The 57301-nt window shown below is 39.4% G+C and overlaps 1 protein-coding gene across 2 annotated transcripts; it reads right to left on the bottom strand.

Moving 5' to 3' along the window:
- Window positions 1-6336: 6336 nt before the first annotated feature.
- On the bottom strand, window positions 6337-38168 carry RGS17 (regulator of G protein signaling 17). 2 transcript variants are annotated; one of them, XM_074168189.1, is made up of 5 exons: window positions 38092-38168; window positions 35308-35451; window positions 11815-11904; window positions 9704-9938; window positions 6337-6525 (listed from the first exon to the last, which is right to left on the bottom strand). In XM_074168189.1, the coding sequence occupies exons 1-5, from the start codon at window positions 38148-38150 to the stop codon at window positions 6337-6339; spliced, it is 717 nt and encodes a 238-aa protein (XP_074024290.1). In that variant the 5' UTR covers window positions 38151-38168. The 2 variants fall into 2 exon arrangements, with proteins under 2 accessions (XP_074024290.1, XP_074024289.1); XM_074168188.1 differs by lacking the exon at window positions 38092-38168 and having other exon boundaries at window positions 11815-11892; window positions 35308-35426.
- Window positions 38169-57301: the final 19133 nt, after the last annotated feature.

Raw genomic sequence — 57301 nt, 5'->3', positions numbered from 1 at the left:
GCGTGCCGGCCACAGCGGGTGGGCTGGCGGTACGAGTCTGGGAGTTTGGGTGCGTTTTTATTCATTCTGACTGAAAAAAAAAAAGCCCCCAAACCTCGGCAAATCCTCCGTGGTACAAGTTTAAAGCAGAGCTCCCGGGGTGAGGGCCCGCGGGGGCGGTGTTGCGTCCTCCTACCCTGCAGCCGACCACCCGGGCCCAGTTGTGGGGACGGGGAGGCGGGGGGGGGGTTCAGTCGGGGGGTTGAATATCCAGGTTACTCTCCTTTTTTCTTTTCCTCTCGCCCCAGAAGAACTTTTCAGAATTAAAATACCCTGTGGAGGAGGAAGCTGCAGGTACCCGTGGAAGGATACCTCCACAGTAAAAGCAGGTGCAAAATTAAGCATTTAGAGGAAAAGAAGAAGAATAAAGAGTGATTGAAAGAGCCTTCATGTCAGGAATAAGTGGTGAGGCTGAAAGAGTACCCCTTTACAAAATGCAGATCTGAGTATAGTGAAAGTTTTTCAGCTGGAATGTAGTGAAGACGCAGTCATTTAGTAAATGTTATGTGATGGGTGTTGTGGGATGACCCTGGCAAATCTCCTCTGGTATGCAGACAGGGTGGCATAGTAACCTTGTTTTACGTAACATCATTAATGAGATTCTTGGCTAAACTCCAAACAGTTTGAAGAATATCCTTTATTATAAAAATGTGCAACTATCCATAAAACTTTATTAGGCAGTATTTTATATTACAATCATTGGAGGAGTCAAAGTCTGGCCTTTGCTGTTCTTCTGTCCTCGTTCACGTCTAAACAGAACTAGATAAGCATACTTTACAACTAAATTACACTGGTGGAGTAACAGCAACTTCCATATGATACATTAGTAAATTGTTATTTTCATGAATGTAATATCAAAAGCAAGAGTAAGACTTGAACACCTAAGTAATTTTGGTAGTCAGCAATGAAAACTTGAAAGTTTTGTTCCATTGTGGAAATCCAAAGGCAATACGGTCAACATGAGAATTTGTTGTTTGGAATGTTAAACATTAAAATGAATGGTTGGGTGAAAATATTTTCCTATGATTGTAGATGCACCGCTTTGAATAAGGTTTATTGGCAAAGTACACTGTAGCAATAATTTATAAGTCAAATCACACTCAAATAGCTTTGTGGAGAATGTACAGTCTTTGTGGCTAGTCTGGCGCTGATAAACAGCCCAGGCCATTGCTTATGAAATCTCACCCACCAAAATCTTCCCTTGCTGCTTGCCCATGAAGCTCCCTGAAGCCCTCTTTCAGAAGGGTAAAGGAAAAACGATCACATTCATGCATTTAATAGACCAAACATTTTGGTGTTTTCTAACAATGAAAGAAATTATGAGAGTCTTAATGGCTGTGTGAATCCTGCTTGTAAAAGGAGCACGCAGAACTCAGGAGATTTAGCGTAAGGGGTGATTTAATATAAAGCTTTTGAGAAGAAAAAAAGTAGTGTGAGTCAATGACTGCTAGTCAGCCTTTGAGTCACCTGACTCGTATCCCTGTTTTAAACTGGAAGGATGGATTTCCACAGGACGAGTTTATGGATAAAGGAGGGGACAAAATCTGGCTTTTTGGTATAACATTAAAGTAATATGCAGACTATGTTTATGTCAGGGTTTTTTCCAGCTGATTTTGGCGCCATTGCTTTGTTCATTCATCCTACAAATGTCACTTCTACTGCTGGCAGAAGTATTTGGGACCTATGTGACTCGGGCTGATGTTTTGTCACTGCAAACATAACTCGGGCTATAGGTGACCAGGACTGGACTTTGTCACTGCAGCCATGTCCCAGGATGTGCTACAGTGCTACTCTTGGGTCTCTGCAAAAGCAACAGCATTATGGGCTGAGAAAAACCCTGTTTTGAAGTTGGTAGTTGGACATGGTTCAAATCAACTTGGAGCAGACATGGCAGTTGTCTGTCTATGTGCAGCTTTAATTTTTTATTTTGTTGCATTTGATAAGGACTCGGGCTGTTGTTGGATGGGTTAATGCTCTCCGGAGCGGGCTCACAGGCATCGTAGAGGTGTGAGCTTTATTGTCCTGGTGTAGAGAGTCACTGAAGTTAAAGAGGCTTTCTTGTAGCAGCTTTGATTGCTTTTGAATTGGCGGTGTGGAATACTTATGCTAAATGGCTTTCGAAAGCACTTACTGCATTTAGAAGCTTGCGGGTTCCTGGGCCGGCTGATGATGTGGTCAGTCAAGCAAGCTGCTCTCACAGAAACAGCCCCCACCTTTTTTAGATACTGGTTCCACAGGCACACAGGTGCTCCTTATGATGGAATTTGCTGCCCGGGGGAGCAAGTCTGGCATCAGGTGACAGCTTAAACCCTGTCTGTTTAAGGTAGAATGTAGGTCTCCTCTATTTTCTTGGTTCAGACCAATCTAGCAGACACTTTAGCATGCTTTTTATTTAAAACAGAGCTATCGCTACCTTAGGTCTGGTTTGTGTCTACTGTCTGTTGTTCTGCAAATGGATTATGTGGACTCCGTAGGTGCTCAAGCAAGTTGTGGACAAGCTGTGGACCTGGAAGTGCTATGGCCACATTTCCAGGGTACCTGGACTCAGCTGGTTAATATGCAGCCCAGGCACCTGTATCACTAACCTGCCTTTTCTCCATCATACCTTTTGTCTCCTTCCTATCGTATGTGCCTTCAGTCTAATTTAAATACTCTTGATACTGTCTGCAGGTTTTGTTTTATCCTAGGATCCCAAACTCCTTTCAGCTCAGTTACGTGAAAGTTGACTGTAAACAGCTAAGTTGAACACATGCATAATACAATAAATATTCAGTTTCTTTGAAACCTAAAGGTCAGAAGTGTACACAAGTGCTCTGCTTATTTGTGGCTATTTGGCATCAGGCTCTATATAACATAAAAGATTAAACACTGGGCAAAAGTGACAAAAACATAACTCACTTTTTGTAGTGCACTTGCTATATACATTCTCATGAAAAACTGAAATACAAGTTAAATACATACTTATTTTATTCCAGGCTATAGAATAAGTGTATTTAGGCAGTTTTTCAAAGTGTATTGTACACTGCATGCACAATAAATCAGTTTAATAGCTTGACTGTTTTACAATTTGTGTTCGAAGAACTATATGATAGGCAATGAGATCATGTTATGGCATGACTTGTTGTCCATCTGGACCATATCCATTTTTTCATTAAAAAATTTTGGAAACCCAAACTGATAAATGAAATGTATATTAAACATTTTAATATGAGCATCTGCTCCAAGAAAGAAACTTCACGTTATGTTCATTTTCTAAATTCCTCCAAATAGAGGATGTAAGAAAAGAAATTTTGAACGTGATTTCATTGCAGTATTACACTGAAGATTGGTGTAATATTTTTCAAAATGATGTAACAGTTTCCAAATACAGATTTTGGAATCTTACACTAGAAATCAAGGTAATACTTTAGGGCCCACACATTTAACTTTAAAACTGTCCTTGAAAGGATGACTTGTCTGTGCTGACAAGAACTTTTACCTGTGTGAAATATCTTATAAAGATAGCTTCTGACTAGCAGGTCACCATCAAATAGTAACATTAAGAATATTCAAGTCTACATTTGTAAAGACTTATGCATGCAGTTTTGTCTCTTACACATTGTTTAGATGTGTGGACTAAATGTATTGTGCCTCAAACACCAACAAACTTGAAATTACACTATGTAAATATATACATATATGATGCTGTATATGTTTAGTACCACAGTAAATATAGCTGTAATCAAATGATACTAGACATATGTAGGACCATAGTTAAATTCCGATTAAGAAAAAAAGCCAGAAAAATTGATTTTTTTCTAACAGCATTTCACAGTAGGAGGAGGCAGTCCTTTTTCACTGAATTTTCCCCCCTCAGGATTTGTAAACATCATAGCTATTATTCTATCGGTATAATAATTGAATATTTTATTCATAATGGTAAGTAGCAAACCAACATGAATAAAGTTGTCATAACACAATAACACTTTCAGACAAAACAGGTATTTATTAAAAGAAACATTTATAAATATTTTGTCTTGCATTTTAAACTACATTTTCATAAATAACAATATTTAAAAGTGCTGAATATGGTAGGATAGTCAGCAACGCCACTGTAAACAGATTTGTTTTCCACTTTGCAGATTTTTTTTTAGATCCCATTTTGTCAAACACTACAACAGTTAAAATATTTGCATAGGGAATAGAGAATAGCCCTTTTAATCATCTCCTGAATTCTATATAAATTACAAAACCAAATGAGTTTAAGAAACAGTTCGTTAAATTGTTCGTATATATATCCAAAAAAAGCACACAGGTTTCAAGTAAAAAGAATGATTAAAAAAATTCCCCAAGACTTGCTATTTGAAGCATGTTCAATAAATTAAAAAAATGAGAGGTAGTAAAACAAAGGAAAAAAAATAAGCCCCAGAAAATAAACTAAGACCTGCATCCCACCGGTTACTGTACAGCAGCAGACCCTCCTGGGCAGCAGCGGCTCCAGGCGGGAGCCGGCACCGGAGGCTGCCTGCACGGGGTAACTGGGTGGTTGGAGCCAAGTGTGTCGGGGCAAGATTCCGCTCAAGGACACAACTGCCAGACCTTCCCGTCCCAGCGAAAGCAACGGGCTTGTGCCGTGTTTAGTCCTGTGGAAGTGAGAAGAACCTTGCCTCTTAAGTCTTAGTATAAGACCAGAGTTGTCAGTATTAAATATATATATATAGATACATACATATATATATATTTAACGAGTATTCAAAGCCATTTCTTGGTATATCTTTAGCGGTTTGTGAGGGATGCTAATGCTCATTTTGCTTGTATATGGTAGGTATGAAGATGGGGTTTTTTAAGTTCCGAGTCACTGTCTCTTTAAACATCAAAATGCATCCTAAAATTGGACATTTTTTGATAAAAAGGCCAAGCAAACACCTATTAAAAACACCATGGCAGCCAAGTGATGGGAGTACTGGGCTGCCTTAGCTCTGATTGAGGGCTCAGTACAGGATTCTTTACCCAGGAAAGACACCTGTTGTGTTTCCGTAGGCATTTTGCTTGGGTAAGGACTGTAGGTTTAGGAGCCCTTGAAGTTTGGTTTAATATTACTCTCCAAACCCCTTGTTTTCAAGGAGTTACTTGAAATCAATGAGGCTAGAAGCTAAGATCATACTTCTTTAACCTGCCACCTCGTAAAACATTACTTTGTTTAAAAACATTTTTGACCGGATTTAGCTTTCAAAAAAAAAAAAAAAAAAAAAAAAATCTTACAGGACAGATGCAATTCATCAAAATGTTCTAAAATGCTCTAAAATGCTACATGTAGGCAATCTTTTATTAAATTTCTTTATTAAAAAAACTAAATTATCAAGCTTTTCATTTTTTTTGTTTTTGTTTTTGTTTTTCTTTTTTTGCTGAAGTACATAACATTATACAACAGTGTTAGAACTGGATAGCCAGTCTTTAATAAATCAATTACAGTATCTGACATCTGAAATGTACATTGAAAATCTTTGTTCTTTTAACAATTAAACAATATCAGCGCATAGATTGTGTCACCCAGATACGGATCCCTTTAAGTGGTTTGTGCTTTTTTTTTTCTTCCCTTTTTTTTTTTTTTTTTTTTCTTTTATGACATTGCAAACTCTGTAATGAAAATGCCACAGTTTTGGCAGTGAACAACCAGAGGAATCCTCTGCTTGATTTATTTTAAATAAACAGTGATAAATAGCTCTTTTTTTTTTTTTTTTCTGTACAGAAATATTGGCTTCAAAAAGTCAGTGTATTGTACTCAGTAGAGCATGTTGAGTAATGCTACACCTTAAAAATTGGCTTTTTTCAGTTAGTGATGTTAAAAAATGCAAGCCTCTTTCTGGTTTGCTGCAATTGTTCCTATGTACCATAAGACTGTATTGCACAAAAAAAGTTCTTAAATACAGATATAATTTATGTTATTGGATTAAATATTGCAACAACTAAGTGGTAAGTGAAGCAGTTTTACCTTGCACATGCAGTGTGAGGATACACAAGGAGACTGTTCATAAAACTACAAATACATCATTGCAATCTTGACTGCAGGAGGGTGAAAGGAGTGTGAAACAAATGTATTTTGGCAAATCCATTGTTCCCCTCCCATGCCATCTCGAGCAAGGAGGACCTTGGTAAAAATGTAGACAGAGACCATAATATGTATTTGTTTTCTTCACAGTAGCCTGAGTAGTGCTAAACTGTAGTTCTCCAGGAACCCAGCTCCAGATGTTATTAAACTACTTTTCTTCCATCCCACCCACCCCCAAAAAATCAAGTTATTTTGTTTGAAAATTAAAACTAAGTTTCAGAAGTAGAGCCTGTAATACTTTCAACAAGAGACTTATAAATCTGAGAGTTCAAAAACCTTGGAAAAGAGTCTCTGTGCATTAGGGTGTATATCTGGAGTTGGGCATCTTCATACATGTGAGGGCTGGGGTCCAACAAGTTTCTGTTGATCACTTCTCTCACCCGGGAATCAAGACTAACCTGAAGAAGATCAGAACAGACTAATATTAAACAGTAACATTGGAAAGGCTGTTATGTGTAACTTTATTTCACGGGGCTCCACAGAACATGCCGAGTTTCTCAGTTTATTCAAGTAAGGCTCTGTGCTACTTTCAGAGCCACCGCACAATTACAGACCAAGACCATCGATTCTATTTCAGTTTTCACTTGGTCTTTGCATCCATCTTAAGATCTGTACGATGAAGTGCAGCTGTATAGCAGAACAAATGCAATGCAACTAAATAAAACTCTGCAGTAACCTGGATTTCCCAAAATATGTTATTTTACCTTAAAACCATTTTTTTTACTTATTTAACATTATTTTTCTCAAAGTAACATTGAATTACTCTCATTCAGAGATCTGAAATGGTTGTTTTCTAACTATTTGTGGTATAATCTTTAGAAGCTTTCTGTTCAGCACTCTCATCTGGCTGCCCGACAAATTTTTTCCCAATTTTTTTCAGACACTACACTTGTTACTCACAAATGACCCAGAGTTTTTTGTAATTTTTATCATGTTAATCTCCCCGTTAATATTAACTATTTCAGATTTGTTCTTTTTTTTTTCAAGACCCTCTAACACCTGGTGATTTTCAGGATATCATTGTCCGTATTGAAGTTGTTAGCAAGTTTCAATTTTAGCTTCTCATTTACTTTCTGTGCCTAGGCAGAAAAGGGCATGTTATGCTTGGCATGAAAGCACAGATGATTTTAGAATATTATTTAGAAGTTTGAGTGAATGTACAGCTTATCCATAAAATACTCTAAAAACAGTAAAATTAATGCCTTCTGGATTAAACAAAATGGCAGAAGCAGGGAAAGCCACTGGGGCCAGCAGAGGTTTACTCAGCTAAGAAGAAAAAGGCTAAAACATTGAATAGGGAAATACTAAGTATAGATCGGTTAAGCTGCTGTGATTTACACCAGGTTACAGTCTGACTCCACAACTCTGCAACCATATAAATAGATATTTGTATTGCCTGAAGGATTGAGTTCAACCCTGGGAAGCTCCAGGTACTGAGGTAGCTTGGTATGTGAAGGATGCTAACGGACATGAAAACTCAGAACGTGTGCACGTGTGTGAGGTTGTGGCTTGCGTATTTGTGTATGTGGTGAACCAAAGTCTTTGAAATACAGTGGGAAGGGATGGGGTGGGGTGGGATGGTAGTGAGGAGTAAATATCCCTTACGGATGGGCAGGGGTGCTGCATCAGCTGCCATGAACAGCCTCCCCACTTTCCCATCCTGGTGCTTCCCCTCCCTCACCTTGGCCAGGCTGTCTGGACATCCCCACAGCAAGCTGAGTTAAGGAATCAATCCATCTGAAAGTGGCTGTTTTTCAACCCAGGCATTTTTCTGATTGAATTCATTGTCTAATTAATGTATCTGTGCAAGCAGACCAGACTGCAGAGCAGGAGTGAACAGATCAGTGGGGCTGCTTGGCCAGTGACTACCTGCTTTTAGACACAACAACGTGCAGGGGTGTGTGTTATGGTAGTTTTGAGACGCAGCGTTGCAGTCAAGCGTCTTTGGAATTTATTTGAATAGATTTCAGTCCTAGGCAATTGCACTTCTATAGCACAGAAATGGCACACTAAGGTTTAAGCAGTTCTCCCCCTGACACACATGCACGTATGTTAGGAAGAACAGTTTGTGCAGCTAGCTAATTGGTTCTTCATTATCAAATTATAATAGCTGGGATAAAAAGCTCAAATTTGGCAGGGTGGTGGGGTTTTGTGCCATTGAAAATAGTAAAAGTTAATTGCACTTACAGAATGACAAAAATATGGAACTATTAATTTACACTGTAGTTTTTCAGTGACTCATTGAAGCCAGATGGCAAAACTAGTTGGAATATGCTGAAGGTATTTCCTTGCTAAACAGATTAATATAAGGTATCTGTTCAGAACACTAAGACCTTCTGCCTCAATAACTTTATCACTGAACAAATAATGCTAAATATTTCGGCTCTTATGCCGAAAGATAACATCTGGAATGGGATGCCTGGATGAACAAAGACTTTTCAGCTTCCATGCTGATCTAAAGCATTGCAGACAGTTTTTGTTTGCCTCATAAGATTTCCAGTAGGGGCAGGAGCAACTGGATTGATGACCTCCACACATGTCCAGTGCATCAAGTTTCTGAGTAGTTTGTTAAACCCTAAGTCAAACAATGCTTAGTTTAGTATTTGAATTTTAACTGCTGGTTGATCTTAGCTTAAAAAGACAAAAGAGCATTCAGCATATATATATGTACTAGAGATATTGTATTGTGTTATAAGGAAAACTCATTATTAGCTTGTGGTTCTGGCAGTTATCTCACTCCAAAGCAGAAGCATACACTATGGCACAAGAGAAGATAATGGAGCTATAAATTGCTGTTGGCTTCATTCATATGAATGAAGTTGCAAATTATTACTGAATGCAGCGCAGAAGTAAAATGTAGGAAGCAAGGTCCACAGTGAACAGAAATTAGCATAATGCTAGTGAGTACAAAGTCAGATGCAATGCACAGAGACAAGGCAAAGGAGCTAAAGGTACGTGATGTGGCCTAAGAAAGACTCTTCTATAGTGCTTATATATACATATATATCTTTATTGCAAAATATGGTTTGATAGAGAATGCTTTTTCTTTACTCCAGGTGAAGAACATTTCACAATTTGTCTATTTCAATTTAAGGGTTGAAGAAAATCTTATATAATTTCCTAGATATCATCATTAGAGAAAATATGTGGTCTCCATTCCTGGACTCTCACATAGGAATAACTAGTGCAAATTTGGATTTTCTCCCAGACAGCTGTTGCAGCTGATAAATCTATAATGATTCTGATTTAAATTCCCTAATTTTGGTGCCTTTTCTCCAGAAAACCATTTGCATTACTTACTTCCTCTCTCTGGCAGGCATAGCATTACCTATTTCTCAGACTTCTCTTCCCGGAGTTTCTTGAGTCTTATAGTGAGCTTTGAGGTGTTGTGGCCAGTGATGCTAAATGGCCCTGTGTCTCTACTTTTTCTGTCCTTTCCTTTCCTGATTTAATGTCCAATCTAAGATTTTCGTCTGACAGATCAGACAGACTTTCAGACCCCCATCTGGCAATCCAGGGTATAACATTTCTGCTCTGGAATAACAGAAGATGCAAATGTAACATTTACAGCTTTACCTCTTTTGGTGATAGTATAGAAATGTAATCTTCATATATAAGTCTTGCTTTTTCTTCAATAACTTTCTTATTCTGTTCCTTCTTTAGATCTTCACATGCAAGCCAGAAAAGCAGGTTCTCCTCACTATACTCTGTTCGAAGAAACTCTCTGAAAAGGTTCCTCCCAGCTGGTGTTTTCATCATCTTGTCAAAATTCTGAGCCCAAGACAAAATTTCATCTGCAGTAGGGTTTTGGCTGCAAAAGCAAAATATCATTACAAATATGCTTCTATTTTTGTAACACTGTTTTCATACATTTGTCCAAAAATTCTCCTTTCAACTGCACTTTAGTCCAGAGTGAAAACTGGAAGCCAGAAGGCTTCAGCAGTGACAGGGGAATTTTGTTCACTCTTCACTTGTTCATTCATTATCTGAATAGCCCACTAAACGTGTTTAATGTTATGAGACATGCACTTGGCTTCCTACAAGTTTTCTGCTAGTGTTGTTAGCCATCAGACTCAAAGACAAAATCCCACAACACCACCGAATTCCTGCCTCTGCAGTTAAAGGAGATGTGATTTCAGGAAGCTGGCAATGGACCCTCTTTCATGAGGGGTTTAGACGACACCTGATGTCCCTGCCTGCTTCTGATGCTGTTTGGCCAATCACTGGCTGCCACACGATTTGGTTCAGGAAGGACAAGAAAAACAAAAGGCTCTTGGCAGCCAAGAGCATACTAATGAGGCCCAACAAAATAGTGATTCAGAGAGCTTTTAAATTAGCATATTTCTCTGTGCTTGTACCTAAGGGTTGCTAAGCTTCCCTCTGTTTGGTGCTATTGACCTGAATGATGATCTATTGGCACAAGATGTGATGGATATTGCTGGCAAAACTGGAGAGAGAAGAAATAGGAAAAGTCCTTATTCCCATTTTCTGAAGGAAACTATTTATGACCTGTAACAGTAGACGCACTGGATAAGTGATCAGAAGACTAACTTCCATCACTAATGCATTAATGTACCAATGAATTGCTTGAGAAGGTAATACTCCAAGTTATTTAACAACAACTAAATATGTTTTCAAACTTAATTCTGAGAGCTCACCCTCCCCTTACTGATAGGATCCAACACAAGCTTCTGTGTAATCATGTTGCACAATAAGTGACATTTGTCATATGATTTCTCTCAAAGTCCATTTATCAACTCCTACTCTGCATGCAAGGCAGACTGGATGATGGGAAGCTATTTGTGATAGCTTTTCGGCAGTCCAAAAGATGTAATAAATGAGAAAGTGTTTAACATTTAAACTATCCAGCAAAATAATTGTAATCTGAACCAAAAAGTATAAACATACAGATTTGGAGGTGAAAACTCCTCTGGCTGAGTAGGGTGAAAAGAACCTGCTGAAGTGGATGGAGCTGACAAGCATCCTGTGCTCCCTCATTGTCTGTTGGGAATAGACAGAATTTTGTGGAAATTTCTGACATTGTCCTCTCATAAGTGGCCATGAGTAGCAATGAAGACAATGAGTTGTTTGGGTTGCTTTTGCTATCAATCATATCCTCTAGAGTTAAGTTTTTATTTGCTTTTTATGGCATTAGAGAATTCAAGGCCACTGATAGGTTAGCATTTTCCCCAACACAATAAACATGAGCCTAAGCTTTAGACGGAAATAGAAGCTCAGACTTTCAGTGCATGTTTGCCAGTTTTTCAAGGTATGTGTTTCCTTGGTTAATTCCAGTGAAACCATACTCCAAGATGTTTTATGAAAGGTAGCTATGTTAAAAATGTGAAGTTGAAAATGTGAAATTTCTTCTTGTCTGGATAAACAGAAGGAAGTGATCCCACAGGCAGCAGAGGCTTCTTACAGAGAGCCACAGATATATGGAACCATCCGTGCACCTCCCATTTCTCCCACAGTTCTTCCCCACAAATAAGAAACTGGAAGTCTGACTTATGAATGTCTCTGCTGGCATTTCATTGTCAGGAAAGATTTTGCTTCTTTTTGTATAGATTTTTTTGGACGAAAAGTAATTAAAAGGACATTCCTGAAGCATAAAATCCAAGGCAATTCTTGATATTGGTTATAGGCAAATTAAAAACATTTATTAGGCAGCAGTTTGACCAACTTACCATTCTTCTATGACTTGGATACTCTCCATTTTGGTCGTATGTGTTGGCCTTCCTGCATTGTCGCCTCTATCTTCATTCCTAACAGTGAGGCTGCAATGTAGTACAACACTTTATTTTGTCTAGAGAAAGTTAATTTAAAACAATGACTATAATAATGCAAACTTTTAAAAGATACAAACCTATGTAAAGTGTCATTTTTCACTCTTGCCCCTAAAATTTACACTCACAGTTCGGAAAGAAAAATTTGATGATGACATTGTCCCTTAATTTTGATGAGTGTTAATTAACAGTTGCTATTAGCATGTGTAATTTTTTACAAACTCACAGTTAATCCGCTGAAAGATGGGCATAAACTTAGAGATCAGATTTGGAGTGATTTCACTTGGGAAATTGAGAATATTGGTAACAATAAGGATAGGGGGAATAAGAATATCTGAATTGGACATTGATGGGGCTTTGATGCCCCATCAGTTGTGGATGGTTGTTCATTCTTTATGAATGTTCCCTTTTTTCTCTCCAGGATACAGTGGCGGTAGATGGCTCGGGTACAGAATTTAGGTCGTGGCAGCTCCTTATAATTTCCTTCTCTGACCCAAATTTGTTTTTCAGTCCAAAAAGTAAAACTTACTGGCCTCTCAACAGAAAGGCATCCATTACACTCACATTACCAGAAGCAAGGAAAAGAAAGACTTCCTTTAGGCAAGGATGGTTTTAGTGGTTTGGTTTTTTTCTTCTCTTTCAAGCTGGTAACTAGCATCATGTATTTTTCGGTAAATATCTTTTTAATTGGGTTTGCTTTAGTGGTAGCAACTTCCTCTGTGTGTGCTCTCTATGAATGTTCTGGAACATGATATTGCCACTGAAAACACAATTCCTGCTAACTACTGAAATAAAGCATGTTTTGAATGATGTAAGTATTCATATAGGAAACCTAGTTCCAATAATTAAGCTCAAGCAGTGGAACGTAGTAAGGGTATGGAGATTTCCCCTCATCAGGCATTCCCTACATGTCCCATTGAGAGAAAACAAGCAATGAAACAAACAAAAAAATTCCCCTCCCAATCCTAACAGAGCTCATATTTGGAATATTGAGTATTCACCATACAACAATGCTCTCAGTCATCCTAAGTGGCGGTATACAAAAATACGTTGGTAGCATAAAGCTTCTCCCTCCCCCACTAATCTGAATAACTTCTGCTCAGCTCTAGGAAGAAATCCCAGCTTTGAGACATTTTTAGCCCCTCTGCTTTTATGAGTTTCATCAACTCTTTTTCAAGCATTTGGCAAAGTTAATAGGTGATCCCAAATACTCTTCTGAAAAGTGGAAGTTTAAGCTCCCAGGTAAAGCAGAGCACATATTAAGACTTAAACATTACAAAGACGTACACTTTCAAAAAAAAGCTGTTTGATACTGGTTGCTCCTTCACTTACCTGCCAAGACCTTAGTTCAGGCCCTTGGTCCTGCTTCCCCTGTTACAGCGTAGGAATGCAGCTCCAGTGCTGCTAAGGTGTTAGGGTGTCATCAACTGCTGCAGGAGAAACAACACATCCTGAACTCTGGGGTTGGCAGGTAAAAAGTTTTTCCATCTCCTCTGACCTGTTGCTCGTCAGGAGCACCCAGGAAAGCCAATGGGAGTTCCGTATATAGGAGGAGAAAAAAAAGGGACCATCCATCCACTTTCTGTCTTGTAATCTTTAAGTCCACACATGTAACTGCTTAGGGTCACCTTGCATCTGGCTGGAGCACAAAGTTGGGGTGAGGGAGAAGCAGGGAAGGCACAAAGCTTCTCTCTCTCCCTCTCTCCTTTACAGTAGGTAGAACAGCATTTTTCTTCTCTGCTAGGTGCAGAGAAGTGAGTGTGCTTTGGTTCCATGGAAGAGTAACACCATGGAAGGAGGAAATACATTGTGTAGGTTCATAATGTAACAGGGCGTTCACTCGAGTCTGTCCAAAAGGGAACGAAGCCGCCCATTTTCTTTTATCCATCACATGAGCAGCAGCTAAGCTGTATTGAGATAATTTACTTGTTGGGCAGTGGGCTTATTCCAAAGTTTGGATTCAGAGTCTTACTGGAAGTAGCAGGTGACTCATCTGAGAGCCGTTAATCAACACTGCTAATTTAATTTGATGTCTGGGATCAAATACTGTTGTTTTGCTCATGCAAAATCTCTGCTAAACTTAGGAAAATCAGCATGGGCTGAAGAAGGTGGAATACAAATAGTGAGTGGTGAGTTAGAAAGGAAAGAAGGAAAACAGACAAGAAAGCCATGCTGACTTCTTTGCACTTTTTTACCAAAGGACTAAAGGATAGGCCCTATGCGTTTGGATTTTCTACGAGACAACATTTTGGTAAGGAGTTCAGATGGTGGGCCCAGAACGTAGAGTGCGGTTTTCTGGTATCTATACCAGAGTGACAATGCGAGGTACACGCTTGGCCCTAATTCCTTCGTCTCACCATTCGTAGCCTGGGTTCAATGGCTGAAGTTAGTCAGCATTGCAAAATAGGGAAGACTAAAGAAAGAAGTGTTACACTTGGTTGGAACACTTTCTCAAGTTTGGGTGTTGTATTTAAAGCTGTGCTAAATTTATAATACACCTTGGCCTAAATTCTGCATTATGTTTCCAGTGACAAACACTAGCACTACATTTCAACTTTTATTTATCTACATCTGTCAAGGCTGGAGTTCCATCGGATGCATTACTTTTGATATGTTTTTCCTGTGAAAGAAACCATCATTTTTATACAGAAGTACATTCAATTCGGACATGTTCTGTTTTCACTCAAGGAACTGGTTCATGTTTGCTTAGAAAAAAAAATTAAATATTTACAGATTTGTGGCTGCAAAGCTAATTTGAAAGCAGCCTTTAAATAACTCTGATCACAATAACAGATTGCTACCTTTTACCTCAAAATGACAACACTGCATTGCTATTTGCTATGTTGCTATCTTCAGTTGAAAATACCCTATCTGTTCACATTTCTCTGGGGAATTCAAGCAGTGCTCAGCGGCAAAGGCACCCTGCATACCTTGAGCTGGCGTTCTTGATACATTATTCCATCATGGAAGCTATCTGATTATGTCAGAAAAATTATGCTGTATAGTGTAAAACTAAACAGAGTAAAAGTAACAGGATAAAGATTAATGAAATGATCTTTCTTAGTTAAGGCTTTAAGAAGAGGAAATTGCTGATATGCCTTATCAAATAATGGTTAAATAAAAGGGAGGTGTTTTAGAGAGACATCTGATGTAAATTAGCATATATGGTGCCATTATTATTTATTAGTTGGAGTACATCCAGCAGATAGCTTTAAAATTTAGAGATGTAAATTACCCATGATAAAAGGACAACAAAACTACTGATGCCTTAAAAAAAGAGAGAAGAAAGGCAGAACTTAAGTGGAAAGCACAAGCACTGGTTTGTTTTCTGTTCCTATGGGAGGTTTGTTCTGCCCATTTTCACGCTGATTTTATTGCTCTGGAGAGTATGGTATAAAGTACTTCTGTAAGCCCAAGTGGCCTGACCTCGATGTCCCTTCAAATATATTTTGGGTTCCTGACTTCTACAAAAATAATCATTTCTTTAACTCCTGCAACAGTATTATTATGAGTGATTTCTCTTTGGAGTGAGTGCATTTCTGTTTTGCAACTTCACAAACTTCAGAAGTAAAAATGTTAATGACCAGAGACTACTTGAAGAAGTATACAAAATGAACAAATTACCACATATAAGGTTAAACTGGTCCGAGTTCCTAGCTCATGTGTTTTTGGAGGAACTAGTGGGATTCAGAAGACTAATCTTTATTTATTTAGCTAGTATTATTCAGCTGTTAATATTCATGTTCAGCAATTAAATAGTTGTTCTGTTGAGTAATTACTTTTCTACATCAGTATTGCAGGCCACTGGTGCATGCACAGTAAGGTAAAAAAGCCAAGCTAATTGGGTAAAATCATCAAGAGAGTTGGACTAATTTAAGAGCAAAAATCTCACTGATTTTTCCTCCAGGTGTTTCCAGCTGGTGGTTTTACTGTTTTTTTAAAAGTTGCTTAGTATCCCTACTGCTGCACTAACCTTCTACTGCCATTAAGAAACTGAAAATCATTTAGAGCTTGGACCTGATCTTTCAGTCTCTGTCTGTCCAGTACACAAATAGTCTTTAATTGCTTCTCAGGGTCAGATTCTGATGTACCAGTAGGCTAAATCTGGTGAATCAGTGAAATTACTGTTACCACTATGGCAAGAAAACTATGCCATTTTGAGAGGTGTTAAGATTAATATTCTACCCATGTGTGGCTAACACCAGTTATTATTTACTCAGGTATTTTCTCTGTTATGTGCATCATCGCAGTATTTTGCAATTATGTCTGACATTGAAGACAATGTGATGATTAAAGCCTCTTGCCTTAGTGATTTATTTTTTTTTTGTGCTGCCATGAAGATAAGGAGAAGAAATCAAACTGGGACATTGTGAACTAGTTGGTAGGCTGTTGGGTTGCCATTCAGGAGGTCTGTGCTTTGTTCCCAATTCTTGGCTGAAGTCTGTAGACACTAGGCCCTGCAGGGCAATGATTACATTTTAGGGTGAACCTGTGTATGTCACATAGTAGGGCTATGAGCCCTCGAGCCAATACTGTAACACAGAAACCTTCCTTATTCCAGCCCAAAGGCCACATAAAGTCAGTTGCACATACATAATCTAAAGGCAGAATTTGGTTTTCAGATTAAAATCACTATTCAGTTAAGATTCTCCGGATAACAGATGTTCTGACATGATTCTTTCACTGATCTACCCTTTGAAAGAGCGTATCTCACTGGCACCAGTCTTCACCCTATCCTACTCCTAGGAATTTTTATTATCACCAGATCAAGAGACAAAATATTTTTAGGTCATAGGTCCAAAAGCCAAGAAGGATTTTTTTGATGCTTGAGGCCAGCTTCCAGTGCAAGACAGCTACAGGCAAGACTGACGTAACTTAAATAATGGTGATTTAACAGATGTGGATTAAATGGAGGCTTTCTTAAATAAATACAACTCCCTCCCCACAAAAAAAGCACATGAGATCAAGGTTTTAATTATGATTGTAAAATCCCACTGGTAGATGATGTAAAATGGCCATTCACCTAACATGTTGACAAACACAGGTTGAATTTACCAAGTAGATTCAGTTAGGAAATATTTTTTTCAGGGTTGTTTGGAGGAGGAAAAGCCCTCCTTTAAACAAGAAGGTTAGTGAACTCATTCAGGATTTGAAACTCCCTTCCTGTGGGACTGCGGTGGGGAAGATTTCTTTCAAGCTGTTCTGCTGAAGCTATTCCACTTTGTAAAAATGATAGAATGCTCATTACGCAAGACAGTAACAGGAGACTCTGAACTTAATGGCAAATCATCATGTAATGAATACTTAAGCATTTTATGTAAAGTACAATATTTTATACAACTTTGAGGGGAGAGGCTGAAAACAAGAACATATGATTAGTGCATTTTCCTGGAGTGAAGGGAAGATGTTTTTGAAAACTCTGAGACAAAGATGGGCACCAACCCTAGATCTCTCACCTGCTGGGTAAATACCTTCAGTCTTCAACACAAAGTGGTTGTGCCCTGCCTGTCTCCAAGCTCTTTGATTCCTTTATGTGTCTGGCATAAAACACACTATATGAGCAGAAACTTATTTCTCCTTGTTTTAATTTGGATGCAGAAAAAGTGCACGCCAGTGTCTTCTCTCATTTGTGATTGTGGCTCAATCTGATTAGACTGTCTTCAATACAGTCAGTCATTGAAAAATCACTGTGTCTCCACTGCTGTGCTCACAAGTGACTCCTACATGCTGAGGCAGGCTCTGGAAGAAGTCAGAGATGGATGTGGTCCCCGTATGTGGCAATGAAATAGACAACTATACTGGCACTCTTTAATTTCTTTTATGAAACCAAAGAAAAAAGATTTTCTGTCACCTTGTTTTTCTGACAGCTGGAAGCTTTAAGCCCGACAGCAGTGAAAACTAGTCAGGGCTGTGTTTGTCTATGAACAGAGGAGCATGATGATTTTGTTATATTGTACAAAGCAATAATAATGAAAAATAACTGCCATATTATCATGATCCATTCAGAAAGAACAATACAGCTATGTTACTTTCAAAATCACTTAGACAGAGTCTAGTCAGTAATGCCGTATTCTATCTCCCTTTTAATGGCACAAAACCAGGCATCCAAGAGAATGAAATTTTACATGAACAATATTATCCTGTTCTTTTTCAGACAAGTAAAGGATGAAAAAATGCTGCTATCAAAGTTAGGGAAAGAGTTAACTTTTTGTTACAGTAAATGAACAACATCCAGAATAATTATTCTGAGAAAAACTAGAGCTAAAGTCATGATTTTTATGAAGAAGCGATGCCTTGCACTAGATATATTCATAGGCTCAGAGAAACTTGCATTATATCCTTCATGCCCCTGGCTCTATTAGAGAGAAAGGGGATGCATCAGCCATCAAAGCCATGCATTTTGGTCTCTTATCTCTGACCTCTGAGAATTTATCTCCTTGTAAGAATAGCTAGACAGACTAAAGCACTTAGGCTCTTCTAGTAATACCAGTATATGCAAAGCATAGAGGTACAGAGCAAACTTCAGCCAAATTACTGGCAGTAAATGAATTCTAGAGCAAAGGCATTGCGTGGAACCCTGGAGATCTGCAAGGCCAGCATAAGTGATGTGCAGTTCCTCCACAGAAAGATGTGAAACAGTAAAAATTGAAAATTTGGTATTTCCATATGTCTGCATTGGTTGTCTGTGAGGAACTTTGGAGGGGAACGGTGGTCAAGAGCCTCTGGAGTCATTTACTTAAATTGATCAGAACCTGGTCTTAACTCAGTCAGCAGAACATGATAATTTTTGTTCCAAAAAAGAAGCAGATTCAAAAAATGTGAAGGATTTTTTGAGAATTAGTGTCCATCCAAGTTCTTTAATGAGATAAGATTTACAGATCTTCACTGAATTCAGTAAAAAAATGTAGGATGTACAATTTTATACTGAGAACAGGTTAGAATTTTAGTGAAAAATAGCTATATCCTTCTCTGAGTTAAAAATGGATTGTCTTGTGCTTAAATCTAAATGATGGAGATCGTGTTTAGTAGACTGACACAGGAAAGCAGCCTGCTGGGGAAAAGCCAACAATTACCATAAGGCTATAATCAGCCTACTTGGCAGTGTCCACTGAAACTATAAACTCCTTTCAAAAAGTCCAGGTACCTGTGGTGCTAAGTTTCCTGAATGCCAGAGTTACATTTGCCTTAGGTGAAAAGATGGTGCAAGAGACATGTATAATCCAAATTGTTTTAAAAGAAAAAAAACAAACAAGCATAGACTCCAGCTTGAACTCAGCTGTTTTAGAGTGGAAAAAAAAAACAAACGTGTTTGCAAGGATAACTTATAATGAGATCTGATTCTGCAAGCCTTACCTCATGTAGGGAAAAAAAAACCCAAATAAATGTTTTGTGTTGTTTTGTTTTGTTTTTTAATAATGCGAGTATTTGTAAGGTTAGCATCCTGGAGATTTTATATTACAGCCAAAACTCCTCCAATATTTCAGAGCTTCAGATGGGGGAAGGATTGTGGAGTCACAAACCCCCCGGCTCGTTGTTCAGCTTATGCTGTGGTCTCATCATTTTGACCTGTAACCGTAAAAGCTGCAGTGATAACAGGCTCTTCAGGTTTTTTTCTCCTCATAGGTCACAAAACATACATTAAAAATAAAAGAAATGATAAAAACAGATGCTTTGTCTCTTCCAATGGCAAGAAAACATTCAATTTCTTCCTTTCCAATTTTCCTTGGTGGTATTTTTTCCTCTCGATTCGCTTTGCTATGCTGTCGTATGGTGTACTTCAGATTTTTTCCTTTTTTTCTCATCTCTTTGTTTGAAGAGGATACAGCTGAGAAACAGTCTGTAACAGACGGTTGGGCACTTGTGTGTGTCGTGAATGTGCTTTCAACTGAAAAGCTTAGTGTCTGCTCAGGATCCAGTAATAGTAAATGCAGGCAGACTTCTGGCTCCCATATGCACCTTTCTGCATACCATAAATCCTGTGGGCCAAGGGGGAGCTCAAGGTGGAAATTTTTTGGTCTGATTTTTGCTACCCAGGATGGGTGCAGAAGCCGTTTCACAGACCCTTCCACTGGGGTTTTACAGAGAATGCACCTGACTGGAACTGAGTTTGTGTTAGATTGTGAGATTTGACAGTTAAAGATAATTTACTTCTGAATTGGATTTTTCACAAAATAGTGTTTGTGGAAAGGTTTAAGATTAATGAAATTTCATAATTTGTTTTGATGGTTTTAAAAATAATTATCATTAATTTTTTAATTGAAATAATCGATTGTCTTGGTTTCATTCATTGTTAGTAACCATTATTCTAACTAGTCTTTTGTAAGTAATTTTAATGTAATCAAATAATAGATTTAAATGAAATATTGTGCTTTTCTAAAGAGCTAAAAAAGCTCTTTAGAAAAATTACATTCTGTCATAGTAGATATTTTTTCCAGTAATCTTTCTGATTACAAGAAAAGAGTTTGTCCAATAACAAAACAGTTCATCAGGAGATCCAGCAGCTATAACTCTTAACTTCATGATACCTGGAGTTTATTAGACCCTCATCTCAGAGTCCTGCAAACAGTTAGCAGCCCCACCTTTCATTCAGAATCACGTTTATACTAAGAACTGTGGAGAGAACCTTGAAGAGCAATGCCTTACTGCATCAAAATCCTGAAGCACAGCAAAACCTGCATTTTTTTGGGGGGTTATTTTGAAGTATCGTCACTTCCCTAAAGCAGTCTTGAGATTTCTAGAAGAGTGGCATTGACAGTCTGGCGGTGGAGTGCGTGGACACAGGAATAAAGACATGGGATCAAACCCCCCTGTGCCTACACACAGGTATCCTGGCCTTTAGACTTCTCTGTGTGAAGGAATAGCTTTTACCCTGTGAGATATTTGAGAGTTTAGAAGGAAATGCACTTAAAACCACTGTGGATGAACAGGGTCCTACCTTTCTTCCTTGTGAAAACCTGGACTAATGTCTGTGAATTCTTTTGTTCAAAGGCTTATGATAAGGCCAATTCATCTTTGTTCAGAGTTGTGAACATCCCCGTGAAAAATAAGAAACTTCTCAGTTCATCTGAGATTGTGTATTTCTGTCATACTTTCAAGGTGGGGAAGAGCAGGCTGAATTTCTTACTGCTTTTCAGTTGCAGTGCTTTCTTAATACTGTGCTGGATTCAGCGTAATTGGTCAAAGTCATTACAGATTCAACTATAAACCATAAAAGAAAAAGGAGATTGGTGGAAATTAAGGTTTAAGATATCTGGAGCATCTTAGGCTATTAAGGTCTAGTCAGTTAAGACATTTAGCTCTGTCCTGATAGTCTTACTTATGTTGTGCTACTCCTCAGCTTGAGTAAAAGCAGAATTGGACCCAAGAGATCTAGTGCTTAAGAGTATAATCATCCCTTTGTTAATGGGAAGTCTTGGCCAAGATTTTGGAGTTTATGTAAGATCATTATATAAGGTTATTAAATTGCATCCCACATGCCACTGTGAAGGTAGATCATCCTTACTGAAATATGAATGCTAAGATAAAGTAAGTCATAGCAGGATGTGCTCAGTAAAGCAAGTACCTAAAAAGGTTTTAGCAAATCTGCAGTGTTACAGTCTATTCCCTTTCCTGTATATTTAACGATTTAAAATGGAATAGATCTAAAATCTACTAACCTTTTCTGTTCATAAGGGGCAGTTGGACTAACAGTCTCTTTTTAAAGCCATGAGTTTTATTCTTCTGCTGTCTTTTCCATAAAAGTCGCATTGAGTATATATTTGGCAGACAAGTTTTCAAATTTGCCCAAACTCTGCATTTTACTTTTGGACCCCATGAAGAATTTGAAAGCGAAGCCTTGTAGAATCAAAAATCCACGTCAATATGTCTTCCATCATAGCTTGCTATTTGCAATGTGATCTTTGATGTAATTTTTATACTGGTTCTTTCTTCTTTTAGCAATTGTTCAAAAGTGGATCGGTAGTGGAAAAATTAACCTGCTAGAAACCCCCTGACAAAAAAGACATTTTCTTAAGATACCCACAAATATACCCAGGAATGTTTTGCAAACATTTAAGATCCGAGTTTATTCTTTGCCAAGTTGAACACAGAATCACAGAAAGAGAAAATCACAGAATGGTTGAGATTGGAAGGGACAGAGCTCTGGAGGTCATCTTGTCCACCCTGTCCACCCCACTGCTCAAGCAGGAACACCTAGAGCAGGCTGCCTAGGATCATGGCCAGATAGGTTTGAAAATCTCCAAGGTCGGAGACTCCACAGCCTCTCTGGGCAACCAGTGCCAGTGCTCAGTCACCCACACAGTAAAAAAGTTTTTCCTCATGTTCAAAGGGAACCTTCTGTGCTTCATCTGGTGCCCATTGCCTCTGGTCCTGTCACTGGCTGCCACTGAAAAGAGCCTGGCTGTGTCTTCTTTGCACCCTCCATTCAGGTATTTATACACATTGGTAAGATCCCCCTGAGCCTTTTCTTCTCCAGGTGGAACAGTCACAGCTATCTCAGCCTTTCCTCATAGGAGAGGTGCTCCAGTCCCCTAATCGTTTTAGTGGCCCTTTGCTGGACTCTCTCCAATACATCCAGGTCTCTTACAATGAAGAGCCCAGAACTGGACCCAGTACTCCAGGTATGGCCGTGAGTGCCACAACCTACACACTTACTACAATCATATTTAAAGAAAGACTGTGATTGAAGAGTATTTATGGGGGCTACTTAAAAAATGTAATGATATTTACACTTCAGGATGACTTCAGGGTGAAAGAGGGAAGTGTTCTCAAGGTCAATGCAGGCTAAAAGGTATGTGAAAGGAGACTGGTCCTTTTAATGGACAGCCTTGCTGAACTTGCTTTCCTCCTCTGTTCTTGTGTGACTGATTTAAACTACCTGGCTACAGATATTGCAGCTCAGCAGGCATCCAAAGGCAGATGGAAACTACCAGTGTGCACTGTACTTGAACTTCTGAAATAAAGGACAGTATCTAAAACTTAGACTAGCACTAAGCAAAAATTGTAACTTTGCACAAGAGGAAAAACTAGTGATTTGAAGCAATCTGATTTTCCTAGACACTCCTTTTACTCAGATGTGTTTTGTTCTTCTCAAAATCTGTAAGAAAATATGCTTTCTGCTGGAGTCTACTTTAAAGAGATTATATTACTTTTACATAATGATAGCTGCACCAGAAGCTATTACAACTTTTGAAACTTTTAGTCCTTTCTAGGATAAATTTTTGAGATTTTAGTTCTCAGATGTGGACTGTAATTTCTGTATATGTAAGAAATCCATGGCTTGCCAAAGTTTGCATGCCACTGATTCCTAATGGAGTTACTCTGGCTTTGTCTCATTACTGTAGAGCTGGTTTCTGCTTTAGGCAAGATTCAACTCAAGGGTGTATTTCTTTTGTCAGGTCACCCACAAGATCACTACTCTAGCTGTCAGCTTCATTCCTTCCTTCAGAATAATATTACCATCCATATTCCATCTTGTACAATGGATACATCTAATTACCAGACAATCTGCAGTGTCCTTACTCCTGGCTACAGCTATTTTGCAAGCAATTCCTTCATGTATTTGACACAATTAAAAGTGGCAGTTGTCTAGTGTTCAAAGAAATAGAAATTGTATTCCTTGAAAGGGTAACTGGATGAATAAAAGCCTTCCAATCCACTAGTAAGCAAGCCTAATGGTCTCAATTAATTCTGATAAATTGGCCTAGTCTAGTTTCCATAGTGGCTTTTTTTATTATTTTTGATTTGCAGAGATGAAAAATAGCAGGAACAGTAAAGAATTGAGCCTGATTAGGGTCACTCCTTTGATTCCATAGATTTAGTTGCAGTTTCCAAATGGGAAGAGATGCCTGGGATCTTTCATACTAAATTCACATTTTTCTTTTCATACGGTGTTGTGAAGTTCTTCAGTTTATGTATGTGTAAAGTATAGTTCCTACCATGATGTTTATGAACACTGTATTTTAAGAAATTAGCCTGGACCAAACTAGTTTACGTTTATCAACATTACAATCAAATAAGATGGGACATCTTCCACTTAACATCTGTCCAACTAACAAAGAGGACTGAGAACCACCATGCCAATCTGCGTATATTGCAGGCATCTGTTTTGATGGGTGTTAACTGCTGGTTTCCAGATTTTCTGTTAGACAAGCCCCTGAGCTGGGAAGTAGTTTCAACATGGATGTCAACAGGAACTGAAGATACCCATTGCTCCATAACGGGTGCTCAGCATCTGCCAGTATCAGGCCCTCAATCAGCTACTTCAGACGAGCCAGAGGTGCCATCTAGACAAATATATGTGCTATGGAATTATTAAGGGTGATGAGGTTCAATAAGGCCAAGTGCCGGGTCCTGCACTTGGGTTACAACAACCCCATGCAGTGCTACAGCCCTGGGGCAGAGCGGCTGGAGAGCTGCCTGGCAGAAAAGGACCTGGCGGTGTTGGTCGACTGTCGGCCAAACATGAGCCAGCAGTGTGCCCAGGTGGCCAAGAAGGCCAACAGTATCTTGGCCTGTATCAGGAATAGCATGGTGAGTAGGACTTGAGAAGTGATCGTCCCCCTCCTGTACTCGGCACTGGTGAGGCCCCACCTTGAGTACTGTGTCCAGTTTTGGGCCCCTTACCACAAAAAAGACATTGAGGTGCTGGAGCAGGTCCAGAGAAGGGCAACAAAGCTGGTGAGGGGTCTGGAGCACAAGTCTTATGAGGAAAGACTGAGGGAGCTGGGGTCGTTCAGCCTGGAGAAAAGGAGGCTGAGGGGAGACCTTATTGCTCTCTACAACTGTCTGAAAGGAGGTTGTAGAGAGGTGGGGGTTGGTCTCTTCTCCCAAGTCACAGGCGACAGGACTCGAGGAAACAGCCTCAAGTTGCACCAGGGGAGGTTCAGATTGGATATTAGGAAGAATTTTTACACTGAAAGGGTTATCGAGCATTGGAATGGGCTACCCAAGGAAGTGGTTGAGGCACCATCCCTGGAGGTGTTCAAAAGACAGGTTGACATGGTGCTGGGGGACATGGTTTAGTGATGTTTCTTTTTTTGTCAGAGTTAGGTTGATGGTTGGACTAGATGATCTTGAAGGTCCCTTCCAACCTAGATGATTCTATGATTCTATAAGATTCGTGTCTCCTTTCCCTTTCTGCCTCACATAATGAATGTCTGACCCACTTTTCTAGCGAGAGGATCTCCATCTTATAAGTGTTATCTACTAGGGGTCCAGACTCATTTCCATGATACATTCTCTTTTCTTTTCTCTTAAAAGCGCTAGACATTTATTCCTGGTTTAACTGACATTTTAAACCGATTTGGAATGATACATGGTTAAAAAATGAACCTTTGTAAGATGAAAATTTTGCTGCTAGCAGATTTAAGTAGCCTAATTTTTTTTCCCTTTTGGCTTGGAGCTACAGACTGCATTTATTCTTGCAGATAAAATGGGCTGGGAGAGTTCTCTGGCCCTGAGGCTGACTGGCACCATGTAGCCCCAGTCCATAAAGCCCATACCCAAAACAGGGTTTCTGCACCTGCAACAGGTCATTGCCTGAGACTGTGCACTTTGGCACTGGCTAAAACTCTGCCAGGGAGTTAGCACTTGCTAACAATTTAACTGTAGGGCTCATTGCTTGAGCACATATTAGACCCTGGCCCTGCTTAGTTTACTAGTGTAGGCACAGCCAGTGCATTTAATTTGGATAAGATTTTTTGTTGGGTTTTTTTCATGTTAAATATTTAATTTTTTGTTATATTCCATGATGTATAAAGTTCAGATGATTTGCAAGGCCACATTGGAACCTTTAAAATGACACCATCTATCAGCATGCCTTTAGCTTATATTTTGATCTCAGACCCGTTTTGACCTTTCACACACTTCTGTGTTTCTGTGGTTTTCCATAAACTCCTGAGTTAATGCATCTTTGTGTAAATACATAATTGTCGAATTTCCGTGACATAAATTTGCAATAAGGGAATGAAAAACCCAGCCCAAACTCTGTTGGGGAAGATGTAAAGGCTACCAACTCCTAACAGCTGAAAATCACAGCATAAACTGGACTCAGGCATCCTCAGCACTCTTGGGTTTTTTTTTTTTTTTGGTTGTTGTTTCTTTTTTTTTTCTTTTTCAACAGCAACAGTCAAGCTGTGCGCTGGTGACAGCAAATCTGTCATGACATTACGAATCTTCCCTCAGCCACTGTTCCGCAGCCATCAAGCTGAATAGCATTTTGGCACAGTCAGGTGGGAAACAGGCATGAGTGGAGAGGGAGAGCCAAGATGCTGATGCTCTGAAGCAATCCATCTCTTAAACAGCCTCTGAGGAGACATCAAGCTGCTTTACCCCAGTGGAGGTGATTCTGCCATTGTTTTCTCTCCCTCTAGTCTTCTCAAGAGCAGCTGTCCCTGAATACACCCTCTGTGCTGTGCCAGGGCAGAATCAAGATCATTTTCTAAAGTTAACTAGATTTAGTCTGCTATCTCCTTCTAAGGAGTTACTGTCAGCATCTTATGTGCGGCTGAATTAGAATGAGCCTTGTGTAATCCCAAATCCCCTCTGAGCATGTATTTATTCTTCAATTTAGGATTGCAGTTCTGATTTTATTTTTTTTTTTGCATTCCAATTTTCTTTACAGAATTGTTTGCTTGAAATAGGACTATCTTCTGCAGTTAGAGTGATGAGAGTTTCTTGTCTTAGTATATTATACACATAGAAATCTATGCATTTGGTTTGTAAAGCTTCAGAAACATTTATTAAAAATTTGCTAATATATTATGTTTATGTTCTACCCATTCTCTAACCTGCTTGGGTTATCACAGATGGGTAAAAATGTCAGTAAATACATGAGCCTCCATCTGTTCCTCAAAATGAAATGAACTTTCGAAGTTTAAAATATTAAGGGCAAAATCCTGACAGTAGGAAAGCTTGGCCCAGAGAACCCTGGGCTTGTTTTGATGTTAATGAGGATTCTACCACTGGCTTGCGATCAAAGCCAGCAGACCAGCTGCATAAGAAGCTATTGCTCCACTCTTCGCATTAGACTTCTATTTTATTATGTGGAGGAACAAGTTTACCTCATACCTTTGAAAATAGAAACATTTATCAGTTTACATGGAGTTAGACTCAGTTTACAGTGTTAAAGTTTTTTCAAAGTAGGGTTCTTGGTTGAAAATTAATTTAAAATGATTGATATATGCTGAATGTCTGTGTAGTGTCTTGTGTATCTTTGTGCTTCCACCATGATTTCAGGGTAGGCCAGCAGTGCCTTAGTGACTACCCCCTTGCAGACACTTGCCAAAATAAGTGCATTGTGTAGCTTACAGCTTTCTCCTAGAGAACTGCATGATTTTGATTTACTTTGCATGTCTCACAAAGCAACCGTGTGCACCAAAGCCAATTCTGCATGGCAAATGACCTGTGGAAACCCGTTGCTGCTGTGGGAACTGGTGGCTCACAGTTCCTGCCCCTGCTCCAAGGCTGCACAAGACCTTGTGCTTCCACAGAGCTTTGGAGGTAGGTGGCAGGGGGCTGAGTAGAAGAAAGGAGGAAAACAAAAGGGGGTGGATGAGCTTGGAAATAGGGATTTCTGGGCTGCTTTTTGATGAGGGAAGATGAGAAGTACTTGACTATTTTGGCTCCACAGTGACCAAGGCAGGCTCTCATGAGATTTAATAGGTTGATTTTAAGCTTCCTTTCATTGATATTACATTAAATTCTGCTTTTTGTAATTTTTATTTCTATAGTCCCTTGGTTTTGCTGGTAACGTTTTGATTTCCTGCATTGGCATCTTACTCTTTAGAAGTAGATGCCGGGAAAATTATGGAGAAGTAGTTTGCTGCAGCTGGTCTACCTGAGATCTCATGTATCATACCTTTGCACCTTGTAGCATCGTTTATGTAGAAGAAATGTGCTCCCCTCTTTCAAATGACAGTGTTTCACATCTGCTTCACAGGGAGGTGTGGCAAGTGGTCAAAGTTGCCTTTACTTGCCACCTCTGGAGCTCTGGGATAAGCCCTGTATTGAATCACACCTGAGTGTGATAAGCCCTGTACTGAATCACACCAGGGCGTGTTTCCAGCTCAAGGAGAGAGCAGACTTCCAGGAATTATTAGGTTAACACTGACAATCTGGCCCAGTGTCACAGCAGGGCACAAGCCCAGAGGTTGGCAAGTCAGGCTGTGATGCCCTGGGAGAGTTGTGTAAACAAGCACGCAGAGAGCCACCTGTCCCCAGCCTGCCCTCAGGACCTGAACATCCATAAAACTCCAGCAAAATCACTTGCCCTGTCTGAATTATAAAGTAGAGTGACCCTATGAAATATTGTACCTATTAGGAAGACATGCTTCTTCCCTCTGATTTTTTTAACTTTAGAGATCATCCCTTTCTTTTGGTTTAAAGGGAAAAGAAATGTTTTGCTTGGGTATTATTTAATAAGTACTGTTAACATAACTTACGAACATATGAAAAAAAATACTTGACAAGCTATTTATTTTTAGAGTGTCTTCTGCTTGTTTTTCCAAATGCTGAGAATTTAAATTTCTTATTTTAAGTAGCTCAGGGAACCTTGAAAGGTTCATTTCTGAGGACTAAGTATTTAAATCCTTACCCCACACTCACCCCATGGTGCATTCCAGTGGCAACAGGAATGTCAGCCGGGCAGCTTTCTCTCATGCCCTCAGTGCCGAGGATACGTGGCCTTAAAGACAAGGTGATTTAAGACTGATATTCTAGAATACCACATTCAGAAGCATGTGTGACAGGTCATATAATGGATTTTATCCAGCTTTAAATTCCACCTGTCAGAAGAACTGCTGCTGCTTTCCTAAGAAAGCACCAGCGCTGTGATGACCTGGGGCAAAGCAGATGATACTGTCCCATAGATGCATAAAGCACGAGTTCCCATGCTAGCTAAGCCTACTCTCCCTCAGAATAGATCATTCTCCAGGAAAGAGAGGGAATGTTTTCATCTTTGACCTCTGCAACAGCAAATGCTAAAAATGTAAGGAAGTCCTGTAATGTTTTAAAGTATAAAAAGGCTCAGAATGGAACATCTTTCCCATTAAATATTTTTATTTCTATTTCAGTAATATTTTATTGCTATTTCAGTAAAATAGAGTACAGGAGCCTGCATTTCTGTATTCTGCACTAGAATACAATAATTCCCGAAGCACTTTTCCATATTTGCTTTTCTCAAGCAAATGGTGTGATGGTTTGAAAAGGTAAAACGCAGAGAGTTGAATACATCTGTTTCAGATGTGTTGTCCTATGTGTTCAGGGAAGAAAAGAAGAATTTAAAAATTAGGTTTTTAAAAAAAAATAAAATTGAAAGCCAAAACTATTTTTCAAAATGAGTGCTTTTGTTTCAAAGGTAAAGATTTTATTTTCTTGCTGAAAGCTTTAAAAAAGTCCTGGAGCCTGGGTGACTCTTTTTGTACCAGCCCACCTCTTGTCTAGTCCTAGTATAAAAATCCTGCTGCAGACAGGCATGGGAAGAAGAATATGGATTTTGTTTTCCATATATTTCAGACCATGAGGCTGTAATTTATTGCATTAAATTGTTTTTTGTTTCCATTCTTTCTTTGCTTCTCTCTCTTCCAAACTTTCTACCATAGTTAAATAAGATAAAGCAGCCATGACTATGACTCCTGGGGATTATCTTATGTTAAGTCATGCAAAGCTTAAACATAATTTTTCAATGGCAAACTAACACTGAATATGCCAGAAAAAAAAAAAAAAATGTTCAGTTCAAAGTACTAGAGAGGTGGGAAGAGCAAAAAAAAATTGTGTGGTTTTTTTTTTTTTTCATTTAGACTACCGTGCACACTATGTGTCTGCTAGGAGGAGGAAAAAGTTGAACCTCATAGAGAAAAAATATAATATTTAAAATTGTCTTTAGGACTGTATCTGTCATCTCATATTCATGGCACAAGTTACAGAAATATCTTCTCATAGGCCCAAGTCAACTACTAAACCCATGCAAGGAAAATGTTCCCTTTAATAAAGAAAAATATTTGTGTACCAAGGTCATCAGGAAGAAGTTTCAGACCTAACTCACAGCAGTCATAGGCAAGTTATAAGAACTGGAGGAGAGAGGTTTCTTGCCAAGAGCAACTCTTGTTTACTGCCAAACTGGCAAATACCCTATCTCCCCTGGCATCTCTTGGGTGTGGGAAACTAGTCATGGAAGGGTCACAAGAAATCAAATGGCAGGCGTAGCTTTTGTACAGGGCACAGTTCGGAGCTGCTGGACATGGGAGTCCCTTTCCCTCTTCCACAAGAGTCTTCAGCAGTTGTTTTAATGGTTCCCTTTAAGGTAAAGACCTTCCAGCTTGTGTGTAAGAATCGACCTACAAAACCAAGTGAAGTTGTGTGATCATCTTCACTTATCCACAGGAAGCCTTTTCATGTCCCCCAGACTCCCATAATGCCAACGTCTCTTGCAGGGCAGATGTTAGATGCCTTCTGAGCCTTCTGTGTGTGGTAAAAGGAGAGGGATTATCAGGTATCAGTGTCCCACAGCTTTAAAATTCTCTGAGCACCTTATGAAAGGAAGAGAGGATAAAAAGATATCACTCCTGCTCTGGCTGGAAGACAAAAGAGGAAGCACAATAAAATTGGCAGAATAGCCAACCTCCCTGTGCTGGTGTCTTGAGTTTTGTGGAAGAATGTGATTTACAAGTGTTTGCAAGAAAATTACTGGCTTCATGTCTGCTCAGGAAGCTGGAGTAATGGATTGCTAAATAAGGTTGGGGAGGTGAAATAGCAGGCTTCTACCCTTACCTCGCCAGGCTGAGCTCAAAACTGTAAAGCCATACCATTAAATACTAAATGCGCAGTTCTCTGGGAAAGTGTAATTGAGGAAATTATAGACTGTCATGTTACTGCAAATTTTGCAACTCTCAGGCTACCCAAGTCATTGAAATTACACCTAGTAAGGAAGCTTTTCTTCTGTCCTCTATGGGAATAGTGTTTTGTGGAGGTTTAAGGCACGGAGTGAGATTCAGTCCAGCACCTTCAGTACCTGACTGGTACTAATCTATTAGATGCTTTAGAGAGGCAGTCTTCCTGAAGGAGGCGCCCAAGATCTGTATCTGGTCAGTGGAGAGAGGAAGGTCCTATTGAAGACCTCCAGAGGGATCTGCTGCAGATCTGCCTCTGTGGAAAGTGGACAAGCTTCTCCTGTTGGGGACTTCAGAAGCACTTTATTTTCTCCACTGAGGAGGACTGCTTCCTTCACTATTGATGCTCAGGCACCCATTCAGGGCTTAAGCTAGTTGGGCAACATGCTAACGATACCTGTTACAATAAAATGGCCAACTTAATGAATCTGTTTATCTCCACCTTTTCGAATCTGAGTAAACCTTAGTAATCAGCCCTGCTTTATCTTTGTAAACTTGACAATTATCATTGCCAATAGATGTACCAGGTCTGGCTGGGATGGAGTTGATTTTCTTTCCTGCAGCCCATATGGTGCTGTATTTTGGATTTGGGACCAAAACAGTGTTGATAACACATCAATGTTTTAGCTGTTGCTGAACAGTGCTTGCACAGTGTCAAGGATTTCTCTGTTTTTTATACTGTCAGTGAGCAGGATGGGGATGCACAAGAAGTTGGGAGGAGACACAGCTGGGACAGCTCACCCCAACTGACCAAAGAGATATTCCACACTGTATGACGTCATGATCAGCAATAAAAGCTGGTGAAGAAGGAGGAGGGGGGAAGGTTCAGAGTTGTACCATCTGTCTTTCCAAGTAACTGTTCCACATGATGGACCTCTGCTTTCCTGGAAATGACTAAACACCTGCCTTACGATGGAAAGCAGTGAATGAATTCCTTATTTTGCTGTTCTTGTGCACGCAGCTTTGCTTTATCTATTAAACTGTCCTTATCTCAACCCACGAGTTTTCTCACTTTCACCCTTCCAATTCTCTTTCTCCATCCCACTGGGCACGAGTTAGTGAGTGGCTGCGTGGGGCTGAGCTGCTTGTTGGGGTTAACCCACAACAATGGAGAAGAGCTCCAAATATTTGTTACCTTTAAGAATGAATTATTAGAGAAAAAAAAGTTTCTTATAAGATATACTGAATAATTTTTGAATCTAACGTTTTGCTGTTAATGAGTCCCTATTCGGCAAGGTACTATTTCCCTAAACAAAGGTGTGAATATTTGCCTATGCTGTTATGCAAACAGAAGACCTAATGCCTGTTCTAATTTTAACATAGGGTAGAACAGAAGAAAACAAACACCACATGATTCACAAAAGATATTTTTAGAATTCTAATTATTTGTTTGGATAGATGAACTACTGAACTAACGCTTCAAACAGATACAAGTGAAAGCTTCTTACTAAAAGCCACACAAACACCCGCCCCCCTTTCTTTGAATGGTGAGGAAGTGGAGGCACTAAGAGGTTAGTGATATAGGAGCTGTCTTTAGTCACACAGGCTGGTGGAAAAACAGAAGAAATGTCTCCTAATCTTGATATTACCAGTTAAAGCCCTGTCATCATCATTAATGAACCCAGCAATGTTTTCAGACAGGTATCACTTGAGAAACTCATGTTACTCAAATACAAAGACCTGTGGAACTAGGGAAAGCATGCTATTACATTCGGTCGGGGAACCTGTTGCAGTTATTGATTAGGCAGCTTTCCTACTACAGAGAAGTACCCTTGAGAATTACCTACCTAGAACGCCCTATATAATGAGTGACTAGTAAAGGTTGTTACTTTTTTTTTTTTAATTATTTTTGTAGTTTTTAGGGTACACAGCTGAGGCAAAAACAGTAATCTGTACTCTACCTGGACAGTTCAAATTTACAAAAAAAATTTGGTACCAGAACCAACTACTTCATTTCAACTGAGATTCTGAAGCATTTCATATTGCCTTTTTCAAAGTTTTGTCCCATCCCTCCTCTAATGGAGTTTCCAATACAGAATCACAGAAGATAGAGCTGGAAAAGACTTATTACATCATCTGTTCTACCTTTTTGATTTTAGAAGGTACAAGTGATGTCACTATACCCTTTGACCCATTCTTTGACTTAATCTGGGAAACTAACTTAAATTTACAGGATTCCTCCATGCTCAGTCTCATCTACTTTACCAAAAGAAAAACCCTCAACACCCAAAAGATAGGATATTAACAGCAAAAACAATTAGTAAAGCAGCTGAAGGGATATCCTACATTTTAAAGCAATATTTGCTCTAGTTTAGATTTAATATGCATAAACTCTTCAAATATATAATGGTATTGCATTCTAAGGAGTAGAGGCACTCCAAGGGTCACAAAGCTCATGAAAGCTTCAAAATAGAGTATAGCTGTCAAATAAGACTTCTTGAGCTACAGCATGCTTAAAAAATAAAATCAGTTGTCTTTAAGTTTTAGAAATTAGACTGGTATTTTTATGGCCATTCATGTTCCAATATGCAAGGCAAAAGACAACCTTAGCTGTATGTGCACAATGACAGGGTTTATTTCCATTCAGTAAAGAGATGTTGTAGTCATGGTGGATAATTCTATAAAAACATAATCTCAAAGATTGTTAAAAAGCAAGCAGAGTGATAGGAGTTAATAATAAAAAATCAAGAGCAAACACAAAACATAACGCACCCATGTCTTGACTACTGCAACAGATCTAGCCACACATCTCCGACAGGAGATAGTAGAATAGGAAACGTACATGGAGAGACACAAGGTAGGTGAATAGATAGAAGAGAGATAAGGAAAACCATGGTCTGGGTCAGTTTCTATATCACAGAGATTAAAATAGAAGAATATGGAAGAAAAGACATCTGAAGGGGGATATGGGAGAGCTCTATAAAAACTTGATCAACCTGGGAACAATTATTCACTGTTCTTCACAATCATAAGAACAAGGAGGCATCAAATGAACTTAACATCTAGTAGGTTAAAACAAATCAAAGGGAGTAACAGTTCGCAAAGTGCACAGGTCTGTTGTAGAATTTATTGCTATGGGAAACTCTGGATGCCAAAAGTTTAGATGAGTTCAGGAAGTCACTTCAGAAATGGTTTGACAAATTAATGGAAGCAAGTTCCATCAAGGGCTATAAAACACACAGAAATAACTTCTGGGCCAGAAATTCTCTAAGTTGCAGATTGTCAGAAGCTGTGAGAAGTTTTGCTGTGGGCAGGTTAAGAAAGTGCATGTCCACTTGTTTTATCCTTTCCTTGTGGCATCCGCTACAGGTCACTTCCTGAAATAGGATACTGAGCTAAATGAACCTTTGGTCTGTAACAGTATAGCTAATCTTACATTGTGCCCTTGTCACAAAGCAGAGGTAACAGTGGCAAAATATCCTCCTTTTTCTTCCCATTTCATACACTTCCAGCTCTTTGCTGCATGGATCGAACACATGGCAAAGTATCTTTGTAAAAGCACGAGCTCTCACTCATCTTTGTTCCAAATATCCTCTGCCTCCAGGTGAAATTGGAAATAACAGTCAAGGCAGGTCCACCCTGGTACTGCCTCCAGGATCTTGAAAAAAGCTGTCACATTTGGTGCCTGAGGCATACATGCTGTTATGTATTTTTAAATATATTGGGGGCAAATAGCCTCAGATTTTAGATTAGGGCCAGATGGCTGATTCAAGTGAAATAACACAGATACACAGAGGAATGGTCACTCCAAAAAGACTGCACTGTGTGTGTAACAGGATGCACAGGCTCCAAACAGTACTGCATATCAATTACTTTATGTTTTAACACTAACTGTGTTCATGAAAATAAGAAAGACAGACCTAATGCATCTCAAGAAACTGAGAATTTAAAGCTGTTTTTGAAAGTGGCATTAATTCTTTCCAAATGAACTTTCCAAGTGAACTTTTTTTTTTAGGAAGAGGCAATCAGCCACAATTTTCGAGCCTTTTTTCCACTAAAATTATGTGACACCAGTTAAAAGATGATGTGGAATTTAAGGCTTGTCTTTTCAGATTTACAGAATATATATTATTCAACAACTAAGTAGTAAAACAGGTCACCATATATTCACATTTATGACCATCTCTCTTTTTCCCTCCTGAATACAGAGAATTGCAGCATCAAATGTACAAGCAGAAAAAATATGTTTTGAATGCAAAATATAAACTGTTCAGTATCAAGTCTCTCATTCACACATACTAGTTTTACAACTGAATTTTCCTCTTTTAGTTTTGGTTTTTAAGTAGGGTAAATATAGCTTGAATTTACTATTCTCTCCTCTTCCCCCTCACAAGATGTCCAGCCAAATTAGGGAATTATTTTATCAAATTTTTTTAAGTGAAATGTTAAATTGTGCCTCTTGGCAGCAATCCTCTCCCAGAAGTCTGCACATTCCCAGTGCTCAGCACTTTCCATTCTCATCATTTACCTGTGGTGGATATGAAACCAAATATACTACAGGACATACCATGAACAGCTGCAGCAACAGCACCAACAAAAGCAACATGTGTTGTTGGGCCTTTGGTTTCCAGGTGCTTGAGACACAGCTGATGTTCCTTCATTTTGTGACTGCTGCCTCTTTCTCATTTCAGCTACTTCAGTGCCCAAGTGGCTATAAGAACACAGACATAAGAGATGTACAGAATTACTACAGACTGTCATAAAGTACATTCACATTTCTACAATAATCTCTGATTCTACTGGTTCTCGCAGCTCATGGCAACAAAAACATGTGGCCGTCAACTCTGCTGGCCAAGTAATAGTTCTATTGTCTTAAAAGCAGTTTCCAGAAGACCGCATTTTAGTGACACGCTTGAATCACGTCTATTCTTGTCGCTTTGGCCAGATTAAATGGGCTGTTTATTACCCTTCTGAGCAGCAAGCTCCACAGCTTGTATAGCACTTGGTGGAGACTGAGTCGTCCCTTTACCGTATGACTACCACAGCTCTTTCCATTGTACTAAAAATACAGCGGGATGGTTATTCGCTTTAAACATGAGCTGGAAACGGATCTTTTCTACTTTTTGACTTCAATGCTGGGCCAATGAAATTGCTATCAGTGATGTTATATCACGGCCACTAATAGCTGTCTGTTAAGAGCCAAGGTTATTCTAAGTGTTGGAACTAGGAGGTTTGCTACTTGAGAGTTATTTTCTGTAAATAAAAGGAATAATAAATATGTATTTCCAAAATACTTTTCCAACTTGGAGACTCTTTTCTGGTTACAGAAGATTTTCTTTTGCTCACTGCCAGTCTTTCCTAGGTTTTATTAGGCCAAGATATTTTTCTTTCCAGTGACTTGCAATATGCAGCTGGAAGTAATATTCCATGCATTACTTAGTTTTCAAAAGAAGTTAAAACAGGTATTGCTAAGTTATGTCATTTAGGAAGGATTAGATGTCTGGGTCCTTCTAATGGTTCACATCTTCTTTGTACAACAACTATACATTTCCCAGAGTAATGGCTATTAAAAGCCTAGATAAATCAGAATAAATTTAGTACTTTTGCCTTTGAAAAAGTACAAACTGATTGCTGTGGGGAGGAGCCAAGTTTAAAAGAGAAGCAGGTAGAAGGTGACCTGGTGTGAGCAGTGTGCACTGTGCTCCACACCCCCAGGGCATCCACCCGCAGCCAGGAGAGCTGGGGAAGGGCAGGTTCAGGCTCTGGATGATTTGCCACCTGGATACGTCATGCACAGACAACCAAAAGATGTGCTTCTCCATCTACATGCACGCAAGCAACAGCTGTGAGAGTTTGCATTTCATGGTTGCTAAAACTCCGTAAGTTCTTTTTCTGTAGTAGTGTCCTTATAGTCAGTTTGCACACAACAACATGTAGCAAGGATAATAACCTTCAGAACTCAAACTCATGCAGCAAAACTGGAGTTTGGTGGTTATTTCAGCTTCTTGCATAGCTAACTTTTCCATGTACGCTGTCACTGAATAGAATCAAATAATTTCTGAAGTGTTTGGTCAAAGTAAACAATGAACAAACATTTAACAACCTGTGGTGAGGGCGCCTGCTTATGCTATTGATATTTCTTCTTGTGTTATAGTTACTGAACTCTTGAAGAATAAAATGACATATTGAAAATACACCTTTTTTTTTTTAAAATCAAATGTAAACATATGTTGTTAAGAAAGGATACTTTGACATAATTGAAAACATGCCCATATTTTTATCATAGATAGGAAGGAAAGGAAAAGTGTTGCAGAATAATATGTAGCTCAGAGAGTGAGTGACAGCATGGAATCACTTTCTCCAAATTACACTGCTGAACTTCTGCTGACTGCGCAGTTAAATTATTTCATAGATAGCTGTGTCATGCTGTGAATGGTACGTGCTTCAGCAAGTGCAATGGCCACGGTTAAAGAAATTAAAGGCAGATATTTTCACAGGGAATGTTTGTTTCTTGTAAGATAGATAAAGATTCTAGAAACATTTGTACAAAATCACAGAATTTATTAATTTCAGAAACCAGTGAAATTACCCATACTTAGGTATTTATAGGGCAGTAATCTTGTAATGAAAACATCTCATGCATTCCACCTGTGTACCTAAAATTATGCATTTCTGACACAACTTTAGCTATATGTAAAAAATGTACTATGGCTAGATCTGTTGCACTATAAATACAAGGGGGCAGGATGAAGGTTATCCGTTCAGATGTGATGATGACAGTTGGTGACTTTGCTGTAGTTTCACAATAACTTTAACACAGCACAAGACGCTGTGCCACTGAAATAAATGTCTCTCCTTTTTGTCCTGCACAGCTCACAGTCACTCATTCACCCCCGAGCTGTCCCCTTCTCTGTGCTGGCACCGGCATTTGTGCAGGTACTCGGTGAATCGGGTAAAAGAGTAGGCATGCTATAAAATTAATCCAGATGGGAGAGAAAAAAAAAAGTATTTCATTTTAATTTGGTTCAAGTCCCAGTCTCATTCACCTTGGGAAGATGCGAGCAGTAGGGCCAGAGTGAGAGGGGAAAAAAGAACAGCGTAGCACAAACATCAGGCAGGCCAGGGGAGTGTGGGGACCGCTTCCTTCAGTCCCTGCTCACGCTGGCAGGAACTGATGGTGAAATGGATGGGAGTTGCTCAGCTGCAGAAAGGTAAAATCTGCAACTGTGATTCCCAACACACAGCACGTGGCATCTCCAGGAGGCAGAGCCAGAAGTGTGTTTTCACAGGAATGGTTCACGTCCTCAGCCCTGCCCTCAACTTCTACCACTGCAAATTCTCCAGCATTCACCTTTCTGTATGGACTGCCACGACCAACTCTTTTGGAGGTTTGCAAGTCTGGTGGTACATGGTAGCAACAGGAGTTGTGAGAAAACATGGGTCTTCGTTGTAGAGCATTTCAGGAGGTGTGGTTTCCTCCAAGGCTGCTCAGAGCCCACAGGCTAGCCAGCATTTAGGGTGCTTTACTATTGTCTGACTCTCCTCTGGAATATGGGGAAGGGCATGACTCACCCCTTTCCTGGCCATGCATTATTTGGAGGAGGAAGAGGGCAGTCTTTGATTGCAGATACAGTTACATGTATCTATTTAGGCTGTATTTGAGGGAAAAAAAAAAAAAGAAAAAAAACCACCCCACACACTTCCCAAGCCCTGCATACTTGCACCAGGGACAGTTAGTTTGCATTCTGATCCTAATAGAATACATTTGGCTACTTGAGGCTAAAGCATTAATTATGATGCTAAAAGAGTGCTGCAAGGGGTTATATTTTGAAATGAGTAGATAACATGGATACCGTGTAGTGGGAATATCCTTAGCTTCCAGTAATAATGGGCAAAGATCTCACTGGCACAGTGGGGCAGAGTTGTATTTAATCCATTTCAGATTCTGCCTTTTCCACAGCTGATGTTGGTGCTCACTCTGAACCTTGCTCTATCTGACAATGCGAACCATTACTGAGCTTGCTGTGCCTGGCATGCTGATCAATAAAAGCGCAAGGCTGAAAGAAAATCCAAGCAATGAGACAGGGTTCTCAGTGAACACATGAACAATGTTCACTTATCTGGCTTAGCCACTGGCTGAAGTCAAAGTTATCAAGAAAATCTTTTCCAAGTGTTACATTCTCTTGGAGAGTTTCTAAGTGGAAGTCTGTAAGAAATGTGAAAAATCCACCCTGTGCTGCAAAACAATAATATGTTTACTGAGGATGAAGTAGGATGGGTGGAAACTTTAGTTTCATGCTTATTTTGGTTGGATTTCATGTTTCATGTTGTATTTGCAAATACCAGATGTCATCTATGCAAACCCGTAATTGATTCCATTAGATTATTTAGGATGCAGAAGCAGGAATATCTTAATTCTTGGCTATATTTAGAGACTGACTGTAGACAGAAGGTTTATATTTGGTGCCTTGGTCCACGGCATGAAAAAGAAATCTAGAATCTTTAATTCAGCAAGTCGGTCTAATGAGATAAATTATTTTTCCATAATTAAGTGTGAAAATTAGTACATAACTGTGAAGGAGTAGAATATCGTGAACTGATATCGAGCAGACCTTCTAGGATAGTGGTACAAATTGCACATACTTGTCTCCAAGATCTCAGTTTGCCTTTTAGCTTTTTCAACATTTTCATTGTTCCTGAGACCCTCTAGCTTGGCAAAAATAGCAGGTGGTGAAGGTGGGCCTTTGTCCAATAGAAATAACATTTCTCCTTGGTACTCTATATGATCTCTCAGACCATTACAACACAGGTATAAGCTGCTTCTGCCAGTTTTGCATCTGGTTCTTTGCCTCCATTTGGTGGCATGGTTTACTAACAGTGTTATGATTTCCATTTGCGCTGATAGGAAATAGGAACAGTATTCTATTTTGCTTGACTGACTCATTCTCTTGGGGGTGGGTAGGTATTATGGCCCTCTGAGCAATCCCATAATCATGAAGGATTTCATTTTGCAGAACATCTGCTGTCCCTACTCTGCAGCTGAGGAAAGGAACCCAAGGGTACAGCAACTGTTTCTTATACAAGTAATGAGACAGGTAGCTCATATAAGCTGCAGAGCAAGAAAGTCTGTACCACCCTGTGTGTATCTTCAATCTTGCAGTGCTAGAGGAATATGAAAACTTCAAAACCCTTAGAAATTTAGAGTAATACTTCCTATCAGTTGTGTAACCGATATCACAAAGATCTATTTCTATGTTTAGACAGTGTAATTACCACTTATTCCACTGGGTACTCAAGGGTAATTATTACAGAAATCCCCTTGTGCACAGAGCAGTATCTTGGGAAGAGAGCTCAAAAAGGAATAACTGATGGAAGAATCATTTGGTTTATTACATTTATACTTGGGCAGCCCTATTGAATACTGACCACAGTCATTTCAAATTCCACAGAGTGCCTCTAGAAGATGAAGAGAAGGTAATTTCTGAACAGTTGCATCTCCCTGACTCTCCACCTCCTGCAGGACTTGTGCTAAGGTTTTAGAGTGTTTTCCCCAGAAATTCCCAAAGTGCTGGACATGACACAAAACACAGGTTGCATTCATTTCAGTGGCTCTATTGATGTCAATCCGCTGATGAAGCAAGAGCAATGTTGATTTTGCGTTTTTTCTTTATTTTTTTTCATGACCTCAGAAGCCTATCATTACTGCCCCACAAATGATCTGAACTTCTGTCACTGTCCCATCCAGCCCCCTCTGCTCATTTTGGAGCTTCCCCCTGCACTTGAGCTTCCTGTAAGCATTTCTGTTCCCTTCTCAGGATTGAGAGGGCATTTGCAGGGGAAGCTCATGTGCTAACAAGTCATAGAAACATCCTGAAACTCCATTAGGGATCGAGAATTTTTTATCGTATCTTCTGGAGCCATTCCCTAATGGCTGTTTTGAAAGAGAGTTATCATATAAGGGTGCAGATAAACATACACCATCATTTTATACAGCAGGCAAGTGGCATTATGTCTTTTGTTGCAGGTAGGACACATAATGGCTTAGCTTTCAGGACAGAATTGGAGCAGAATCAGCTAGAGCAATCTGTCTTTTTTCGAACTTCTGCAATAGGCAAGAAAGATCACCTTGCATCAGAAAGGAGCAGTCAATGACTTAAGGATATAGAGAGTGATTTACTCTGCAGGCAAGAAACTTAGCCCTTAAAATACTTTTTTCTGGGGGGAGGTGATCTATCAGCTCTTCTGCATTGCTTTGCTTCCTTTAACTTTGCCAATAAACAACCAAAACCTCAACTGTGTAGCTTACATGAATTCAGACCTTATATCAGTTTATACCAGCCCCCGATGTGACTCTATTGATCTTTTAACCATTCATCATGTTTTCACTGTCTTAACTGGTGTTCAGTTGGCACATGGATCCTTAACAAGAATTGTTTTTAAGTTAAAGGATGTTGAAAGCCTTCAAGCCCAAAGCGTTAAGGTAAACAGTGCTCATTTAAGACCTCATTCAGGAGTCATCGTAAAAATTAAATGTACACTGAGGAAGGCTTTGTATACTGTGGATTCAAGATTTCCAACTTTTATTTTAGATTTTACACATATTTGGAAAATCTCAACATTTGTAAGAACTGAGTGACATTAACACTTCCTCATTTTTTTTTAACTGGTTGGTTGGGGACAATTAGAGGGAGCTTTACAGGATTTTGAGTGACTGCTTGGGTTTCAGTCTCCTAAAACAGTCAGTGGGAGAAGTGACAGATGTATCCCTGAAATGCTATTTTTTCAGAGGAGTTAGGTGCCTTATTGAATTTGTAATATATATGACATTTTTTTATCTTCAAACACTAAGCAAAAACCCTCAGAGAATGCCATAATATGTTACTTCTAATGATCTGTGATATGCTGTTTTAAAACCATAGTTTTTTTAAGGACAGACCTACTAGCATACCAGAACAATGCAGCACCGCTTGGATGCATCTGCCAGTTAAATAATCTCACAGATGCATGTGCTGCTCTTGCAATGCAAAGGCAGCCCTAACACAGCACCGCTCTTTTATTTGTGCTGTCTTTATTCATCTAGAGGAGTGTCTTAAGGGTACCATGAGCTAAATGAAGACAGACCAAGGGAATTTATCAGATGTCTGTAAGTTATAAAGATTTCCATACACTCCTCACAATGCCAAGTGAGCAGTGAAATCAAGCCAGCAGAGCCATGGACATACTTTTAAGTGCTGCTGACCACTTATACAGTCTTCATGGAGCAATGACATTCATATTAGTCACTCTGCCCAAGAGAAACCTTGACATGGGTGCATTCTGTCTTTTGCCACTGGGTCCTGAAAGCCATTCAGTATTTCACAAATAAATTAATGTAAAGTAATTGAGAAAATGAGTATCCCAGAAGAAGAAGTATAACTGAATTACCTTGGGCTCCATTTACTTATTTCAATGTATCTGTAGTCTATTACAGAACAATTAGAAGTTACTGGCAACAATGGAACCTTAATTGCACCTTAATTGATTTAAATATTGCCTTCATGGAAAATTTCAATTAATTGCAGCAGTATGGAAAGTTTGAAATGTTTGTGTTTTTAAGAGTTTGTGTTTTGGAAGGAAAGATCGATGGAAAAGGCAACTTCTAAAAACTATTCTGGTTAACAGTAGTAATGTCAGAATTTGAATTAACTCCAAATGTTAACAGATTTACTTTTCTGTGTTCTTCAAAAACTGTATTTTGCACCATGTCTAAGTTGTAAAAACTGGTGAAGAGTAAGAAGATCTAAATCAAACCAGAAGTTGACCCAGTATTTGCAACTAGACCTTCATATTGCATACGTACCCCATGTTGATGTGCCAGACAGGCCAGTGCACAGACTCTACGTGCTGGATTCAGCCAATAAAGGGCATGCATATATTATAGCTCTTAATTTTAAAAGCTGGGCTACATATGAACCATTGTTCTTAACTTTGATGGTCCCATACTGATTACCAAGGTGGCAGAACCATGGAGGGAATTTATTTCTCTTGAGTAGCTTGAAGTGCCCAAGACACCCCAAGGCCTCCAATCTCTCATTCTTCTTGTATAAATGGCAGACCACATTGTAGGTTTTGAATACTTTTTGGCTCAGACAACAGGTTATTGCATCTACTAAATTTTTCTTTTGGGGAACTGGACTTGAGTGTTGACAACAAAATATCTTGCTCTTCTGTTAGTTACTGCAACTCAGCAAAGAGTTTCAAGACATGTACACCTCTACCATACAGACATCTTTTGCCTGTCAGGTCTTCTGCTCTGAACACCTTTGACTCTTTCTAAAGTCTTTCAGAGCAAGCCCTGAGAAGGTCATAAAGTGGACATTCTGTCCATTGGTGGAATAGGAAGAAAAAGAAATTGTGGGGACACTTGGCAGAAAGTGTTCAGACATTAAGCATTTTATTAGGATAGAGCACTGCTGTGTGAATATTCATTTCAATTGAAACTGTGCAATTCAGCTGAACATTATAAAATCCTTGCTTTGTGTACAGTAATATTCTTTTTATGACTTTGCTTGCCAGACAGCTTCTGTGCTCATAAAGGATGTCTGAGTTTTCTTTTTATTATTTTATGGTGAACTTACTATCCTGAGGAAGCCCTGCTTAAATCTGTGCATCATCAAGTAGAAATGCATTTGTACTTCTGAATCAGACATTACTGCTCAGTAACAAAACATTAAGCCTGACAGTAATGCATTATTGAAAAGTCTGAGATATCTGCATGTGGTTTTTAAGGAGCTGTACTAAAATTATGATTAAGAGCACTCTACAGTCTTCAGGAACATTTTATAAAGAGCAAAATGTAAAAATCATCAGGAAACCTTTTATCTTTTTTAGGCGTATTGTTTTTATTTGTATGTGTTTGAGAAATATCTGAGAATCCCATTTTACACTACATCTATCTACCTGTTTGTTGTGGCTAGCATGGCTGCAGCTGACTGAGACACATGAAACCACTACACTTTAGAAAGCTGAAAAGATACTTTCTTCACAGGGGGGAAATACAGATCTTGACATATTGCTGGAAAATTAAGAAGTGTTTGTTAAAGTCCATGACATTCTCCATAAAGAGGACACTAAGAAGACTCTTGAGAACACAGAGAGCTTTACTGCATGCATTAGTATTGTAATTTCTAAATAAGTTTCCCTGTGCTCAAAGCCATTTCTCTGTGTAAAAAGCCAGACGTCATTTGGGGGTTATGTGAACTGCACAGATTCTATACAAATTTCAGCAGAAATTTAAGAAAAAAATCATAGGGCCAACACAAGAATTTGTAGCTAACGTAGGGCAAAAAAGATTTGCAAGTGCAATTCAAGTACCAAGCAAGCTTTAATGTTGGTGAACTGCTTTTTCTGCACGTAAGACCACTCTGGCAAATTTTCATCTGCAGAAATGTCAGCATTTAATCAAATAAATGCACACAACTTTCATTTATGGTGCACATGCTACTACAGACTGAAAAACAAAGGAAGGAAAGAGCAAAAATATTTAGTGCGAGAACTGCTTTTCTGAAACCACTTTGGATGGTTCTAGTCTTTGAAGTGACAGAATCCGCATTTGTCACTGTAAAATGAAGGCTTGCATCCTCTACTTCCAAGGCCCTTTATTTTTCAAATTCCTTCTGGAAGTAGAAGTCACAAATTTGATCAGAAGTAGCCTCAAAAAGGCTTTCTTAATGTAGGCTTTTTGAAATAACTGGATATTTGGTCATCATGCTGTGTTTAGTTTCACTGACTGTCTTCTGAGGTATGCTCTCACAGTATCTGTGTGTTCCAGCCCTCCTTTCCTCAGCCACCCTCAAAAGTATAAAAAAGAAAAAAAAAAAAAGTATAATAAACAAAATAAAGAGATTTGTGGGGCAGGGAGAGAAGGTATTTGGTTAACATGGTAGCAACAGTGGAAGGTGGCATGAGGTAGAAGGCTTCGGGCCTTTCTGGATGGCTTGAAATAGTGGGAGAAGGTTAATCCAAGCACTACATGTGGATAGGCTTGATCTAACCCAAGTGGCTTCCAACGAGAAAGGCAGGGACAGGGATTGTCCAGGTACCACACTCTGCTCCAATTACAATATCTATGAACTTCATGACCCTAGAACTAAAGGAATATTTACCCTTGACAGATAGTGGTCCGACTGGACACATACATACCCATTGGTAATGAATCTCCACTTTCCTCCCACAAGCTATGCTACTTCTGTTAAACTCGTACCAAGATCCTGATATTTCTGCTCCTCTAGTTAGTGCTAATGCTTGCTGGTCTGAGGAAGGGAGGGGAGACCAGTGTCTACTCTGTGCATGGGACGTGCTCTTTCCCACCGTGCTGGCATTTGGATCGGCAGCAGTTAGTTTAAAGCCTTGACTCTCTCTCGTGCACTGTGCTGCTGGCAAGGTTCTTGCTTCCACCTTGCTATTTCTCTGCTATTTACTGTGCTGCGATCTCCAGACAACACATTTGTCTTATCGCTGCTGACTTCTTCCTTAGCTGTTAACCGAGGGATTTCCAGAGTTTCCCCAGGATTTGTATGTCAGTGTATGACATTTTATACTACTACTCCACCGTTGCTGTGGTTTCCTCTCCTCTACTCTCACCCCAAGTTTGTAGCTGCTTTAAGTGACCTGTGGTCCATGGCAGCTTGAGATTTTGGTTTCTTGCCTATGCTGTGTGTAGCCATCTGCTCACCCGCATAACAGGTTCAGCTTTGTGGTGCTTTTATTCCTTAGCATTCCTATAATGAAGTCCATGTCAGGTCAAGCATTTCTCTATGTGTTTGACTCTAATAGACAGGTTTTTACCTATCAGTTTGTGCAGGGTTATAATTAGCACCTGATAAAGTGCAAGGGATGATTCAGCATGACATAGGAGGGATCCCTTTCTATCCTTCTTTATCCTCTGTCCTTTTCTTGGTTATCTTTACTGTTGACAAGATCTTTCCTTTGTTCCGTGACTATCAGTAAAGATAATTTGTGCTCACTGGTACCAGGACTGGTGCTATGCCATGGGTGCAGTGTTGTTGCATATGGTAACAGCATAAATCACTGAGTACTTTGAAAAGAACAAACTTGTAATCATAGTTTTGCCTAAGTACCTTCCAGATAATTAGTTATCTCAGTTTTGGGATGTGGTCTAAGAGTCATTCAAATAATTAAAAGCAAACAGGCTTGTTCTTGACTTCTTCCACATTTGTCTGCAATTTCCTTAGTACGTCTTTCTATTTATTTGATATATTTTTATCAGGGCTACATAGATCATTAATTTTCACTTTAGGCAGATATATTAATTATTCCCTAGATGGTTCTGCTGCCATGAACATTTTAAACTGTAGCTTTAGGATGAAATCTGCTATCCCCATCCAAATCTCTGCTACGAGCTGTAATCAAATGTTCCCCAAGTTTTGTTTTTTTTAAATTATGGAATCTTGAGCAATTTCCAAAATTACTATGGTTATCATGCCAGTCGTCTTGTCATGTAACTCTGTTCCTTCTGTGCTCCTAGATCTTAGGTAAAAATAAAAAAAAAGTAAGACAAAATAAACCTCTTTTTTTTTTTCTGTTACTTGGTAACTGCTATTCTTGACATTGATGTTTTAGTCTCTTTCTATCTCCCCTTTCTCCTCCCTACATCATAACAAAGTTTTACCTTAATTTCCTCATCTCTTTTTGCAGAAACACCTATTGTTCCCATGCTTGGGGAAGGTTTGTTGCCTGAAATCCCACATTTCCACTGGTCTCTTTCACCATACTTGCTTGTTCTGCATTAGATGCTGCTTTGTCTACCTGTTGGTCACACGTCCCATGCAGTGACTCTCATTTTTCCGTCAGCTGCTACCAAGCTTCATGTCCTTCATGCTGTGTTGCATGAAGGTTCCCCACTTATAAAATTAACCTGGCCCTTTTCTTTAGTAGTAAAATGGTTTGTGGGGGTGCTGTAGTGAGCACTGGGGCCACATGCTTCCTCAAGGCTCTGTCACATCCCAGTAATTGGTGCTATCCTCTCCCCCGGCTCTAAGTCCCTCACTGCTGGTTTTGAGACCTGACTGAGGCTTCACCAGTACGGAGAGAGGTGGGAGCCACTGATCACAACCACAAGCACAGGACAGTCACTGGGAAGAACTATCCCTTCTGCTATTCAACATGCTACCAGGAAAAACAGGCATGAAATAAAAAGAGCAGCTGACAACAGTGGGAAAATGAGAAGACAACAAATAAATATGGAAGACAGAAGACATGGATTTACCTGACTAAATCTTGGGTTTGAACCATTTTGGAGCAAGAAATTAGAGTGGGTGTCAGACAGGTGACAAGCTATGTGGCTTGAAAAGGTTCAAAATTTTAACGGTAGGCTTTTTTGAGATATAGAAGAATAGACACACAGCTTCTAATTTCTGGGTGCCTTGAAATATGTATATATGTTAACAAAGTAAAAATTTCAGCAATGACATTTATTTTGGTCAAAAATATAATAATTCTACCTAGATCTCATGGAAAAGTTGAGGCATGCCTGATGCCTAACACATCTCTAGGCAGTGGAAGCCACTGGTCTAGACCCTGAAGCTGTTTTCTTCTAAGATTCCCTGACAGCAGAAAAAAGCATCACAGAGTTTTTAAAAATGATGAAACTGTGGTCTTCGAGCTTTGATTTGCATTCACCTGCAACAGCCCAGTGCAGTGGTACTGGCTGCACTCAGCTGATAGCAGAGTGACAGACTTTCATAGGACCACCTGCCTCCTCCTTATTTGCACCAGTGTTTTAGCTCATCTCCCTTTCCATGGCCTCCTTTCCTTCCCACTCCTGAGGTCACTGGCTTTCCCTGGCCGAGACGTCTGTCAGCTCTGCTGTGAAACCGGTAACCTGCAGAGCAATACGGCAGGCAGTTGTGTGTCTAATGCTGCTGCAGCAAGACTCACTACAACTCATCTATCAACGGCACTAGGCAGCACAGGAAATAAAAAGAGATTTGTGGAGAAAAAGAAAAATCAGACTTCCAGACTTCCATCCCCTTGCCGTTACAAGAGCTTTCTTGAACTTACTTTTCAGTCAGAGAAGGCAGGCTTTCTCTCCTTTCCCTTGTCCTTGTTTTATCCCTTCCCTCACTGGAAGGATTCCCATGAAGAAAGCTGCAGCCTTCTTTGTGTACCTCATCACTTGAGCATCTGCCTCAGCTGCCTGAATCCTCAGTAGCATCTTGTTTGTTAGCTTGCCTGGAAAATGGGGTTCTCCAGAGCTACTCACAGGGCACTTTCTGACTACCACAAATTTATGTAGCTGTGGGTACTTTACAACACCAAGTAGTAGACACTTGTAGTATAGTCTCTCTTCCCTCAACATAGAGGTAAGATGCAGGTTTGCAGCAAAAGAAAGCCATAAATGTCTAAATTATACAGAAAATGCCTAACGGTCAAATTGGTATCTCTAAGTTAATAGAGATTCCCGAAATACCACACTGAGGCAGAGGGCTTGAGATGTTTTGAAATGTGTGAGGAGTCCCGAAAGCTAGTTAGCATGTTGTGTGTTGGAAGGGATGTATGGAGGCTCAGAGAAAGAAAACAAAACCCATTATGATTCCTTCTCCTCTCCTTTCTCCTCCCATGGTCATTTTTTTAGTGTGTCAGTTTTAAAAAAACAGATTTCCAACCATCCCAGTAAACAAATTTTTTGTAGCAAGCTGTGCATGTATTTCATATTCACCAATAGAAAAGAATAAATTATATCTCCCTGCAGAATCTGACAGCTATTACACTATGGAGAACTTACATATTAAAAAACAATACAGAAACTTTTCTACCTTTTTTAATTTTTAGCCCCATCAAGCATGCGAGTTAACTTTTTTAGCATTTCTACAAATGCTAAATACAAATTTACATAGAAAGAATCAACCATTTTTCCTACTGGGAAAGGATATTTTACTTTGGAGGACATGCACCGACAGTAAGTAATATCCCAGTAGCTAATTTGTTCCCCATTTTCTTTGTATGATGGTCCTTCCCAAAGCAGCATGTGCTTAGGGAAGGCTGTGGTGCCACTGCATTTTTTTCAAAGCTTAAGAAGAGAAAAAGAATTGCACCTCTTTTACTGACCAGAGAAGAACAAAATACATCCAAATGCAGAAAAACTTTTGGAATACCACTTATAAGTGAATTAGACAAAAGTCTTACATAAAAGGTCTATTTTTAAGACCTCATTTTTATAAAGCTTAAAGGATGGAACTTGAAACTACTCTCCCATAGTATAAATTGAATGATTTTTCATAATCCAAGTCTATTTATTGTACCAATTTTTAAAAGCTACTGGTAAGACAGGAGAGACTGAGAACATGCTTTGAAAACTTGAAACCTTTGAAATCTCTGGAAACATCCAAATTTTGGCATGAAGTGTCATGTCTAGTCAGCTCTGTGCATTTACAAGCTCTCTACTCTTTTGCTGAGCATAAGCACAGATTTACAGTCACCAGCTCTGTTGCTGTAAAGCAAGGCATTAAAGTAGCTCTTCCACTTGAGTATGCAATGGGATGGAGTGAACCAATTTAATTTAGATAAATAGATCCCTGAAGATCAGCAGACGAGACCTCTTGGAACACTGTCTTCACAGATTACTGAGTGAAGCTTGATGTGAATGTCTGGTCTATCACTCCTCTTATAAAAGCTTGGCTCACTGGCAATGCAGCCTGTCTGATGTCCTTGTTTACTGCCACAGGGACTGTATGGTCCATGAGGGAAGTTCATAAGTATCCTTTTACTCAGTATTTCATGTTAAAAAGGGTTAGAGAGCTTTGCATAAAAAGCTATATTTCCTCCAGCCAGTGAGATTGGTGGTTTTCTTCCTGAATTTTGGAAAAATTATGTCCACAATGATAAGAGGGCAAGGTAATGTTTTAATTGAAAAGAACTGTACAAGAGCTCTGGGCAGCCTGTCGGCTGTATGTCAAAGGACAGCATTTAGAGGATTAAAAAGAACTATGGGCATGGCACAGCTGTCCCAGCCGGCTTTCCACAGCTCCATCTTCCCTACAATTTGCCCTCCCCCAGCCATTCAACTGTATTGTGACTTGGGCATTGATTTCTTTCCCAAATTCTCTTTGAAAGCAGGACCTTTCTGTGAGACCTGTAAGAAGATGGGGAATGAGGGAAACTTGGGAACAAGCCTGGGTACAAGGCCGAATTGTACTGAGACCTCATATCGTCTCTCCACAAGAGATTTAGTCAGACCTCTCTCTTTCACTTGGCTGCTGGGTTTTTTTTCCATGCACTTGGGTTAATTTTGTCTTTGTCTTTGAAAGTTTGACCTGTCCTTTGGTTGAAATTGAATGACATACATGAAGTTAGCGGAGAAGGAGACAGGAAGATACAGCAAGGTCTTACAAGCATCATCACCTCAGGAAACCAAAATGAAAAGTCAGATGAATGTAAAGAACTTTAAGCGGCATGGCCCGGAATAGCCCACCACTGAGTAACAAATTCCCATTCATCCAGCCACAGCTGTGATCCAGGAGCTCACTTCGGTCATTGAGGCAAAGGGTAAAGGGTGTTGTTGGGGAAGGGTGTGGAAGGAGAAGAATAGTGCTTGCTGTCTAGCCCAGGTATATTGAGTAAAACAGAGCCAGACCCCACCGTAGTTTTATTTTGTGTATCACGAGTATTTAGGGTAGATCCAGTCCCGCCAATTGTGCAGCTTCATCACATGCTTTGGGGAGGGGAAAAAAGTTATGCAATAAAACTAGAAAATATGATCGAAGCGACCAAGCTTTGCAGCAGGCTAAGGAGGAGATTTAATACCAGAAACTACTTCAGTGTCTTTTTCTCAAAAAGACAACAATTAGAAAGGAGGTTTTTTCAGGCTTTTTTCTTTTAGTCCCGTAAGAGATAAAAATTCTTTTTTATGTCCATAAAAATGGGAGCCTTAGCACCCATTTCAGGTCGAAATTTTTATGTCCTGTTTTTATTTGCCTCAGTTGATTCTATTGAGGCAAAAGGTAGAGTATGTCATTCTATAATACTTATGTTATTAGAAATAAATATTGAATGAGTTGCTTTAAAATCTCTACATTAGCTATTTATAGTATCTTTTCTTCCAAAACCCTTTGTAATAAAAGAATAATGAAGCCTTTTTGAGTGAGTAAACTAGAAATTAGGGCATAATGGTAGTAGCAAGCAGAGCTTTTTATGGACCAGGATATATTTTTCATCTTATGAAAAATACAACATATTCTGTATGGTAGGACTTTCAAAAACATTCAGTGGTTGTGATATGCTTTTTTGTCTCTAATTTGACGCAAAGTGAAGATGAATCTCTCATCCTGAAGAAGGTAAACATCTCTGAAACATTTTTACTCATAAAATCTTCTTAGGTAGAAAAGATTTTGGGGACAGAATCTTTAAAAAATGCATAAATGACAGAAAACTGCATGGAATTAATTTTATTTATTACTACAAGCCTATCTGTGTTATAAGCATTAGACACAAGTTTGCTTCATATGGGTGGTTTCTAAGGTTGCATGATGTGGGTCAGAGATTCCTCTGACATTCTAGCTCTTTCACAAAAGGAAAAAACATTACACTTGCTGCAGCTAAATAAATCCTTATCCTTTGAGACAAAAGATGAATATTTAACACAACTGCATAGCCTCAGAGATCTTCTGTGTGTGTTTCCTTGTTGATACCTGAATGGTGTGCAACTAAGTGCAATGATAAATAAGAACAGAAGGTTCACAGAAGGACATTAAACACAATATTTCTCAATAAGAGAGACCACTGCTTTATTTCAAGAGCTCTCAAACTAAATGATGTTTTCATGTTATGTTTTATATTTGACTCATGCTTCTTGCAAAGTTCTGGCATATTCAGTGAATGCACAACTGAAAAAGCAAAACTCAGCATTTCTTCTCAGCACACTTGACACAAGTCAGCATGCCTGATGCCAGTCTGTCAGTCCTTGCTAGTTCAAATAAACATCCCTCGAAGGGGCTTCATTCCACATTATAGACAAGAAGAATAAAAAAAAATCCCAGTAGAGTTACTCAGGTATGCTTGGAGACAACTGATGAAGAAGAATTGCCCTGTGCTGCACCAAGGAGCTCACAGATGTGAAACAAATGAGGCTGATGTGGCGGGCACCCCATGGGAACTGCAGAGCACTCATGGGCAGAGGCCTCTGGACTACCATTCCACTGGCGGCCACCTGAAGCCTCTTCTGAAGGGACAACAACTTACGGAGAAGAAGAAAAGACAGAACAGATATTAGCCCTAACAGGACTGCTTTTCCCCAGCAGCACTGCAGGAGTTATCTTTTCTGCTTGTTATTTAGCTGTCCTCTCATGGGGGAAAAGTCACCTTGAAAATCCTGTTCTGGTTACTTGTTACTACCTGTTGCTTTCCTTTCTGCGATACTGTCAGCATTTCCAGCATGATATTAATTTGTGCTTCAGCATTGAACATTGGATAACTGAGCATTCCAAATATTTGCAGTTAATAATCCAGGAAGCATTCTTCTGTTCATTGACTTTCCTGAAGTTTTCAGAGTCTTCCTAAGGGCGTATTCCAACACAGTTCCTTCAGTTTTCCCACTCTGGGCAGCCATACTTGCGTTGTCTGCAGGGTGCTGCCTATGGTGGACTTTGAGTTCTGAATGCTGTTCTTCTTCAGTGCTAATTTTAAATGTGTTTTATGTTTGTCCTCATTTTCCACAGTATCAAAGTCCTGTTTATCATTCAAAACTTCAGGCAGGGGCACTTCCTTTGCCCAGCCATAAACATATTGCTAAGAGTTAATTCCAGATCTTTCAGTAGCCCAAGGGCTTTGCTTCAAATTGCAGTCCTAGTCTTGTTTTGTATCTGAACTCACCTTCCCAAAATTACCTTTGAAAGCTAGACCTGTCATAAACGCCATTTTTACTTACATGTAATATTTTGTTAAAAACCATGTTGTTTCTGGGGCTCCTTTTCGTGCATTGCTCCTATTTTGAACATAGACTGGTGGTTAACCATCTCTACTCAAGCTAGCAAAGATAATTAAAAAAACCAGATTCTTCAGTACCATCTATTTTCAGAAACATGAATGCTTCTGCCCGTCTTCTTTTCCAGATAGCATCAACTCCTGCCAAAATGAAGGAATGTCTTAAACTTCTCCATTAGCCTTCTCCATTTCCAGAATTTCAACTCTCAGTGGAGGATGATCTGCGCCTTTTCCCTCCCTAAAGCTGGGGTAACAGTTTCCATTCCTACTTTGGCTGCTCTGAACTGGTGCCTGGCTGCGGTCGGCCTCCCTCGGAGGCTGTTGCGTGACCTCCCTCCCACCAAGCCAAACGAGCACCCCCATCGCTGTCCCCAGCCCTCCCGACGATGCCGTTCTGCAGAGAGAACCGCAGGAATAAGGTCCCCTAGTATGGGCTGAGGTAACTCCATAAGCAATTCTTACTGCAGGAGGAACATGGCAACATGAGGGAGATTTGTTTTTTCTATTTGTATGTAAATACATCTGCCACCCTTCCCTCCCATGTAGAGGCAGTGCTTTTAATGGCACACAAGCAGGAAGTGGTTAAAGGCATGTTGCCAGGCAGTTTTTTTTCAAGTTGATTAATCATTACAGATAATCTGAATGTAGTTAATGAACGTGATGAGAACCCAGAAGCTGCGTACTCCTTTAATACCATGTGCTCTGACACGAAAGCTAATTCAGCTGAAGCAAAAAATGGCTTATGAAAAAATATGCAGGTGATGTAGCTGGCCACTCTTGTTCGGGCTCTCGTGAAGTCACGAGGTATCCTACATGTGATTTATTTATCCATAAACAAAGCTTCAAAATAAACTGCTCTCTCCTGAAACACTTTTGAATTACTCAATAATATTCAGAACTATGATTGCACTTCTTTTCCCAGAAAAATAGACTCAACTTAAATGCTGCTGATGATAGCAAATAGTAGACAAAAGTTTTCAGAGTTATTTTCAAGTTTAAAAAATGCAAAAGATTCTGCAGAAACAAACAGTTGTGTCTTGCTGCAAATTACTGAACAACATTTTATCTGGTTCTCCCAAGGACTAATCAGAGTTTCCCCGTGATTTCTGGAAAACAGCATTTTTGCAACATTACAGATTTCCAGGGGTGTAGTAGTGGTGGAAAGATGTTGCTGGTTATATTCAAAGTTTCTGGTTGGGGGAATCCGCCCCCTCTCCCCTTTTCAGATTTGTTCAGTTCAACATTAGGCTGTTCTGCCACTAATGCCATGATTCATCAATTTCCCAAATGCTGGGAGAATTCAGTAGATTTATCTCCTACGATGCAGTTTTCCCCTTGCTGCCTAAATCCCATAATGTATCACTGAAGTCCCTTTGCTGGACATGCATCATAGAAAACTGTGGGTAGAGAACATCTTGATGCATTGGAAAGCTGCTATTCTGCAATTAATGCCTCAAATACTTTGATGGGAGTTGTTCAAATGATGGTTTGGTATTTTTAAATCAAAGTTCAGAAGTTTTGCAGAGTTATTTCAATCATTTGAGATGAACACAAATATTTAAATAAGACAGATTTCCATTGGACTGCTATTCTCATTTTTGCCCAAGTTAATTTCTGTTTTAGAGCCAGAAGAGGGGCTGAAGAGCTCCATTGGCACTTCTATCAACCTTGTGGTCTTTTCAAATGCGAATTAATCCAGAAGAACAATTTTGCTGGCATGGGTCCTTTTCTACTCACATCACTTATTATTTTAATTGCTTATATTGAAACTGTTATTTGTATTCGTGAATTTTGCCACTTCAGTGACAAAAAGCCAGATCCTGATCTCCCTGTTTAAATTTGACTACTCCTTTGACTCTATTGCAGGTATTCTTCCTTTGCAGAGGTGTCGGTGAGCCTGGGTTTTCTTTCACAAATCGGAAATGCCAGCCACTCTGGCACTTCTAAAGACTCCTTCTCTGTGCCTGCCTACTTCTCATTCAGCAATTCAAAACCGCAGTCTGCCTTTCAGCCAGCCTTTTGGTAGGTTGAAGTAAATCAAGCTGGAGCTGGGTAAAGTAATTTATAGCCACTACACTCCCCGTGTTCTTCCTTCCCCTTCCCCTCCCCATTCCTACGGCAAACGTACACACAAGATGAAGTAAAGAAGAATTTTAATCAATGTATGGGCATTACAAGGGATTCCTGTAACAGTGGTGTTTGTGTCCTCTTTCTGTCCTCAAGTCCTCAGGAAAGGTGGGTAGTAAAACCCAGACTGTTGAGGCTGAGACAAGTGATCTGTTGTCCTCTTGGTATATCCAGGGCTTTAATATCAGTGAGGCCTATGAAAAGGAGACCATTTTTACTGTGATGGTTGAAAGAAGAACACCTCGGTATCTTTTTGTTTTATTGTTCCCTAAAATTCCCACTGAAGACTGGCTGCTTTAGTGAATTGGGTATCTAGGGGGTCTCTGTCCGTTTTCTCAGTTCTGCTCCAGAATTATACATGGTGCATTCCCTCTCAAGGAGAGTTTGTTTTCTTCTAAACGAAGAATTATTCACCACAGCTTCCAAACATCATTTATTCAAACTCTCTTGAAACGTATCGATTAGGGTGTTCAAAGTGAGTGATTTGTATCAGTGAATAAATCCCCCCTGGGGAGCAAAGGTGTCTGCTGAAGATGAGACTTGGAGGGTATCCCAATGCATTCTCAAGTGCACAAGGAAAAGATTAATTATATCTGCTGTGGCTGTGGCTAGAAAGCTGGAATTGCACAGGGAGACTGCAATCACTATTGTCCTGTTGTGCTCTAGCAGAAAAAAAAAAAAAAAAAAAAAAAAAAAAAAAAAAAAAAAGAAAAGATCTGATTTGGAGGAATAAAAAGGTTTTGAAATCTCTCCAGCATCTCATTTCCTCTCCCTAGGAGTGCAGAAATTCCCACTCATCCTACATGTACCCAAGTCTTTTCATACTGCTCTTATCATTGCACCTTTTCCACCTCCATGGGTACAGCTCCTGCGGCAAGTGCACCCCTGTCTCAGTGCACCTCACCACCCCCTCTGCTCGGGAGGCAGCTCTGGTAGTAGCAGCAGTAACAAAGGTGGTGGGAGGTGCAGCAGCAGCAAACAACACTCCTTTTTTTTTTTTTTCCTTTGAAAATTTGGCCTAAAAATGTGGAGATGCTTTATAAGCAGGGCTAATTTGTAATTGGCAAAGTAATTATTCTGTTAAGGTATTCCAACAGGAACATGAAGCTCTGCAACTGTGTGCATGTAGCCCTACAATTAGCAGAACATAAGCTGTTTCGTGGGCACCACCGTCATAAAGGCTGTTCCATGGAGTAACGGGAAATCTAGATTTTAACCAAAATTAGATAATGATGACTCCCATTTCCTGTGAAATTTCAACTTTTTAACCACGGGCACTGTGCATGTTGATATACTACTGCTATGTCCTGCAGAGGACATATTAGTAAGTACAGATGCTTTCCACAGCCAGGGCATGAAGTAATCCCAATTTGGCCACGCTAGTTCCCCTTGCTGTCACAGCAAACAAAATCAGTAACGCTTTCTGCTCACTATGAGATTTTTCTGGGAAAGAAGCTGCCTTATATAACATCACCTTAATTTTATGCCCTCACTCCTTGGCTTGCTTTTCTTCCTTGGGTTGTGCAAATATCATATTTCTTTTGCACAGTGTCCAAGTGCTAGCCAATTCCCATGTCAGTCTAGAATAGGCCTGGTCAGGAATTTTTCAATTAAGCATTAATTAGAAAAGTCTATGTTTGTCAAAACCGAAACTGACTGCTGAAGCAATTGTTTTTTGACAGATGTTCTCTTAAAAAAAAATTCTTTTAAAGGAAGTTTGGAAGTTGCCAGAGTATCTCACTGAAATGGTTTTATTTTGTTTTGGTTCGTTTTGTATTAATGGAGGCCAGTTATTCATTTAAAGAAACCTTTGGTTTGAAATGAATCAATTTCAAAATTAATTCCAACCCCCCCCCCCCAATGTTTTAATTAATTCAAATCTCCACATTTTCTATTTGGGAAAAGTTATTACATCTGAGAGACTTTTTTCACAGTTCAGGGCAGGAACATTTTTGAAAATGTTAGCGATGCTTCTAGGACAGGAAAAATTTTTCTGTTTCTGCCTCTAGACCGGAACAGTTCAGGACTCTGTGTCAACTCATTCCTAGAGACCCCAGCAAGTAAAAAGTAGGATACGATCCTTTTATGATAATATAAATTTCTGCTTGCCTATAAACCACTAATTTTCTAGATTTAAAAGTTGTATTCTCCTTTGGAATCCAATTTATCTTGTTTTCAAGCAGTTGTGCTGAAAAAACCCTGAGTGCTTCCACATGAATAGGGAAAACTGCTGTGGTATGACTAAAAATGGGAAAACAATTCAGAGGAGAAATGAGAGCTCAAGTTATAGAATTTGTAAATAGTCGCTTGGGAAAAAACCAAACCAATATTTAGAGATTACATTGAGAGTTCTTCTTGTACCCAAACCATGTTTGCTTGCTTCTTACGATGTGAACAAATACCTTAAATTTGGCTCTAATTAACTGATTGCTACTGATTCAGTAGGGTATACCTGA

The sequence above is a fragment of the Numenius arquata genome, chromosome 2 (assembly GCF_964106895.1).
Source record: "Numenius arquata chromosome 2, bNumArq3.hap1.1, whole genome shotgun sequence".
NCBI classification, from domain to species: Eukaryota; Metazoa; Chordata; class Aves; order Charadriiformes; family Scolopacidae; genus Numenius; species Numenius arquata.
Note: the sequence above shows the minus strand (reverse complement) of the source record. Positions and strands in the feature narration are given on the sequence as shown.

Coding starts and splice junctions, on each gene's coding strand:
- RGS17 (XM_074168189.1), bottom strand. CDS start 38,150: ATGTACCACCAGACTTGCAAACCTCCAAAAGAGTTGGTCGTGGCAGTC. Junction 35,452..38,091: donor GTGGCAGTCCATACAGAAAG/GTGAATGCTGGA, acceptor GTGTTCTTATAG/CCACTTGGGCACTGAAGTAG. Junction 11,905..35,307: donor TGTTGCTGCAGCTGTTCATG/GTATGTCCTGTA, acceptor ACTACATTGCAG/CCTCACTGTTAGGAATGAAG.